The sequence below is a fragment of the Gymnoscopelus braueri genome (genome assembly GCF_963280865.1).
Source record: "Gymnoscopelus braueri genome assembly, chromosome: 8".
NCBI lineage: Eukaryota > Metazoa > Chordata > Actinopteri > Myctophiformes > Myctophidae > Gymnoscopelus > Gymnoscopelus braueri.
In genome coordinates, this window is record NC_137609.1 from 28,457,466 (window position 1) to 28,529,554 (window position 72,089).

General features: G+C 41.2%; 3 protein-coding genes across 3 annotated transcripts; all 3 read left to right on the forward strand.

The window, feature by feature from the left end:
- Positions 1 to 10,374: 10,374 nt before the first annotated feature.
- LOC308090754 (protocadherin alpha-C2-like) lies at positions 10,375 to 17,521 on the forward strand (the record flags this gene model as incomplete). Its single annotated transcript, XM_080436018.1, has 4 exons — positions 10,375 to 12,897; positions 13,549 to 13,610; positions 13,707 to 13,822; positions 17,262 to 17,521. The coding sequence occupies 4 exons, from the start codon at positions 10,375 to 10,377 to the stop codon at positions 17,519 to 17,521; spliced, it is 2,961 nt and encodes a 986-aa protein (XP_080292144.1).
- Positions 17,522 to 24,516: 6,995 nt separating this feature from the next.
- On the forward strand, positions 24,517 to 26,883 carry LOC308090756 (protocadherin alpha-C2-like; the record flags this gene model as incomplete). Its single annotated transcript, XM_080436020.1, has 1 exon — positions 24,517 to 26,883. One exon carries the CDS (start codon positions 24,517 to 24,519, stop codon positions 26,881 to 26,883), a length of 2,367 nt encoding a protein of 788 aa, XP_080292146.1.
- Positions 26,884 to 41,802: 14,919 nt separating this feature from the next.
- LOC308091052 (protocadherin alpha-C2-like) lies at positions 41,803 to 60,589 on the forward strand. The gene is made up of 4 exons (XM_080436353.1): positions 41,803 to 44,575; positions 48,244 to 48,302; positions 51,331 to 51,518; positions 55,871 to 60,589. Exons 1-4 carry the CDS (start codon positions 42,029 to 42,031, stop codon positions 56,182 to 56,184), a joined length of 3,108 nt encoding a protein of 1,035 aa, XP_080292479.1. The 5' UTR covers positions 41,803 to 42,028; the 3' UTR covers positions 56,185 to 60,589.
- The last annotated feature ends 11,500 nt before the right edge of the window (positions 60,590 to 72,089 follow it).

Sequence of the window (72,089 nt, forward strand, 5' to 3'; positions counted from 1 at the left end):
CCTAATACATCAGGAGTCCAGTCTGTTCCTATTCACCCATTCATCAGAGAACCTTGCAGCAGCTTAGCCTGTGATACACAATACACAGGCAAGACATCCTCGCACATTTTAACTACATCGGGTGTTCTGAAAGAGTATTGGTGAATCCTTTGACAAAAAAAATGTCCCTCTGTCTTTAAGTGATAATGTGTTATATATCAATATCTTAACACACAAGCACACACGCACTCACTCACACACACACACACACACTGCTGTTTATCTCTGCATAACTCTGTACGGGATGTATGCTGTTTACAGTGATTATACACACAAGAGGCCACACTGAACATTTTTTGTCAAATGACAGTCAAATTACCCCACTACATTTAAAAAGAACTTTGTTGACCAGGTTGGGCAAAAATAGGATCATCATTAATATTCAGCACATTTAAAGTTACCATTGAAGCAGCAAAGGGATATAATGATACTATGGATGGTCGGAAATGAACCTGCAGTCACTGAGGATCAGCACCATGAAGAGCATAAGGCAGTCCGATCAGCCTGGGCCTTAATCCGTGGTTGAGGATAACACAAACAACAGCAAAAGCTTTTGAGTAAAATAAAGTGTCACAATAATTGGAAAAAGCTTCAAAGTGCACTTTGACTTACAGTAAGGGTGGTGCAAGAGTAAAAGGCACAGGGTCACCAAAATCTGTAGGATTCATCGTCCAGGGAGCATGACTGTGCTCAGGATATGTCATGGCAATCCACCAATTAAATTTGGAGATAATGTTGTGTGCAGAAATGTTGGCCTATGGGAGGTAGATACAGGAAAGGCCACGGGGTCATCAAAATCAATATAGGGTCAGCATGAAGGTGCGTACCTTATTCCGTGGCAATCCGGGCAGTGATGTTCTAGATGTCTTGTTTGGGAGTACAATTTTGGCCTAATGGTGGCACTACAGGAAAGGCCATGGGTTCACCAAAATCAGTAGGGGCCATCCTCTGGGGAGCATGAAGGCACCCTGCATAGCCCATGGCTATCCGGACAGTAATGTAAGAGAAATATTGTTTGTGACCAAAGTGTTGGATGGCCAAGCAATCAACCTAAATTGTATCCTTAGAGCCCCTCAGAACAGTGGTTCCCAGTCTTTTTTTCTCCTTGGAGCGGCCCCCCTTCTTACTTTTGACATAAGCTGAGACCCCACACATGCACAAACGCACACACACACTAACACACTTAAACCTGTGTCACATCGCGACGCGTTGTGAGCTTGTCGATCTGCTATTGTAGCTATTTCTGACTATTTTTGAAAATGTAATGACCCAAAAAGGCAAGTGATGATTTTGTGAAATTTCTTTTTTATTTGGACTGCCTCCAAACAGACAAGGCCTCACGCGTGGAAATACTCCGCTTAAGTAAAAATACATCAAAATTGTATAAGTGCAGTGCTTGAGTAAACATACTTAATTGCTTTCCCCCACTGGTCGTGATAATAGATTTGGGGGAATGTCGAATGGACAGCAACAGGCCATGCGCCCTGTGATCCAGCACCATACACAGGGATCAAATAGGCTACCCAAGAGAGCAAAGCAGCATACAGAGCAGCCGCCACCTGACTGTCTTAGTCTCCATAGTGGCAGTATGTTTGTAGTTAAGCCATTACCGACTTTGTAGTATTTAGTGAGAATTTCACCAACTGTAAACATTAAACTACAAAGTATATACAGCGGCCATCATACAATGCCTGAAGTAGACATGGCGGTACAGTGAGTGGAAGAATCAGATGCAGCTTCCCATAACATGATAGAACACAAGCTTTAATTTAAGGGTATCATGTAATCAAATTATATATCAATGTTTCCATGTTTTATAGTGTTGGAAGATTTATATAATGTCTTCTTTTGTTGGTACATCATCATTCAATTCAATGATGAAAAATGTACGAACAAAAACAGCCCTTCTGGGACACCTAGTGAGCTATGGGGCCAGGGGCCATAAGACCTTTTGCCCCTATGGTAGCACTACTGGCTTCACCTCTGGCAGGAATTAAAAGAAAATATCTACTCTCTCTGGTTTGCTTTCTTTGATATACAAAATATGGGTTTCATTACAGAGAGATGGTCTCTGAATATACATTTCTTTCAAGTCCATACATATGACTAAACTAATGCCACAGTGTGATACAATACTGATACGCAAACATGTTCCTGATCCTGTTGCTTTCAGATTATAGCAGCCAACATGAGGGAGACAGCACACAGCTTTACTGTCAGTGGGGATTTATTCCTTAAATGTGGGTTACACAAACAATTTACCTGTAGTAGTTGCACCACACATTATGTCGATGTATTGTGTTGCGAGTGACTGCATTTTATTTGACGTGATTTTTCTTAGTCGAAGAAAAACATGGAATGCTCACTAGCGCCTTGGAACAAAATGAATTCTTGCTTCAGTGAACATGTTGCAGTCCACTGCGTTGTTATGATTTCACCTACTGTATAACCAGAATTTTATAGATGTCTCTTTGAAGCTCCTCCAGTGTCAACCAGCAGGCAAACTTATAGGAGTGCAGCTAGTCAATGTTTAATAAAATATACTAGGCTAAGCTGTCCCACAAGGACAACATCACAGTGGAAACATGTTAACGTAGCACTGTAAGTGTAAAATGTTAACTCAAACTTATTTTAAAAGGTAAATCATTTTGGTTGAAACAAAAAGTGTTTTGTGAAAAGTGTAATGCTCTGTAATATGATAATACTCATTGCTATAGGTTGTTTGTTCAGTAACATGGACCTACCCATCTCTCCAGCTCTTTAATAAACAGAAAAAAATAACATTTTCAGGTGGGTTGCCAATTTCAGTCAATCAGGACGTTATCATCATTATATGTTAAATTGTTCCAGTTCTAATTTTGTCTTCCAATTTATTTGTGTAATCTCTTCCAATTTCACTTGTTTATGCTGTATCCTGGATGAGTTCTCTCTCCTGATTGGATAAAATTGGTATCCTGACCTGAAAATTCATTTTCTGTTTACTAAAGAGCTGGAGAGATTGGGAGACCGCTGATAGAGAGCAAACACTCTGTAGCAATGATTACTTTCACAATATTGAGATATTTAACACTTATTGTAACCCTACCTTTAACAATCAGGTGTGTGCATCGACAATGCCTAATTTAATGTGAGTGGGCCAATGAGTCAATCTGATCAATGACTTGAAGACTTGAAGGCTGTACCTAGCAACAGCCAAGGGCGCACGGCACTTGAGCGGAAACCATATTTATATCCTCATGTTGTACCTGCCAAGCCAATAAAAATGGCACAAAGAAGGTGGGTTGCAGAGCTGTGCTTTCTCACTGCAGAAGACCACACAAGAGCGCCTGCAAGCTGCTGCTTATCGCCTTGTTTGAACATTTATTTTAAACAATTTATGTGCAATTTGAGAGGTTTGAGGTGTCAACAACAGAGGAATCTTAATCCAAGGATCCTTCACTCTCTAACTAACTAATCTAACTAATCAACACAATGTGGTTTCTGATTCTCTGCTGCAAAGCAGGCCAATTACATTTTGAGAGTTGTCTTGTAATTGCATGGTGCTATGTTAAGTTTAAGGCTTTCGCCCGACAAGCCACAATACCCATACTGCATCTATGTACCAACTGCACATAGGACATGTCAAATATGAGGCAAACTTCTTGTGTGTTTAATCTAATATGATTATCAGGTGTATTCGGCTTATGATTGAGGTGTGTGAATGGTAATGTGTGAAAAGGTAGTATCAGTAGAACAAAACACTCCCTTCCAGCTATGTACTGAACTAGATAGCACTTAACTTCACAAACTTTAGGTGTGTGAGTCACCTATCAGACGGTCTCTCCGTTTCATTGTGTTGGGTCAGTAAAACTCAGCAGGACTACAACAGAGGGGATTTTTTTCCCTCTCTGTAAAATTATTATATAATGCAATGTAAAGCGATCACTCATTACTGATATCAGTCCAATTCTTATTATATTGTAAGCTATTGTAAGTTAATAATTGGGATATGTAGGAAAGTGTCACACAGTTGTTTTATTTCAATCTTCGTATTAAATGAAATGAGAAAAAATAGGCCTAATGATTGAATGACCTTGCTATATAGTCTATCACTATCTACTAGTCAGAACAGATTACCCACTGTGCTGCCTTCATGTTAAGTACACCCACATGATGTTAAGACATCATGTGGGTGTACGGCTCTATCCATCAATTCTCTCAATTTTTGTTCTACTGTAATTTACTGGTACTAATCTGGCAGTGAAGGTGTTACTGAATCTAATATCAAGCATGTGCATGGTTGTGCTACTGCAGGTTATTATGAAAACCTCAGAAAGTGTTTTTTCTGGTTCAGGATGATTGATAGGTAATAGATCAGAGGACACTACAATGTCTCAAGACTGAACATACATATAAATACTAACATCACTGAGATGTACACCAGATAGAAATAGCTGCCCATTTGTTAATAGGGTAATCAAAATCCAATACTAGAAATATATGTCATTGGTCACTGTTGTTCAGAGATGCAAAGACAGAAATACATTTATGCAAAGGTTAACTTAACATTTCTTTGCCACATCCATTTTGATATCCAATCTAAAAGAATCTCTCATACCTATTCTGTTGTACAGTAAGGCATCAATGCATTAAAATAACGGGAAAAGACAAAACTCTAAATGCTGACAGCACTTCAGCATAATGGTTTACAGTGCAGTAAACCACAGCAGTGTCAATGTGCACTAAGGCCTAATGACCTGACAGATACAGGCTCTTAGACACTAATAGGCATCAAGTAAATATAGGGAAACAGATCCAATAAATATGACTATGGGCTGACCAATCAAGTTCAAAACAAATAATTAATGGATACATTTTGTATAGACATAAAATAGATTTAACTAGAAAAAAGTGCTCCTCCCAGTTCAGGTAGGTTAGTGTAGGCCAGCAAGTTCGGAATTCGCCAATCAGGCTGGAATGTGAAAAATCAGACAGATGCGTCTTGATCACTTGACTAAAGAGATAATATGTACCGATGTGCGTGATGTTTGGACAACATTTGTAGGAGTAATATAAAGAAAATCGTTTTCTAAAAATTGGCCTCCTGGTGGCGCTATTATAGGGCAATGTTCCTCAACGTAGTGCGAATGTGCGTGCAAAGTTTCACCGCAATCAGACGCTGCGTTCATGATTTGTGGCATTTTGTTCAAAACGGGCCACTCCTGCAAACTTTAGATGTCAATCTTAGCCAATCAGGATGGAATATGAAAAATCGAACAGATCCGTCTTGATCACATGAATATAGAGATCATGTGTACCGATTTGCGTGAAATTTGGATAAATATTCAGGTTCTGAATTGGCATCCAGGGAGTGTGTGTGCACAGTTTCGCTGCGATCAAGCCAACAGTGTCGGAGATTAGCTGCTCACAGACGGACGGACACACACACGGACACACACACGGACGGACGGACGGACGGGGTGCAAAACTTACTCTCTCGCCATGCCTTTCGGCCTGGCGGAGACAACAAAACAGGTTAGTTCCTTAAATTCAAATGTACTGGCAAATAATTCTAATAAAAACCTGTGGAGGCTATAGAGTGAAATAACATTAATTGAAAATAATAAAATGGACCCCAATAGACCCATGCTGTAGGACTAAAAGCCATGGCATTGATCCATAAGTGCTTCCCCAACGAAATACAGAGGACACCGAAAAGCAGGCCATCATTCAATATGATCTACCTTATGCTGCTCACAGTATTCCACATTTATAAGCTATTTAAATGAACATAATTCCCAAACTGTGTGCTAAGAAAGGCACTCATTCAATGGTATAGCCCTTTGTAGTTTGACAGCAGTGAGGTTTATGAATTCAATTATGAGGGGTTCATGCAAAAACATTTCTGCTCTAAACTTAGTGGATAGTGACATCAATGCTTATTCCACATGGGCAGAGTAAAAAGAGGCGCAATGAACCCTTAACCCTTAAGGATTATGAAATATTTATGTTTCATACTGCACCTTCAGAACAAGTTCAAAACCACCAGAAAATGAAATGCAATCAATCAACTTCAAAATTTGCTGATTGTTGTCAACCTTCTTGCTGTGCTTGCAGACTACAGAGTGCCAGTAGTGTCCCCATTGGCTAAGGAGGGGTTCCAGCAACAAGGACAGTGACCATTCAGCAGTGTCCCCACTGGTTAACCACTTGAACCCCAGCTTCCCTATTCTGGGGAGAACCTTTGCCTCAAAATAGCAGATCTACAAGCTCACAACGCTATTTTTTGGCAAAGAGATTTGGTGCAGACGGAAAAAAAGTGATTCAAGTATAGTTGCAACTCAGGTCCGTTTCGCTAAGACAAAAGGGTTTAAGTGGAAGGGCTCCTGCACCACAGACAGACAGAGACCATTCAGTAGTGTTCCGACTGCTAAGGACTGGCTCCAGCACCAAGGACAGTGACCATTCAGTAGTGTGCCCACTGGTTAAGGAGGGGCTTCAGCACCAAGGACAGAGACCTTTCAGTAGTGTGCCCACTGGTTAAAGCGGGGCTCCAGCACCATCGACAGCGACCATTCAATGGTGTCCTGAGTCCAGATTGCTAAGGAGGGGCTTTAGCAGCAAGGACAGAGACCATTCTCAGTAGTGTTTCTCCACTGGCTAAGGAGGAGGAGTTCCAGCACCAAGGACAGAGACCATTTAGCAGGATGCCACATTTCTTTTCTTCCCCCAAATGTACTTTGATGCTTAAAACTAAGCCTCTTAAATGTACATTTAGTAGAGCCTTGATACTTTTGGGGTGCAACACTACAGCCACATTGTCGGCTATGAATTAGAAACATTATAATGTGTTGGGAAATAGCTTAGAGATAACCAAATATATGAGATATGTTAGGCCTCATAATAACTAGAATAGTTATTAGATATAGTTATAGATATTTATTTTAAATAATAATAATAATAATAATAATAATAATAATAATAATAATAATAAGGGTAATAATAATAATAATAATAATAAAAGTTTTATTTTTCTTTGTGACCTAACACATGCATTGACCAGGAATCAGTAACTCCTAGATTAGACTACATATGGATACAGTATATGGCAGGGTGTAAACTGGATTTTCAGCCTTGCTGCTCCGCCACAGCTGATAAGTTCAGTGTATCTAAACCTCTTCCATTCAATTACTGTGTCCCGCCAGGACATGACCTCTGCAAAATAAGCAGACTGCTGAGTACTGGACTACAATAGCGGGTGTCAGCTCTTTGGCAGGTGCTGACCTGCTCTGGTGGGACTGTAAGTTGCTGGCCTGTCTTCTGGATTTCTTCATGTTTAACCTCCAATAGCTTTTCTCTCTTGTGCCTAAGATAACTCTATAATGTATTCTGCAGTTTTTACCTCCACCAACAGAGTTGGACTAAGTTGGATGGGTTTATGTTTTCATCCCATTCTGTTTGTTTCTTTATCTGATTTGCTGGAAACTTTGTGGAAAGGTTTGTCATGGGCTAAGGAAGAGCTGATTAACCTTTTACACAGATTGGCCAGTTTTTCAAATAATGATTATGCAAATCTACACTTTACAATAGTATATTAATAAATACAATACTCAAATATACAATAGTATTTTATGCCATGATTAAATATTGTTTTATTGTAAAAAACAAACATAAACATGCTGCCTCCTTGGCAGAGGTCTATGCTCTATTGAGCACATATTATATTTCAGTAGGCAAATACCAAGCATATTCTCTTGATTCTCTTGATGTCTATTATGTCAATAGTAATACAGTATGTATCATTACCTAGCAGCAGCAGTCTTTTCAGAGATGCATAATATTCACAATAATTGCATCTGTTCTGTTGTTGGGTATTTTAATCAAATTCCAACATTTTTCTCTAATTGTGCCCAAAGGCAGCAAGAAAACCCCCCGAACCTCCCCCCACATACCACCCCCTGCGCACACACGCACGCACGTGCGCGCGCGCGCACACACACACACACACACACACACACACACACACACACACACACACACACACACACACACACACACACACACACACACACACACACACACACACACACACACACACACACACACACACACACACACACACACCTACGCCACTTACACATTGCCTCCCCAAATCTATTCTGAATGTCGACATATTCCTCACATTCCCATGTCTGTGGCACACTGCCCCACTTCTTCTGCTCTCAGAGGTTTGGTTTGGTTGATTGAAAGCGAAGAGCATGGATGGATGTCAAAAGAAGGACAATGTTTACCATGATGTTGATCCCATTTTCTATTAGTCTGCATCACTCGCTGCTGAGTGCTGAATTCAAGGAAGCGGTCCACTAATTCCAGCTTGATGCCAAGCTCTGCACTCTGGGTGGCAGTGGCACAGAACACCTACTGTACAATTTGTCATGATAGGAAACATATATATATATATATATAAAATAGTAATGACAATAATAAATAATAATAATAATAATAATAATAACAACACTAACAATAACAATAATAATGAGTTGCATTGATGGTACAACATTAAAAAGACTGATATTTGTAAAAAAAAAAAAAGATTAACTCTCAGAAGCAGCAGAATAGCAACCTATTAATCCTGCTGTTTGAAAGCCTTAAAGTAGTTAAAGACCATGGGATTGATATCCTACGTGTGTGTGGGGGGGGGAAGATAATCTCTTTTATATTTTTGATCCGTAAATGTGGTGTTTGTCCCCTTATCCCGGCCACTTAGTCTGCGCTTTGGGTAAGTGACGCTAAAATGCACTTAGACTGTGAAAAGCAGGTCAATATAACCACATGTGTTGCCCGTGGATAGCCTTGGGATTATTTCTCACAAAATGTCTTAATTCCTCTGTTCGCTAATGATCCCCGGAAAATGCCCTCTAATCTCCATTCCATTAATTAAAAAGAGCATGAGCCCACAGAAAGCCATCTGCTGCAGTTTCATTCCAGCAGACAGATTGTGTTTTCAGCTTTAAACAAGAAAAACTGGGTCTTTGTTTTCTTCTTTTTTCTCTCTCTCTCTCTCTCTTTAAGAGCAGACGAGTGAGTCGTGCTTCAGAGGTGGACAATGAGACAAAACCCACTCTATTTGTATCTCCATTCTAGGTTTTATTTTTAGACATTAAACGTGTTAGTAAAATGATGTAGGCTAGGTATTTTACATATAAATTATATTTTCTGGTCATTAGGCTACCTTCCATGATTGGCAATTTTATTTCTCAATTTTATTTCTCTTCAATAGCGGGAAATTGAGTTGGTGGCTAGGCCAACCTTCAGCCTGTCAGTCTTGCATTGTGTATCCCATATGACACATGGTTTTGAGCTTTTCCTTTATTCTGAGAAACATTTACATTAATTGGAATAAAATATTTCAGTATAGTCTTAGTCTCTAGGCCTACTTATATTCTGACAGAGTTGAACATCTAAAAGCCTACCAGGTGCACTTATTCTTTAACAACTTAAAGTTTAGGCTACTTTGTTAGTTTTGCTGAATTCGTCCTAGGAAAAGGGAATTTGATCGTTTGCATTAATATTCATTCAAAGCTGCTATTTATCTCAAGCTATTGTGTATACATCAAAGTTTCCTTTAATTCATTAATACAAATCCATCTTCTGTTCCATGTCTCTGGACTAACTCCATGAACTATCAAAGGAGGTCCTTCAGAAATGAGGGACATTGTCAACATTCACCAGGACAACCTGTCAATCCTGCCCCCTGGTTGGCTGTGGAGATCAAGTGACAAGATAAAGGGACCAACATTCTGAAAGTATATTTCACATTTTAACTAACTCACCGCCCCCCCCCCCCCCCCCATTCAGTTTTTTTAGTTAACTTTGAAATGTGTGTCAACTTCCTTTGTAGGCTATTGTGTTGGCCTATTATTGTATCTGTAAAAGAAAAAAAGCTCAAGTGTGGGAATTAAGAGCTTTTCTTTTATGTCTTTAAGCCCAGAGGCTGTGGCATGAATTTGATCGGGCTAGTAGGCAATGACAGATTATGGTGCATTGTGTTCAAATTGGAATTGGAGCAGATGTGGTTTTCTCCCTATAGGAACAGTGTAGGGCCAATAACAAGCGCGCGCGCGCACGCTGCCCACACCGCTAATCAGAGGAGTAGCCTTAACTCCTGTCCACCCTCCGACCGACACATCCAGAGCACTGAACGCGGTGTGAGGCTACAGACCCAGTCATGTCAAGTTGTAAAGACTATTGTTTTCTCAAAATCCTGTAATAGCCAAGTTCAGGTTCGCTGATTTTACCTAAGGATTACATCTTAGTTGAATTATTGATTTGAACTATTGTGGAACTGGTGCTTAAATGGATCTACGAGGTGCGAAAAGTAAACGGACGGGAAAATGGCAGGTCATCTGGCTGGTGTTTATTTCATGTTTCTTGGACATAGTTTGTGCACAAATCCGCTATTCAATCCCCGAGGAACTGGAACACGGGGCTTTTGTTGGGAATATCGCCGAGGATCTGGGTTTGGATGTGAACAGGCTCTCAGCGCGCAGATTCAGAATCGTTTCGGGCACAAAAAAGCAATACGTGGAGGTTAATTTAGAAAATGGCATTTTATTTGTCAACGAGAGAATCGACCGTGAAGAACTGTGTGAACAGAGTTTGTCCTGTTCTTTCCATTTGCAAGTGGTGATCGAAACCCCTTTAGAACTGTACAGAGTGGAGATGGAGATTTTAGACGTGAACGACAACTCTCCCAGTTTCCCGTGGACCGAATTCAACCTGGATATATCCGAGTCCGCCGTGCCGGGCTCTCGTTTCCCTCTGGAGAGCGCGCAGGACCTGGACATTGGAACCAACGCGCTCCGCTCCTACTTGCTGAGCGTAAACGAGCATTTCGTGTTGGACATACAGACGCGCAGTGATGGAAGTAAATTCGCAGAGCTGGTCCTGGAGAGTCCACTGGACAGGGAACAGCAGAGCGCACATCAGATGGTCCTCACGGCCGTGGACGGAGGCGCGCCGGAGAGGTCGGGGACTGCGCAAATCGACATAACGGTGCTGGACGCGAACGACAACGCGCCGGTGTTCGATCAGTCGTTCTACAGGGTCCGGCTGGTCGAAAATGCGCCCAAAGGCACGGTTGTGATTAAACTCAACGCGTCTGATATGGACGAGGGCCCCAACGCTGACATAACCTACTCATTCAGTGGCCACGCGCCCTTGAAAGTGCGCGAGCTTTTCAGCGTCGACTCTCGCACGGGAGAAATCAAAGTTAAAGGGCTGATCGATTATGAGAAGGCCAGGATGCATGAGATCTATGTCCAAGCGAAAGATAAAGGGCCTTCTGCAGTGGCGGTCCACTGTAAAGTGTTGGTGAATGTGCTTGACAGCAACGACAACCTTCCAGATGTCATCTTGACATCGGTGTCCACACCTGTCCAAGAGGACGCGGCCCCGGGCACCGTGATAGCCGTCATCAGCGTCATGGACCGGGATTCCGGGGAGAATGGCAACGTGGACTGTGAAATTCCACATCATGTGCCCTTTCAGCTCCACTCCTCTTTCAAGAACTACTACACATTGGTAACTTCAGATTTTCTGGACAGGGAGGACGTGGCTGTGTACAACATCACCATCACAGCCAGAGACATGGGCTCCCCGCCCCTGTTCACTCGGAAAACTATTTTAGTCCAAGTGTCTGATGTGAACGACAACGCGCCTCAGTTTAAACAGCCCTCCTACACTGTTTATTTGACAGAGAACAACGCGCCCGGCGCCTCCATTTGCTCGGTGACGGCACTGGACCCCGATTCGGGTCAAAATGCGTATCTGTCTTATTCCATTCTAGACGGCAGCATCCGAGGAATGCCCGTATCGACCTACGTGTCCATTAACTCAGATAACGGGAACATTTACGCACTGAGATCATTCGACCACGAGCAGCTGAGAAACTTTCAAATCAAAGTTCAGGTTCAAGACGCAGGCTTTCCGCCCCTGAATAACAACGTGACAGTCATTATCTTTATTTTGGACCAAAACGACAACGCGCCAGTTATTGTATCACCGGTGACACAAAACGGCACGGCGCCCAGCGAAGTGGTCCCTAGGTCGGTAGATGCTGGTTACCTCGTTGCCAAAATCACAGCCATGGACGCAGATGCTGGTCAAAACTCGCGTCTGTTTTACCAGATGCTCCAGGCAACAGACCCCACATTGTTCAGCATCGCGCTATACACGGGCGAAATCAGGACAATCCGCCGATTGGCGGAAAGAGACCCCACCAGGCAAAGACTGGTCATTCTGGTCAAGGACAACGGTCAGCCACCCCTCTCGGCCACGGTTTCCATCATCCTGTCAGTTGTTGACAGCGCGCCAGAATTGCAGCCTGATTTCGGCGACCTCGCACTGAGCCCACATTACAGCTCCAACTTCACTCTGTACTTAATAGTGTCCCTGGGCACAATCTCATTCACGTTTCTAGTGGCTATTATTGTCCTGCTTGCAATAAAGAGTTTCAGGGGCAGACATTCAATCAGGGAATACAATTTCTCCGTCTGTGGCTGTTGTTGCCGCTCACGGTCAGAGACATCTACGGCTGATATGTTCAAAAAGTCTAACCTAAGTGTGCAATTACCCGCTGGCACTTCGGGTTGTGCTGAAGCAAATGGCAATGGCACTATATCCCAGGTGTACTGTTATAAGATGTGTCTGACGCCGGAATCATCCAAAAGTGATTTCATGTTCCTCAAGCCATGCAGCCCAATAATGGCCGTTCCACAGAATAATGCAAAGAGCACAGACTATTTGACATCTGGATGGAGCACACTAGACCGCAACGAGATAGTCAACAACAGAGCCAGGCCCACAACTCCAAATGAGGTAATTAAGGGACAAAAATGAAACATTAGGTGGAGATACACACACACACACACATATATATATATATATATATATATATATATATATATATATATATATATATATATATATATATATATATATATATATATATATATATATATATGTGTGTGTGTGTGTGTGTGTGTGTGTGTGTGTGTGTGTGTGTGTGTATACGCGCACGCGCGCGCGCACACACACACACACACACACACACACACACACACACACACACACACACACACACACACACACACACACACACACACACACACACACACACACACACACACACACACACACACACACACACACACACACACACACACACACACACACACACATATATATATAAGCCTATATAATTTATGGCAACAATAAGCTAATTCTCCGCTTTTCTGAAATAGATGTTTTTCCCAGGACAGAATTACTAGGATACTTCTTAGATTGTTCACATCCAACCTACATAGTTTGGTTATCCTAGGAAAAGAGGCATGCTGTAAAAATAGGCTTGGCTGAATTTGCATATCTTTATTCTTGCATGTGGGGGCACCATCAAGGCCAGCAAGCACGAATAAGATTGTACTTGTATTTGATATGTTAACTGAAATTCCCCATGTTTAAATTTGACAGCTTAATTATGCGAACAAGGACTGGACTTTGACAAAGAACCAACGGAATCTGGAATACAAGAGGTGAATACAGTGTTAAACCATGGGTACAAGTTCAACACATGTATGACTATATCACATCTAAACACTCACACTTACTTTTGTTTCTCTCGTTCATAGGTACAGTTCAATAAATCTAGAAAGGACACTTCCTCGTCCACCTAAACACAATCCAGATGGGTTTTCTTGTCCCGTGGCACCACAGTATTATACCTGGGGGAATCACATGCGTGGTGGTATGTATGAAGTACTATGAATTCCTCTGAAAAGACATTACGCTTTATGTAATCTATGTGCCTGTCATGGGTGCTTTAAATGTTGTATGCTTTCTAATATCGAATAATGGCCATGAGGAATAGGCCTACATACTGTAGGTGTTACCACCAAGCCAGTCATGAACCAATAATACAGTCACCCTGTCACAACTACCAACCTTCAGCAGCAGCCACAACACAACACACATATAACTGTAGATCCACAACAGTCCTCAATTCCAAATGAACATTTGGCATACACATACTGTTCCCTGTTACAACTCACTACCTTCAACGGCAGACACAACACAACATACAAACTGTAGATAGTGTAGCATTCAAATTCCAGAGCCAGAAATAGTCACTAAACAGCAGTACAATAAATGACAGCAATAGTACAACAGCTTGAATCACATCAGCATACACACAGCATACAAGCAGCAGCAAAGACAAAAAAAAAAGTTCCTACCTTGAGCTGTCTTCTATACTTGACTTCATCAGTTGTGTAAATGATGGCCAGGGTCAAACTTAACTCGTGGATAGAAAGATAAAGCCCCCCTCTCTCTAGTTCATCCCCAGATGGGCCCCCAACGACGTCTCCAGTCATCTCCATCCTCCATACATCTGGCTAGCTTGCCAGTACTTTCCTCCCCTGCTGGTGTCAGTGGCACCGACCAGCCTCATTCTCCTGGCTGCCATCTTCTTACTCATCCTTGGCAGCCCCCCATACAGATGCTTGGTGGTAACATGTTCATCCTGGTTGATATTTACAGTAGTATTGCACATTGCATTCTGGTGTAGCACAGTGGCCAGGGACTTCTGTAGGGCAGGCTTCAGGGTCCAGCATCCACAGCTTATAGGAGAACAGACTCTACAGGACTGAGAAGAAGCTGAGCTTCTCTCTCCCCCCCTTCCACACACTGGCCATGCCACTCAGAGCCTTCCATGCAAGCGAGGGTGTCCCCCTGCAGTAGTTGACAACGTTAAAGTTAGTTTTATATTGGATAGTTGACAGATATTAAACCACAGAGCCATCAACAAAGTAGGCCTACTCAACTTTATTTGCAATTTGCATTTTCAATTACTTCTAAACCAGGTGAGATATTGACACTCAACAAACTCTACATTGCACAGAGGGATGAGCACACCCTTTAGATTGCTCATACAATATTTTGAATATTTAGTATTTAGTATATTTAGTATTTTTATATATTAGTATTTTTACATTTTGTTTTTATTAAATTGTGTAATAATTACTGCCATAAGGGTAGAACTGCACTTACAAAAGAAAATGATAATGCCTAGATTGAGCAGAGTTGTTATAGACATTATGTAGATAGGCTACATGTCACGGTGCAAGGCAGGTGAGGACCCAGAAGCAGAACAATGCATGCAGGGAGGTCTAAGGCAAATTATTAATTCTGATTTAGCACACAAGACAGGAACAGAACATAATGAAAACATTTATAATCTGACAAGAGAACATTGACAAACACAGGCTTAAGTAGACACAGGACTAACAAGACACAGGTGAGAACCAAGGACAATTAACACATGATAGGCTGAAACAGAACAAGACACAGGTGAACAACAATTGCAAGGACATACTGGTGAGACAAGTTGGGTAACAGTAACTAGGGCAGACAGGAACACTAGGAACATAAATACACAATAAAAATACAAGGAGAACAGGAAACAATAGGAACGATACTACAAAATATGATACAAGGACACAGATCCTGACACTACAATACATAGACTCCCAAATTGACACATAGCCCACGGACCCCCATTTGAAAAGATATGCCAGGGACTCAACCATTTACATTTCTTGGGGGTCCTAATCTACACTGTATCATCATCATCAGTGTTAACTTAATTCAACGGGTCCATTTGGTTCCATTTGAACACTCTCAGAGTTAGACACATGAGGGTCAATTTGATTCCTAACTATGAATTTGGCTGGGGACCCCCTGGAACCCCCTCAAGGACCCCTGGGGGTCCCCGGACCACACTTTGAGAACCACTGCCTTATACACACCCATAGATTGTCTCCTATGAAAAGTAGGCTACTCACATTTTTTTACTATCAGTATCAATAAAAGTATCAATACTGCAATGTAGAAATACTCTGTTTAAGTAAAATTCTGCAACATTTACTCAAGTAAAAGTACAAAAGCATTCGTATAAAAATGTACTTAAAGTACCAAAAGTAGGGATGAAGTGGTTACTGGTTAATGCATGTTTTGTAATAATAATACAAATTTACAAAGTAACTAGTAACTAGTACGTTTTCAAATAATTGTAGCGCAGTAACATTTTGCCTTTGAGATGTACTGTAGTGAGTAGTAGTAAAAGTATTGAAAATTAAGTAAAAAATACCTCAAAATTGTACTTAAGTACAGTACTTGAGTACATGTACTTAGTTACTTTACACCACTGCGTACGTATGGGGCACAGTACACACACGTGTGATTAATTACGTTTCCATATGTTCAGTCATTTTGAGTCCCTTTGGGCAGTGGTGGATAGTAACTACAGTAAGTACATTTACTTGAATACTGTACTTAATTACAATTTGGAGGTATTTTTTTAATTTACTGGATTATTTCCGATATTCAATACTTTTACTTCTACTCCACTACATCTCAGAGGCAAATATTGTACTTTTTACTAAACTACAATTATTAGAAACCTTTAGTTACTAGTTACTTTGTAGATTTAGATTTTTATTACAAAACATACATTAACCACTTTCGGCCCTATCTAATTCGGCTATTTAAAAAAAACTGATCTACAAACTCACAACCGTTGCAAAGCGATGCATTGTGAGCTTGTAGATCTGCTATTTTCAAAAGATTTGCATTTATTTTGAAAACTTAAAATGGGACATTTTGCATATTGAGTACTTTTACTTTTGGTACTTTGAGTACATTATGAGAACTTCTTCCATCACTGTCTTTGGGTATAGGGGAATGTGCTCCGTGTGAAGCTCATGGAAAAGTGGAGATATTTTACTAAACACACGTTTTCTGCCACAACTTTCAAATGGATATGAAACTAGCTGACTCCAAGCCCATTCATTATTGGGTGAGTGAGCACACACGCAGCGCCACAACGTTTTGGATGCCACCCAGATTTTAAGCAAACACACTTTAGATTAATAAATAACTTGTATTTATAGCAAAAATAGCAGATCTACAAGCTCAAAACACGTCGCACTGCGACGCGTTTTGAGCTTAGACCGGCTATTTTTGCTACTTTTGTGTGACATAATGGCGAAAAAAGTAAAAATACGGAGAGACAGTATATGCAATGTGGAAATATAGTGGTCCTCTCCATCACCAAAGTTGCCCACCGCTGAATTAAAGCATTAGAAAATGTACCTACAGTAAAATTTACATCTTGTGTTTCTTTACAGAGTGCAAAATGTCTCTTCAGGAGGGAGCGGTTCCTAACTACTCATGGACCCAAAGGTATACCCAGCCTCAGTCTACACAGCCATCACCCGACTACCAGCACAATGTTTACATCCCTGGCACCCCATCTGGCTATTGCACTCTGAAGCCACCGTCCAGAGGTGAACTAGACGTGTACAACTCCTTCTCTACTTTTGGGAAGAAAAAAAGGTTCCACGCCAGTTTGGACAAAGATGATGACCTCAGTGATATCTTTAATTGATACACTTAAGACTAAACATCATGTTTCTTGAGCTTAGCCTACAATACTATTTAGCCACTTCGTCGCATGACCCTCTAGACAGAATGACGTACAGTAACTGAAAAAAGTGTCAACATGACCTGCGGTCATGCAGCAAAGTATAAATAAGCCTTTAGTGGGGATTCTATGGCATGACCTGCTCAAATATATTCTATCCTTTACCAAAAAACTCAAACATTCAAACATTGATGTTCTAGATGGCTGATAGAAAGTGATTTAATATTCTGAGGTTTTGTGAACAGCCATATCTGGAACAAGAATACAGGGCCAACATGACAGTTTCACACCACCGTTTGCATTTAGAGTAAATGGATTGAGGACGTATCGTACTCTCAAATCAACTGTCTAAGTTCCTGATACAAGGCCTGGTGATGTAAAGAAAAAAGAAGGAAAAAAAGTGTTGTTAATGTTTTGAATTTATGTTTATCTTGTCCTTGGATTTTTGTGAATGCAGGGGCATCAACCTAAGAGTGATTTTACATTAGCAAGTCAAACCTGTACATTGTTTGTTAAATCATATCTATATATTAAAAATATAATTATCTTAAAACAAAAGGACAGTACAGTAGGTTTTTGGTATTCATATTAGAACCTTGTTTGATAAACAAACAAGACAATTTTACTTTGTTAAAAATACAGGTTTGTGAATACAGGTATATGGGTGAGACTGACATAGCTTTAGGCTAAATAAATGTCATATTTATTTTAGTGGAGCTAATGGATCTAAATAGCTATGTATATAATGAATGAAAATAAAGCTGTTTTCAAGTTGGATTTTAAAAGTATTCATCTTCTTTTTATATATATTTTGGCAGTACAGTGAACCTAAAAAGTTTACCAAGCCGGTTATTTAGATTTATGCCATTACAGCTTGGTTATTTTCTTTTGTGTCAAATTAAAACTTTCCTTAACTGAGTGTACAATTTTAACTTGTTATATTATTTTTATGACTAAAATGTGAGTACAACAAGTCAAGACCACTGATGATAAGAATCTATGGTTTTTTAAATCAACATCATGGAGTGGTCACATACTGTAGAATTGAGTATACAGAGCTCACTTCCAACTTAAGATATGAATTCAATGTGTTCTAGTGAAGGCGCCCTACAAGGCCATACGGTACAGGAAGGTAGTTATTTACAAAAAAAGTATCAGGTAGCAAACTGAATTTGTATACAATAACATAAAGCTATAGCTATGTTCTTTTAAATGACAAAAATGGCACACATGGAGTTTTCTTATTAGTGGGAAACCATACAGTTTGTAACTTTTATTTGATTTACTGCTCATCATATCACATTTGGGTAATACTTTTACTACAAGTAGTGTGCACAGCACTTTGAAATAAATGTGTTATTATGCACATTGGCTGTAATATGACGTTCCAATACCAGTGAAAGTGCACAGTGTATCTCCTGTGAAAATATTTACACAATGACTGCCATAGTTCTTATACTCAGAATTATGGATTATATTATATTACTTATTACTTGTGTGTTGTATAATAACTTTACCCAAGGCAGAAAATCGTTCTCATTTTAAGTGTACTAACATTTTGAGTGTCATTACTACTATAGCACTATTGTTCAAATCGGACATGTGCTCTGGGTCAGAGTTGTGACAAGCCTGGTGCATGCTTCATTATGTAACTCCTATTTCATGATGTTGAGAATATCTATTCATTTATTCATGTGTGTATTTATTTATTTTGGTCCTATTTCTGTTTACCTGTATCCATTACATCACTTTTGACAACCACCTTTTGTGGACCCTATTAGTCCCCTTTGTCTCCCTTGGTCCTGAGCTATTCATCACCATTGGCAACAAAAGCCTGTGCATTATGATATTCATTTCCATTGGTCACTGTGACAACAACCTATGTTGTTTCATCCCTAGTCCCAAACTATTTCTCTTTTTCTCTTTTTGAGGGTCCTTTCCGTGGATGTCATGGTAACACTGGGTTGTGTCACTTACTCCCACAGTAGGTGTGTTATCCACTTGAACCCTAGCATCCATATTCTGGGGGGGGGGGTTGACATTAGCGAAAAATAGCGTATCTACAAGCTCACAACGACTCACGTTGCAACTCGTTGTGAGCTTGTAGATCGGCTATTTTTGGTGAAGAGATTTGGTGTAGACGGTAAAAAGCCGGTCCAAGTACAGCGCCAACTCAGGCTCAGTTCATTAAGTCCAGATGGTTAAGTGGTTATAGGGCTCTATTCCATTGGTAGCAACATGTTGCTGTATAGTTAGAGGCTCCTCCAAATTGCTTGCATTGGCAACATGAAGTTGATATGTGTTTGGTGACAGCTTTGTTGTTCCTCAGCACCGGCAGGACCAAAGCTCTGACTCTAGGGATATGAAAAATTGGAGGAATTAATCAAAAAGATTAGTTTAATTTGTATCATTCATCTCATGGTACATAACGTTTTGAATGGTGTCTCCTGCTTGTGAGTTCCTATCAGAAGTCTTGGCTCACTGAATACAAAGTATGGTTTGTTTTTGGTTGTTTGCAGAAGAGCCACTGGGTGGTGCACTGGAGCAACATATATCTGTGTTTTAATTGGGCTGATAGGTCTTTAGAAAGGTAATCAGTCAATCCCCATCTCTCTGTTCTCTATCTTGCAGTAAGACTGGAGCCATGACACAGTCTAAAAATATACAGGAAATGGTGCAGAAAGACTGAATTCTAATGACTGAACTGGTATGAAAGGTGTGGTGAAGCATTAAAGCTATCCATAACTTATCACTCTGGATCAATTACATTATAAAAAATATAAACATCAGTACAGACCTCTTTCATGGCAGCCATATCAACATTAGGATAATGTTATATCCTATACAGGTGTTACCAATGACACATACTCTTTCATTTAGGTCAAACAGAGTCAGGGTGCTTCTATTGTGCATGTTGGCTCACTGAAAAGGCTCTGCTCCACTAAATGGAACTAGTCTCATTGGTAACGTAATGTAGTTACTGTATGTCAATATGGCTGCCATGGAAAAGGCCTATAGCTTATTTTGTTTGTACTGTTTGTTTACTTGTTGATCAGAGAGTTACTGATCAAATGCTGATGGTCATTATTTTCAGTTATTAGTATCAGTTTACACCAGTTGATGACTTAAAACTGTGAAACATTACAAAGAAAGAAAGAGGAAGAGAGAAAGAAACACACAAACAAACTGAAGTAAACTAAACACTTAAAGGATGGACAGAGTAAACATTAATGATGGGTTTTGAATGTATCAGTTCAGTCAACTTCAGTGTGACTTGGGTAATTATTAGCCTATGTTCAATGTTACTTCCATGAGTGGCAGTAACTCACAGTTTGTGATCAAAGGTGAATCATTACATGCCTACATTTATTGTCTCCACCAGGCCGAAAGGCATGGCCGAGACTATGTTTTGCACCCTGTCTGTCTGTCCGTCCGTCCGTCCGTCCGTCCATGTGTGTGTGTGTGTCCGTCCGTCTGTGGACAGCTAATCTCCGGTTGGCTTGATCGCAGCGAAACTGTGCACACACACTCCCTGGATGCCAATTCAGAATCTCTGCCCCACATTTTTCACATGGGCCTGTTATAGCGCCACCAGGAGGCCGCTTCTTTTCTTTTTTTTTTAACAGAACTCCTACAGATTTTGTCCAAACATCACGCAAATCGGTACACACAGTATCTCTATAGTCATTAAACTAAACGGGTCATTCAGATTTTTCATATTCCATCATGAGTGGCTAAGATTGGCTTCCAAAGTTTGCAGGTGTCGTGGCAATAGCCATATAGATCCATAGATGAGGGCAGAATCAGAACCATAAACCTATGAGTCAAGCTCAGCCGCCTGGAGGCCCACAGGAAAAGACAGGCACAGACAGCTGAGAGTTTAAGGCAAGCAGCTGAGAGGGTCACAGACAAATCAATTTAATACAGGGAGTACAAATCAGAGCAGAGAGCTTTTTCCCAAAAGCTTTCCAGACCCTGGGAAAATGGAGAGGAAGCAAGACAGAGTAAATTTGTCATGAAGATTAGAATTTAGGATCCGATCATGCCAAAATGTCAGCGTGATTGCAGGGAGTGACATGTTTTCGAGTTGTTTTCGTGTTATGTGTACTATTGAGCTTGGGGAATAACATGATTGCGACATATTCTTTTCCGGAAGTACGAGGTTTAATATTACAGAATTAGAACAGGACGGAGGGGGTCAGAGAGGAGCACATCTATGCTATAAATAAGTAACGGTCAAGTATTGGAGGAGTCTGACTTCAGGAGAGCACCTAGAAAGTTGTCTGCTACCTTAACCTGCTAAAGCTGTTAACCACTGCATTATAATAAAGACATCATTGATATAACCTTCAGTTCGGACTTACGTTTCTTCCACCACTTGAGCTGGGACAATTGATTATATTTAGAACTCAAGGAATCTATTACTACACAGGAATGCTCTGTTTTGAACAAAATGCCTCAAAACATGAACACAGCATGCAATTTCCGTGAAATTTTGCACGCACATTCTCACTAGGCAGAGGAAGAAATGCCACTTGAAAATGTTCAAAGCAGCCTCATGGTGGCGCTATAACAGGCCGATTCATGTTTTTACCTACAACTACACTGGTCTGTGTAAAACTTTGAATGCGCACTTCCTAGAGGCCAAGGAAAAACCTTTGCCCTGCATTTTTCACATTTGCCTTTTATAGCGCCACAAGGAGGCCGACTTATGTAAAACTCATTTTTGGATATTACTCCTTCAGATTTTATCCAAATGTCATGCAAATCGGTACACATTATCTCTACAGTCATGTGATCTAGACAGATCTGTTTGATTTTTCATATTCCATCCTGATTGGCTAAGATTGACATCTAAAGTTTCCAGTAGTGGTCCGTTTTGAACAAAATGCCGCAAATCATGAACGCAGTGTCCGATTGCGGTGAAACTTTGCACACACATTTGCACTATGTTGAGGAACAAATGCCACCCTTTCAACATTGCCCTATTATAGCGCCACCAGGAGGCTAATTTTTGTAAAACAAAAACCAAAAATACACTTTTTTATATATTACTCCTACAAATGTACATCACGCAAATAGGTACATTTTATCTCTATAGTCAAGTGATCACAACGGATCAGTCCGATCCGTCCGATTTTTCACATCCGGGCCCTGAAATACACACTAGAAGGTGTTTTAGAAGCAATGAATGTATTAATCTCTTATTAACTTTTTAAGGAGTTTTATGTATTAATATAGTTATATTTAAGCCAAATACTGAGTCAAGAGAGTCGCCAGACTGGTTTGTTTGGCCAGCTGCAACCCCTGTTGATTTAATCAAGTGATGCATGTCTTTTGACATCTCGAAAGTTCCTGTTCTTTGTATTAAGTTGGAGATTTTCAGGTTGAGGTGTTATCAGAAACCGTTCCCAGGAGTGAACCAAGCCGACTCCTTTGTTTCCAGGAAGCTAGATTACAATTACTATTTCACTGGATGAGGGTCTGAGAGGGGTTGACCCAAAGCCATTGTATTCAGAGCCCGCCTGTGATTGACGGACGGGGAAAAAGGAGGCGTTTCACCTTTCCCAAATGTCTGTGTATAAAATGTGTTGTCTTTGTGAAATGAAGTTGCGCTGTATTTGATCTAAGCAGTTTGCCACGTCCAGGTGAATAATATACATTCTGAGGACACCTATTTTTCTCCGGTTTCTACTTTAATCTCTCAGCCCGGGGAACTTGACGTTTTATAGCTATAACCTGTTCAGAATACACCACACCAGCCTGATTGGCAAATTCCGAACATTGCTGGCCCACACTAACCTACCTGACCTGGCGGAGACCTGTGCTCCGAGGAGCACTTTTTCTAGTTTACATATACTGTATGTGACAGGCTCAATTGTATGGGGATAAGAGGACAACAGGATTTTGGACGAAAGACTCTCTTTTATTTCCGGTGATTACAGAACTTCACAGAACTGACTGCCATGTCTGCACTTATAAACTTGTGGTCATAATCGAAATTAAATGGCACAGGGGAGAGCAGATGTAACATCTCTCGTGGTTGATGTAGGCCAGGTGTAAAAATCTGCCATCACCCACCCTGCCTACAGCAGTGGTTTTTAAAAGTTTTAATTTCAAGGACCCCCAGTTTGGTATGCCTTTAGCCACAGATGCCCATAACTCCGAGGGTCCATTTGGTTTCATTTGCACGCTCTGAGTTACAGACCTAAGGGTCCATTTGGCTCCTATTACTATCAATAATTTAATTGGATCCCTTCGAACCCCCTCAAGGACTCCTGGGGGTCCCCGGACCCCACTTCGAGAACCACTGCCCTACAGTAGTTTTAAAAACTTTAAAGACATCACAGGCCCAGCTTGGCTATTTTCGGCAAAAGAGACCACATGGGGGACCCCGGTCAACTAGGGTTTAATTTGTGTCCTTACATAATGTGTCCTATACTGTAATGAGAACAAGTGCTAATGTAAGGCTGACACATTAACCCAAAAAATGGAAGGGGGGGGGGGCATCAACAGTTATATGATATATTTGTTAAAACAGCCTATAGGCTATATATATGTGCTTTGAATCATATTTCTCAAAATCACACAGCAAGAATGGGGGATTGATGCTTCGTCCATCCCTAAGTTAAATGGGGCTACCCACAGTAATCAAATCCTAGCGACGCCTCTGCACAGCACCGCTGGAGATCATAGCATCCTTTGGCCTACTGCAACGCAGCATCAGTACCACGCGTGGAGATAAAGACTGACAGCGTTTGAATTCATCAGCACAACAACCCGAATCAAACGACAAGCTATATATCGTTCAATTGTATCATCGTTCATTCGTTTTGAGGTGGGAAAAAAAGGATACATGATGGCATGTATGAGGGCATGGTGGGTCGCTGGTCTTTATGGATTCATGGTGCTGTGGGGATTTGCTTTCTCTATCAACTCGCTACTCGATACCAGAAGAAATGGAAGACGGGTCTTTTATCGCTAACTTGGCCACAGATCTGGGACTCGATATTCGCAGTTTGGTGCAACGGAGAGCGAAGCTCGATGTCGTCCACAGTAAGAATTATTTTGACATTAACAAAGAGACCGGGGAGCTGTTCATACGTGAAAAGATAGATCGGGAAACCATATGCACCAGTAAGACAACGTCTTGCTTTCTGAAAATGGATGTCATACTTGAAAATCCCATTCGTATTTTTAACATCGAGGTAGAGATAATGGACATTAATGACAACGCGCCGGTATTTCGGAGAAAGACAATGCACTTGGATGTGTCTGAGTCAGCCGCTCCCGGCGAGAGGTTTTCATTGACAAACGCCGTGGATGCAGATGTTGATGCGAATTCCATCAAGACGTACTATCTCAGCGAAAGCGAGTATTTTGTCATTGACATACAGACGGGGAGTGATGGCTCTAAGTACGTTGATCTAGTGCTCAACAGTGATTTGGACCGAGAAAAACACGCCATTCACAATTTGATTTTAACAGCTGTGGACGGCGGAATCCCCGCCCGCTCAGGAACAGCCAGCATCGTAATTAAGGTTCTGGATATCAATGACAACGCTCCCCTTTTCACCCAGCCGATATATGCAGTCAATGTCAGTGAGAATACCCCCATTGGAACAGTCGTAATGGTTTTAAACGCAACAGATTTGGACGAGGGTATGAACGCTGAGTTAATATATTCATACACGCTGTACACATCTGAGAAGACACAAGACTTATTCTCACTGGATCAAAATACGGGAGAAATAAAAGTGAAAGGGGTGCTAGATTATGAGGAGAGTCAAAGCTTTGACATGTACATACAGGCCCATGATAAAGGACCAAACCCACTGTCAGGACAGTGTAAAGTGATGGTATTTATCATTGACCTGAATGACAATTATCCCGAGGTGACCATTAAATCTTTAAAGAATACAGTGAAGGAAGATATTGCATTAGGAACACTAATCGCAGTAATAGGTGTCACTGACAAGGACACCGGAGTTAATGGTGAAGTTGACCTCACTTTGAATCAACAAGAAACATTACCATTTGTTCTAAATAAGTCATCGGAGGATTACTTTCAACTACTTGTCTCAAAGCCACTGGACAGAGAAATAATCAGCAAATATGACATCACTTTTAGAGTTACAGACAGAGGTTCGCCAGCCTTATCTGAGAGTGAGACAATCACCCTGGACATTCTGGATGTCAATGACAACGCACCAATGTTCCCACAGTCCTTCTACACTATCCACGTTGTGGAGAATAATGTGCCGGGGGCGCTACTGACAACTCTCAGCGCTTTTGACCCAGATCTCAATGAGAATCAGTACTTGGTTTATTTCATAATGGAGAAGGAGATTGTGAACATGTCCATGTCCATGTTGTTCTCCATCAACCCAGAGAACGGTAACCTCTATGCCCTTAAGACCTTTGACTATGAGAGAGAGCGAGACTTCCTTTTCCACATCGAAGCAAGAGACTCTGGCGTTCCTCCGCTCAGCAGCAATGTGACCGTTCATATTGTCATTCTGGACCAAAATGATAACACGCCACTTATTGTATCACCTTGGAGGGCACACGGATCAGTGATAGAGGAGGTGATACCAAGGTCCACAGATAAGGGACACCTGATCGCCAAAGTGATTGCCATCGATGCAGACTCTGAACAGAATTCCAGGGTCACCTACCAGCTCCTACAGATTACTGATGCATCACTATTTAGCCTCGATCAGTATAACGGAGAAATACGGACAACAAGGATGTTCAGTTACAGAGACCCACGCCAACAGCGACTAGTTATAGTGGCTAAAGACAATGGTCAGCCCGCTCTCTCGGCCACGGTCACCATCAAGATCACTACTGTGGAACACGCAATGTCATTTTCTGAGACAACAGAGGGGCCAGTCGAGTATTATGACATCTTCACGGACATAAACCTGTATTTGGTCATTGGTTTAGGGTCTGTGTCCTTTCTTTTACTCATTACTATCTTGGTAATTATCGTGCTGAAGTGTCAGAAACCAAGACCAAAGCCCCTCAAGATGCCCCCGGGAACTATCAATAGGAACAGTATTATTAGTAGAAACAGCATGATCAGTCAGAGGAGCTCCACCATTGCAGACTCCACGCTCATCTCTAGTGATGCCTACTGGTATAGTTTGTTTTTGGCCGAAACCAGGAAGGGCAAGGTGGTTGTGAGGCAGCCCATTGTACCCAAAGGAGCCGGCTACTTTGTATCCAGTATACCCAGGAGTGGGAGCATAGGGCCAACTGAGACCTTCGACTCCAGAGCATCTACACTACAGGTACATGCAATTATGTTAAGATGTATATGAAGCTAGTGGTGGAAAAAGTACTCACATTTTTTACTTAAGTAAAAGTCCGGAATTCAGAATGTGCTTGAGTAAAATGTAGAAAAGTATTAGCATCAAAATGTACTCAAAGTACCAGAAGTAAAAGTACTCATTATGCAGAATGTCCCATTTCAGTTTTCAAATGTATAAAGATCTTTTGAAAATAGCAGATCTACAAGCTCACAATGCGCCGCATCGCGACGCATTGTGAGCTTGTAGATCAGCTATTTTCAAATGACCGAAATGTATATAGGTTAATATAGGCTGAAGTGGTTAATGTATGTTTTGTAATAATAATCTAAATCTAAAGTTTTCAAATAATTGTAGTGGAGTTAAAGTACAATAGTTGCCTCTGAGATGTAGTGGAGTAGAAGTAAAAGTACTGAAAATTGGACATACTCAAGTAAAGAGGTAGAAATACCAAAAAATTGTACTTAAGTACAGTACTTAAGTAAAAGTACTTAGTTACTTTACACCACTGTATAAAGCATATCATCAAACACTGGTTCAGAGACTCAGTTGTGATCTGACAGTTGTTTGGACTCTATGGTGGTATCAGTAGATGATGAAGGTGACACAATGTACTGTTAAAATAATGTTTACATTTACACAAAAACCTGTGCATACTGTACCCACCAAAAATGGTTGGATATCAAGACTAACAAAACAGGAGCTGAAGAGTCACATTCTTCAGGCCTTTTGTTGTAGTGTAAACAGGACATAATTATCCCCACATTTTGGCATGAAGACCCTTGATTTTGACCTACCAGTAATGCTTTAATATACTAGTTTACAAGCCAAAGAGCCAGGAGCACAGAGGCGAAGATTTGACTAAACGTGACACTTTGCATATCGTTTTCACATTTTACAATTCTGACATTACAAAACGACAATAAGTAACACATTTCATGGTTATTTTCTTTTACACAGTACTGTATGATATATAATAAAGTTTCAAGTTCAAAGTTTTGAGACATCTAGCCATTATCTAAAATGATATACTGGGACAGATGTAAGTCGGTAACGATGCAAGGTGGGAATGCATGCAACATTTGATTATGCAATACCTGCAAGACCTAGTGTCTACAATACATTGTACCTGCTTTGCTCTCTCTCTCTCTCTCTCTCTCTCTCTCTCTCTCTCTCTCTCTCTCTCCTCTCTCTCTCTCTCTCTCTCTCTCTCTCTCTCTCTCTCTCTCTCTCTCTCTCTCTCTCTCCTCTCTCTCTCTCTCTCTCTCTCTCTCTCTCTCTCTCTCTCTCTCTCTCTCTCACTCTCTCTCTCTCACTCACTCACTCACTCACTCACTCACTCACTCACTCACTCACTCACTCACTCACTCACTCACTCACTCACTCACTCACTCACACACACACACACACACACACACACACACACACACACACACACACACACACACACACACACACACACACACACACACACACACACACACCAATGAATTTGTTTCTCTTTCTATTCTGAAGTATTCAAAATGAAAGGAAGTCCATTCTACAGATGGAGGTATGGTGGCTGCAAATTATATGTTGTAGGGGCACTGTGATTGTGTAGAAGAATTGTGTTTCCCAGTTTTTCTGTTTTGGTAAAAGTTTTCGGTTTTTCCTCTAAGAATTGGTTGTCTAAATGTTACACTTTTCAGTGTGAAGCCCCTTTGGTGAGCACACTTTAGCTGTCACAGTGAGTGCAAAAGTGGACACCTGTGTGTCCATTTCACTTGGAGTTAACTGAGGATTTTACCCCGTGGCTCCCACATACACTTTATACTCTCCTCCTCATTGACCTTCACTGTATTACTGTGAGGTTTGAATTTTAAACTGGCCAATTTCTAAAATGAGAAACCAATCACTTCCAATAGAGTTGAGATTAGGACCACATTGGCTCTGGTCACTGCTGTATTTTTGCACATCTGGCTTGCTTGGCAGAGGGCAACATGATGACGCAGATCGAAAGGGATTAGTGTGCACTGTGCTGAATAAGGTCTCTGTGTGTATTTTATACCTGAGAGCAAGGACTGTATTAATTCCTACCGCTTAAAGATCTCATGGCTCATGGTATATGCTGCTATATGGTAGTTTCATCAGTTGGCACCCCCAAATGAAGGCTATTTTCCTCCCTCCTCATGCATACTGTATGATGTGTTACAGTTGCTACTGGGTAGTAGCAGTTGTAAGTAGTACACAATAAAGTCCTCTGTGTTAATGTATCCATCTGTAACTCAGAGTGTATAAATGTAAGCAAATGGACCCATAAGAGTCCATGGGTTCGATGTATACACTCTCAGAGTTAAATGAACACTCAGGATTTTACAGTGTGTAGTAGTTGCAACTTGTAACATTGGGCCACCAATCTTGACACTGTGATGCCTGCCTGTGCATGCCTTAAGTGGTACCTGTCTCCTTTCTGTTCCCCTATTTCAGTCATTTGATTTGACTTATACTGTGCCTCATGTATAATCTGGACGATTTCTAAGATTTAAATTTGGACGTTAAAAGAGAGTGATCTGAAATAATATTTGGGGCGAATGATACAGTAGACTTGAAATGTGAAAAACCCTCTATGGCATGATTTTTATTTACACCCAATATCTAAATCCCTGAAACCCACTGATATTTCAATTAATGGTGGCAGTAACCAGCCAGGTTCCAGTGTCATTACTTTGCATGAGGTGTGACTACTGGTTCACTGTCGAGTTCATTTCCTGTCTGTGGTTAATTCTGCTTTCCGTTTCTTGACAGGGATCCAGTCGAGACCTACCATGATATCAAGAGCTTCATGGATGTCTTTGGCTGGAACGATTCCCTGAAACTCACATTGAGGATGTAAAACAATCGCCATCATTCAGTCCCTGGGTGTCAACAGCCATCTCTTTTCAGTTGTTCCTGTAAAGCCTGGTTTATTCTCCGCACAACTGTGTGCACACCAAAAATAGCAGCATCTACGAGCTCACAGCACACCATGATGCAATGCATTATGAGCTTGTAGATCTGCTATTTTTTGGTGTGTGACACATCGTACGACGGCGAATAAATGAAACATAACTTTCGACACCTGCACCACTTCAAACTACTATCTTCCTTCAAGCATGAATCTGCATGAGATGCAGAGTGTGTTCAAAAAAGAAGATACAAAATATTAGTAAAAAAGAAAATAACCATTATGTAAGCATATCTGGAGAAAACTGGAATGACCTCTTGTCAACCACCATCTCAGTAACATGTTAGAAGCAGTGTGTACAGTTTGTAAACAGTTTGTATGGAAAGTGTCCATCTTGTCATATTCAAACTCACGTGACAGAACTCAAATCAAAGGCTGACCCTATCTCCGGGTTCCTATATGGGTTGTAATTATTACACAGTAAAATCCTCAGTGTTCATTTATTTTTTACACTCTCACTGAGGATTTTACTGTGCATGTTAGTCCTCGGTAAGCTCTAAACCTTGTTGGAACGATGGGTCTGTAGAACGGTACTGTTGCAATCTCTTCAAGTCGATCAGGGTGAAGCAGAAACTTCCATAAAATTATTCATTCAAATGTAAAACTGTAGCTTTTCATATTCAATGACAGTGGCATTTAACATTTTCTATTGTCTCAGCCATTTCACAGATTAATAATTGTAGAAAACAATGTTTCAGAATGGTTTTACAGTACTAGTTTTTTAGTTACATTTCTTACCCAGTGTTGTGCAAGATGGTCAAACAATGTAATATGGACTGTAATAACTGACCTTTTAACAATGAAATCTATAGGGATTACCTTTCAGATTTTCAAAACTTTAGTAAAACATGTCAAGTGGGTAACGGGCAATAACTTCATACAGGGTGCTTAAACAAAAAGCTAAAACATTTAAAACAAAGTATTGCATTAATAGAGGACAGTGCAATACACTTATCTAAGGTGGGGCAGGTGTAGAGAGCTTACACAATAATTGTCAGAGAAGCTAAAGATTTCCATTATTTCTACTACTATTTCTACAATCTAGATATGAAATTATTTAAATAAGGGTTCAAACTTCCGAATGTTTCACAGTTAATGTCCAAAAAGTCCTATTTGTGCTGTTGATGAGGTACTATAAGTCCGGACGTTCACATATTATTTACATTTTCCAACATTAAAAAAGAGTGGTCACATTAAGGAGACTAAGCTAACATTCCAATACATTTCAGAATTTTAACTTTGAAACATTCATAACTATTGGTAATTAAATAACCTGAAATGTCCCAGAAAATGTTCTTGTACAAAACATTTTCTTGTACAAAATATCTGGCTGATAACAATGACTTATTACTACTTTGATAATGCAATCCAAAGAATACGTTTTTACTGGTAGAAAACTACCTACATTGTTTACTCTCAAATATCATTGTGATTTAGCCTACTATATAAAAAATAACTAGCACATGTATTTACATGATGATGATTGTGAGACTTTTGCCCCTTATTGCCTAAAAATCTCAGGCAATTTTCCCAATTGCATCATAGCATTTAGCTCTCTAAACCTAGCTCTCACTGTATTACATTGTAATTCAAGCAGAGATGAGCTGTACTCATATTGTGAACAAGATTGAAATCAGATACATTTGGAAAAATATGTTATAATGTATGCTGTGAGGATAAGTACTTTATAAGAATTAGACTGTTTAAAATATAATAATGAAATGTATTTATGTTTACCAAGATGCACTGGAATACATAGCCCTGGCAAAGCCATGTATTTAAAGTTTACTATGTTTTATGAATATTCATGTTTTTATATGCATAGTTTATGTAATTATTCTTAATGCCGCTTTTGTGAGCTTCTTTAAAATAATTTTGTTTAGCATATTTGTATTTCAGTGGCTCTAATGTGGTTTTGGTAGTGTAGAGAAATATAAATCAAACGGAAAGGGGAGTACTTTTATTGAAATAACCAGTGAACTGGAAGACAGCACTTTGGCAGTCTTGTGATGCCCAAAGAAGAGTAGAGCCCGACCCATGCCAGATTTTTGGGTCTGATTTTGGAGAGTCCTAGATGACAATTACTGATGTGTTGACTGATGTTTTGTCAAAATTTTAAAAAAAAAGTTTTAATAGGGCTCTACCAAAGAGTTACTGTTTCAGACACAAGGAGCTACAACATAAAATGATTAGTGTTAGTTCAACTTTGAGCGTGTACAAATTTAACAAAATAGACGTGCAAGGCTCCATTTGGTTCCATTTGTACACTTTCAAGTGTAAATTTAACACTACTTTACTGTGTAGACTGAACAACATTGTGATACTCAGAGGAAAGTAAGACGATAAGCTAGAGTGAATATGCTATAGTTATTATGAATAAGTACATACAAAAAAGATTATAACCACGGTCTCGCTGCACATGGGAAATAATAAAGATTAAGCAAACTGTGCAATTTTTGTGATACAATGCCTAGCACAGTTACTTAAAAGAATCACGATAGTGGACTAAATCATTGCTGCAATTTTTAGGACCCCTCCCCCAAAACAATACTATTTTTGGCTGTGCAGAATAAACAACAATCAGTATTTTGTCAAGCACTGAAAAATAACTTGAAATAGTGCATATCTGCCAATTAATATCACAATCACAGTACAGTATTCAGCAAAAAGAAAGTGTATCTTTCCATCAGTATTGTGCAACTCGAGCAAAGAGTCCAGATTCGGTTGCAACTCTAAGCTGTAGAATGTACCACACAGATTTCCCTGTATAATATATTCTGACAAAAACAGCATATCCTCACCATAAGAAGAGATGTTGATCTACAACAAACATCCACACAATTGACAGCTTGTCTGTTACATTTTGTCAAGCAACATGGGATCTTTCACGAAATAATAACTGCAAGTGCATCGTATGAACTTGTATAGTTAAATACAAAAGTTAATTCATAGAAAAAAAATATAAATATACAGATTGTAATTCTGATGTGCTCCTTGTGTGCCTTGTGCATTGTAATAAGGTATTGACAAGTTATAAATTGTATAATGGTGCTTAAAACAGATATCAAATTAAGTCATAATTATTGTCATTGTCCAGATTCCATCTGGACTGGTTTCACATCCCAAACATTAGATGTGGACTCTGGTTTTATAGATTAAGCTGGCTGACCTGAGATTCTGAGCACTAATTTGTAACAGATGTTCTATATGAGGACCAGCGAATGCGTGTAAATCTGGCAATGCATAACTGCTTTATACTTTGTGATTTTTTATACAATATGCTTTTTGATATCTGCTGTATTCACTGTGACTGAATGGCACAGGGGGGTGTTTGTGTCGCTTGCCTGCTATACAGTATGTGTATCTACCGTATGTGTTCTTTCTTTATTATGTCAAATGCCTTGTTATTATCTGCATTTTTTTATTGTCAGTCAGAGTGTACAGTATGCATCTGAGCTGCATAAAAATGCAATTCTATGACTCAGTATGTATCTTTGATAATGGATCAAAACAGTATAGGACAGAATGGCCTTGTAATTATTTTTAAATACAGTTTAACATCAGTTTCTCGTGTTGCTTAGTTGGCTTAAATGTTTTGCCCGATCATGCAGATTTGAATAAAGCTTTTTAATCTGTCTCACTGTTGTGTCTGCTTTGAAAGAGTTTAAGTTCTCAAATCTGAATATCTACACAAACACACTCAGAACTCTCATGCACACATTCTGACCCAGTTTCCCACTTTGGTGCTTTGTACTAATTCAGGGAGATTGAAAGCAAAATAATGGAGACATTCCTGCAGTTCAAATCACTGAAGTAGACACAAATAATAGCTCTCTCAGTATTATTTGTGTCATACTTAAAAGCCCAGTTCTAACTAAAAAAAAAAGCTCTCCACTATTACTGCAAAGTGCTTCCTGCCTGCAGTCCTGGAGGAGATACATGAGTGATGGCTCAGTAAAACTGCCTGGTACCTAGGAAACAATTACCATGACAACCACGCTCCCTTCCTATGACAAAGAAGGTAAACGAGAATGAACACAGTCTGCAGGTTTATGGATTTGCTAATGTATGCTGTACTGTTTGCCATTTGCTGCATTTGAAGGGTGATTTCACCAACAACAAAAAAAACAGTGCATAAACTCACAAATCACACTTCACTTGCAAACTTGTGTGACTTCAGACTTAATGATAAGTAATAGTTTGTATTTGACTTCCTCGTGACATCAACCTGAGAACACTTTCAGTTCATGATGATACTGGGAACATACTGGTTTAATATTACTGTATTACCTAGTTTTATCTCCCTCTTGTGTCTGTTCCATGTACTGTATGCGAACAAGATGTGAGCTCATGATTCGAACCCTGGTCTCCCACGTGGGAATAACAAAATAATATAGCCAGCACTCCGAAGTCCTTCTGGTACTTTTTTAATTAATTAATGCACAGGCATACAGAGACGTGTTTCGGCGTCAAGCCCTCCTCAGTGTATATGGCAATGTAAACCAGCTGTGTCAATTATAAAGGGGAGACCTGGGTGAAACACATCAGAAATCGGTTCGTCTAGACACGAAATGGCTCACTATAGGCCCAATCATCTAGAAATACATACATGATAATACACAAGTCCCCATACCCCTTTTGGACATATGACTCTGATACAGTACATACAAAAATACAAAATACAAGCAAAAAGTTCAAAACAGTCCATGTACAGTAGGTACACTCCCTTGACTTACTGTCATAAACAGGAATGCAAATGACAAAATACAACACACATAAATGTCAGAATCTAGATTACACTGTCCTATGTATATACCGCTCTGAATACACCACCTCAGACCCAAAATATCAACCGCAACTATTTGCATAATTCAACACTACACTATTATTTATTTTTTTAAATTGCCTTATACTAATTCCTCATTTACCCCTTTGGGGTGTTCAAACTGTAGGTTGTGTATCCAAAAATCTTCTCTTTGTAAAAGAAGGCTATCTCTGTCACCACCTCTCTCCCTCCCACATGGGAAACCAAATATCTATCGCTCATTCAAGAGTCAGCCATGGCCAGGTGGAGATACTGGAATTATGAGCATCAGACAGGGCTCATTCTTAACCAGTACGTGTCCTATGCGGCACCAGGGTCTAACTTTCTCAATGGAAGATAGGGATACCACCTCAAACCACTCCAGATGTCTTGGTTATATTGTATTAACATACTTACAGAATGGTTAAAATACAATTTTAATAAAAAAAAATAAGGCCCAGATTGCAGCATTATAAAGAGAAAATATCAAATCCCCAACAGAACATATCAAGCCTAATGCCCCATTCCACTCATATTATCCTACTACAGAACAGTACACCCCATCTAACATAACCATGAGCTTACTTTCTGTTTTTCTTTTTGCATCCCTCCATCATCCCCTTCTCCTCCCAAATCCCAAATAATTACTGTTCATAATCACATCTACACTGTAAAAACAGCTCAGCCAGGGCATTTCGGCACAAGTTTTGGTCCATAACCAGGGGGCTATTTCACCCTCACTGTGAAGTCTGCCCAATCATCTTTTGGCCTTTGCCTTTATTAGGACTTGCAATAAATACATCTGTAGTATATTGAACATGGACAACCAGTGGGCAGTTCTCCTCTAAACACTGCAGAGGGCAGAGCAAACCATGCTGTGCTATGGGCTTCCTAGTAGAATGGAGCTCTCTAGTGCCCTCTGTCTGTCTACAGTATGTGTATGCGGAGGGTCAGAAGGTTGATGGAATCAGTCTCTACACTGTGAGATTTTACCCTTGGAGTTACAAACGTGTGAATTAACTCTGAAGATTTTACTGTGCATGTTTTGATGACAAGGGTTAATCAGTGGTCAGCAGTTAAAACCATCCTCAGACTCTATTAAACAAATACTTAACGTTTTTAAGTGGCAGAAATGTACACATCTCCCGATGTATTTCATCTGAGTTCCTTGTCAGTGTTTGTGGAAAAATAAATGCAAGTCACGGTGATACAAGGCTCTCACACAGTCCTGGGGTTACATAACTGAATGAAGCAAAATCACACCTTGCATCTAAAAATATAGCTTACACTTTTAAATGTTTTTCCTTCTTTCAAACGTTTCTATAGTGGCCCACCCCCTTGACCCCCTTATTCTTGTTATTTATATTTTGTATTATTATTATTTTCATTATTTCTTTTTTTTGTTTACTTAGTTTCTTATTTGTGAAGCTCTTTGAGATTTGTCTCAGATGAGATGCTATATAACTTTTTTTTTTTTTTTTTAAACTGTCATTGCATTAACAATAAATAATACTTAAAATGTAAGTCCAGAGTTCGCCTAACATTCATCATTTACCATAAATATGTATTATCTTTATGTACAACATAGTTTGTATACATATAATTAAAAATGATAATTAGCATCTAAGTAAGAATAAGCTTTCCAAGTCTCCTATCTAGCTTTCACTAAATGTTATCATCTCTCATGCTGTAGTTGTGTAACCGCAATCAAACTGATGAGGTCAGTGAATTCTCATTTAAGCCCATGATGGATGGCTTTCCGTGTAAAGTAATCTCGCTATTTGAATTGTCGTGACTTCTTTAGCTCATTGCAGTACTACCAGTCAAAGTGTGAGCGTGTCAGACAGGCTGTGAATACTTGACCTGCATTTGGACCAGTGACTCAGAGCAGTATAGAGAAGAGACACAGGCATGAGATGATGAACAGTCTCATTACCTATAGCCTCAATGTCTGTCTTATTCCTGATTTATCGTCGTATGGCGCTGCTCAGCATTGAAAATAACAGCTCTAAAAGCTCTCAGCACATCACATCTACGACGCGCTGTGAGCTTGTAGATCGGTTATTTTCAGCGTGTGGCACCGTCATACGACAATGTATACATCAGGCTGTAGTGGGCACACATGGGAGAGAGGTCATCAGGAAGTGCCCAGAGTTGTGGTAGCTACTTGTACAATGTTCACAAGGAGAATTGCCTGTGTGTCATTTGTCATATTTGTCATATTTCCCTCCAGGCAAAGAGCTGTTGACTGGGTGGTGAGATAAAGTGTAATGCATCACCAGAAACAAAAAAAGAAAAACAGGTTGTCACTCCCTGATTTAGAGACTCAGACTGGAAACTCATAGAAGCCATGCATGGAGCAGGAGGTAAAACATGTTTTGAGACTGAACAATGTGCTGGTATATGTGCTGGTATAAACTGTGATCCTATTAATATCGTTAGTTGCATAGCTGTAATACGTAAATATAGATTTTGATCAAATACAATTGTACTTCAGGGTAGACAGAATAATACAGTGTAAGAGGGTGCATACCAGCAGGCAGAATGCAGTTGTGACTGCAGTCATTTTTAGGGTCAGTCATGAGTGAGCGATGCCTGTAGCAGGTTGTTGTGCTATGGGGTCACTGCTGCATTAGTTTGTACCAAGGGCTGTGTTTTGGTTCTTTCAGATGACTGCACCTAAGCTGGAATCTAGCACACTTACATAAGTGCTGTGAGGTACAGAGACAAATGTGACTCCTCATAGTGGATATTTGGAACCAGAATATTGGGAGTCAGTCAGGACCAATTACAATTTTCTAGATTTCTGAGGTGATTGACACAAAGGGTGGGTCATGGATAATAATTATTAATTATTACTACCATTCAATTTCATATTCATATACATGAACTTGAGGCATCACTATACATTTGCATGTTTTCAAGGCACTGCACAATATCAAAACCTAGTTTTATATAACAGTATTTAAAATTATAGAATAGGATCAGCCCTATGTTCCCTCAGTTTAGGGATGGGATCGGGGTTGGGGATAGGGTTCGGGTAAGTGTTAAAGTTGATGGAATGTAAACTAGAAAAAGTGCTCCTCGGAGCACAGGTCTCCGCCAGGTCAGGTAGGTTATTGTGGCCTCCTGGTGGCGCTATAATAGACCAATGTGAAAAGGGTGCCATTTCTTCTCAGGCCTTTCACGGCAATCGGACACTGCATTCATGATTTGAGGGATTTTGTTCCAAAAATGTGTTTTGCTAAATTAGACCTGATGGTGACGATATAACAGGCCAATGTGAAAAGGGTGGCATTTCTTCCTTGGCCTAGTGGTAATGTGCGTGCAAAATGTCACGGAAATTGCACGCTGCGTTCATGTTTTGAGGCATTTTGTTCATCACAGACCTATCCTGCAAACTTTGGAAGCCAATTAGGATGGAATATGAAATATCGGACAGATCCGTCAGGGAGTGTGTGTACACACATCAGGGAGTGTGTGTGCACAGTTTTGAAGTGACCGGGACAACGGTGCCGGAGATTAGCTGCTCAAAGACAGACGGAGATACACACCACACGGACAGACGGACGGACAGGGTGCAAAACATAGTCTCGGCTATGCCTTTCGGCCTGGCGGAGACAATAATATAGGTTTGCTCCCATATCACAGAGACCATTCAGTAGTGTCTCCTCTGGTCAAGGAGGGGTTCCAGCGCCATGGAGAGTGACCAAGACGGGTTTCAGCACCAAGGACAGTGACTATTCAGTAGTGTCTCCACTGGTGAGGGGGAGGGGTTCCAGCACCATGGAGAGCGACTGGGGGTTTCAGCACCAAGGACAGCGAACATGCAGTAGTGTCTTCACTGGTTAAGGAAGGGTTCCAGCACCATGGAGAGCAACCAGGGGGGTTGATACTACTTAACCCCTTGTGCTCTAGGGGTATTTCAAAGCACCCTAAGATGTAACTGTGTGGGTGTTGGTTAGAAATTCATATGTGAGGAGGAAGATTGATGAAGAGGCACCGACTGGAATCACTTTTCCTGGTCCCCTAGACTAGAGTCTAGCAGCCCCTAGATGTTGTGATGATCCTTACATCCAAATAGACCAAAGTGGTTTCAATTACTTAAAAGGGGAAATAAAATACAAAAGTTGTCAAAATTGGCCTAGGGTGGCGCTAGAGAAATTACCATAGGGGTCACCTAAATCATTAGGGTTCATAATCTGGGGTTCATGAATACACTAGAGGAAATGCCATGACTTTGGTCAATTAGATTTTATTTTTTTATTTATTGAATACTTTATTAAACGTTTGCAAAAAAGGTACAGTGGTACAGATTTATACAAAAGGATACTAAAAGGATAACCTAAAAAAGACCAGAGCTTATTTACGTTGAGGTCCTGGGTACCGATATTAAATTCATCGAGACATTTAAAGACAAACATTAATATACAATAATATGAAAAATATCATATAGTAATAAAAAATATAAATATGTACAGTAAACAGTTGGGGGGTGGGGGGGGGGGGTAATTTCCGGTGATAAGCTTAGACTTTTTACAGGGGCCAGTTAAAATACAAATAAGTAGGCCTACTATGTCATGTTTATGACAGGTTATATAATCAATCTCAAGTTGTCATACCAAAGACACTCCAAACCCCCATTGACAAAATGACACACAATGACAGCAGTATACAAAGCTTACTTAAGGTTATCATGAGCTCATCTCACAGGCATGACACGTGTCATGATTGTGTCATATCAGTCTTATGTTATACGCCTTTAAATAAATTGTTGCCCTTGTATTGTAGCCAATTACCTTAAACATGACCATGAATTTATTTTTTATTTGATTTTTTGTTTTACTCTTGTTTCTAAAGAAGGCTGCTTTGTTCCATAATCTTCCAATTACAAAAAAAGTATTACTCATATTAATCACAGTAGTATGATTGTCTTACAGTTATAGAGCTGCATGCCTCTGCATAGATTATTCGAAGGTGCCTTTATGGCAATCCTCTATTAGACTCATTGACCCAGTGATCTACAGTAGGCCTATCTTGCTCAAGGCGTTGTGGTAGTTGATGCCAGCTGTTGTGACCGACTTACAGTAAGCTTAATTTATACTCACACATGAGTGTTGCTCGACAAAAACAGATTTTCAAGCTAGTGACACTCGTTGTTAGCTTGAAAATCTACTATTTTAGGCAGACAACACCATGCATGTGGTGGAGTATAAATTACACTTCAGGCCCTTTCTTTTGGCCAGCAGTCTGTTTGGACCTCAGCTCCTGCATCAATCTCTCTAGCACTGGCATTGATGCAGTATGTCCAGGGATTTTGTAGTTTACACTGGTTTAGTTTACAGTTAATGATCTCCATTACATGACTCAAGTCTGTGTATTCTATATGACGTTATGATCCCAACGTCCATGTTGTTACCCTGTAGCAAGGCTGCTGATTACTTGGTGATTTTTTTCCCCCCCTTTTTTTCTTTGTGCTGATACAAGCCACACAAATGTATATTGCATCTGTATATATTTAATACACAGGATGTTGTATAATTTAGAAAATTATTTCACCAGTATGATGTGGAGGGTGTTTGTGTAGGAGTATCTTCCAGTTCAGAGTTATCTATAACATTTCCCTCTCTCATCATCATTATTATTATTATTATTATTATTATTATTATTATTATTATTATTATCATTATTACCCTTATTATTATTATGCTTGTTTGTTTATTTTGTTTATATCAGATGAGGGGCTTGGAAGCTCCACAGTTAAAACAAATTTTGGTTAACAATAATTTAGTTTAGCCATCAAATTGCATGGTACAACTGAGAAATAAGTTGAATATGCATGAGCATTTTTGTGCTTCTATGGTGCTGAAACATTTATTTTAACCTCTTTTGAACTGTTTTGTTGCCCCAGGTTATTGGGTATTTAAGCTCAACTTTATTATGATGGTAATACGTCTTTTTGCTATTTACATTTTAGGATGAAAAAAGCCTTTTATTCTCTTGATATTATTGGCTATAATTAAATAAATAAATAAGCCTAATAAAGTAATAACTAAAGTAATAACTAATAAATCAATAAATCAATAAACACATATATTTATTAATAAACTAATACACCAATAAATGAATAAACAAATACATTGATTAATTATAGGCTACATTAATAAATTAATTAATGGATTTATTTATTTCGTTTGTTTCTTTATTGATGTATACATGTATTCAGCAAGATAGCATAACTCAAATGTACTCATTTCTTTCAAGGAATATGAGTTATTTGAGATAGCCTTGCTTAGCCTACATACAACCGACATGTAGGCTAATGATATGCAGCAGCGCCTTCATCAATGGGCTAAGGCTACAAAAACGAAATGAGACGTCTGCGTTATTGCAGCACGGTAGGTTATCTGAGATGCGATGATGCGAGTTGACAGTGTGAGGTCTAGCAGTGACACTGATCACTGTGTCGGGAAGGTTGTGATTGTCAGTGCAATGCCTGCAGTCTAGCTGTGTATTTACCCAAATGGTTGCCATGCGTTAGGTTGCGCCCACTCGCCCACAATGCGCTGCAGAGTCGCTACAGGCAATAACATGCGACTCGAGTTCAGACAAAGGAAGACAAATAAGTCCCAGTCTACCAAACGACTGCACATGTTTGATGCGCTGCTGGTGACACTATTAGGGTAAAGCGTTATGTTATGATGACAGTATGTGGTGGTGTAAATGTAGTGGACTGCCACGAGAGCAGTGTTCCCATTGTATGCAGACAAAGCAATTACGGATATAGGCTAGTCAACATTTGATAATTATACCTATACACTACACCAGTGTCCATTACACTGATTAGTCATTCTGGGTCCCACGAGTGTATATGATATGAATTACAAAATAAAGGAAAATAATCATAATAAATGAGAGCGTTTTGGTTGTTTGTTCATTTAATTTCCTGGGGTGTGTAGCTATACTGCCCGTCTATGCTGGTAATGGAGGGATGGAGGGATATGAGGAGAGGAGAGGAGAGGAGAGGAGACGGGTGGGGAGGGGGGCTGCTGGCTGCAGTGTTAGACTGTGCGTGTGTGTGTATGTGTGCGCGCCAGGGTGGGAGACGCAGCTCCAGTGGAAGGAAACACACCCGTCAGCCGCGCGCAAAGCAGACAGAAAAAGGCAGCTATAGCACGGACAAAGAAAAGTATGGGCGCGCTGGAGACTGTGGGTTCATCTCCGACGGTTCACAGGATGGAGGATGTGCTCCTGTTTCACTTAACGGGAAACTAATTAGCCCACTTTAATGCGGTGGTGGGATGAGAGATATTGCGAGCTAAAAAGACGGAAAGTGTGTTTAATCCATCTGCGGATTCGATGAGCTTGCAATGGCTTTTGCCGGGATATGTAACTGTATAGGAAATCATGTGCCTTTTTATTTTGTTCTATTTTTCTTATGTTGTGGCCTTGCGTTCGGACAGTTAAAATACACAATTCCGGAAGAATTAGAAAATGGAGCGCTGGTCGGCGATCTGGTGCAGGACCTGGGGCTGGATATTCGAAAGCTCGGCGCCCGAAAAATCAAGGTAACCTCCAGCAGCGGTAAACGATACGTGAATGTCAGTCCTAAAAATGGGAGATTATTTGTCAATGAAAGGATCGATAGAGAGACACTGTGCGATATAAGCGGCACCTGCATCCTGCATTTTGAGGTGCTTCTCGAAAACCCGTCTGATGTGCACCATGTTGAGGTGGAGATTCTGGACGTCAATGACAATGCGCCGCAGTTCCCCAGCGACGAGTATCAACTGGAAATCTCAGAATCGGCTTTGCCGGGAACTCGTTACCCCATTGAAAATGCCCAGGATCCAGACATGGGGTCCAACGCGGTACGCGTTTATCGACTCAGTCCAAACGATCACTTCGCACTGGTTTCTAATAAACCCTCCATGAATGCAAAGCACATTGAGCTGGTGCTCAAAAGGCCCCTCGATCGCGAGCAGACGCCTTACCACCAATTAATTCTAAGTGCTGAGGATGGTGGGACGCCAGAAAAAACGGGCACGGCCAGAGTCAATGTGCGTGTCCTGGACTCCAATGACAACGTGCCCTTGTTTGATAGCTCAGTGTACAAAGTGAAACTGTTAGAAAACTCACCAAATGACACGCTTGTGATTAAACTGAACGCATCGGACCTGGATGAGGGCACAAATGGGGAAGTTTATTATTCCTTCAGCAGCTACACGCCAGAGAGAGTAAGACAGATGTTCTTAATGGACACCAACACTGGAGAGATTAGAGTACGGAGCAATGTTGACTATGAAGAGACAAACTCCTATGAAATGTACATTCAGGCAATGGACAAGGGCCCAGGGGCTGTGGCAGCACACTGTAAGGTGGTGGTAGAGGTGGTGGATGTGAATGACAATGTTCCCGAAATAGTGTTGTCATCTCTGTCCAGCCCTGTGAGGGAAGATGCTCGTGCTGACACAGTTGTGGCCCTGATTAGTGTTACTGACAGGGACTCAGGGGCCAACAAACAGGTGAGCCTGGAGATCCCCCAGGGCCTCCCTTTTAGAATCAAATCGTTCAGAAATTACTACACTCTCGTTACCTCAGCTTTCCTTGACCGCGAGACCACTGCTGCCTACAATGTCACCCTCAGCGCCACTGATGGTGGAAACCCACCCCTCTCCTCTAAGAAGACCATACAGGTGGACGTGGCAGACGTCAACGACAACCCGCCGCGTTTCGAGCAGACGTCGTATACTGTCTACGTTACTGAGAACAATGCCCCCGGGGCCTCCTTGTGCACTGTGAAAGCGCAGGACGCAGACATCGCCGAGAACGCACGCATCACCTACACTGTGCTCAACGACAACAATCATGGCATCCCTGTCACCTCCTATGTGTCTGTGAAGGCTGATACGGGCGAGGCGTATGCCCTGCGAGCCTTCGATTACGAGTCACTCAGGGAGTTTCACTTCCAGGTCAAAGCTCAAGATGGAGGCATTCCTCCGCTCAGCCGGGTTGCCACCGTCTACATCTACATCATGGATCAGAATGACCACGCTCCGGTGATAGTCAACCCTAAAGCCAATGGAACACGCTCCATAGAGACAGTGGTGAAGAACGCAGAACCCGGTGCCTTGGTGATCAAGGTGGTGGCGTACGATGCCGACGCAGGCCCCAACGCATGGCTGGACTACATCCTGGAGCAGGCCACCGACATGGATCTGTTCAAGGTGCACGAGCACACCGGAGAGGTCCGCACCACACGCCGCGTACTCGAGGACAACTCCACCTCTTTCAGCCTGACCGTACTGGTGAGAGACCATGGCCAGCCTGCTCTCTCGTCCACTGCCACCATCAACGTGGCCGTCATGGAGGTGCCGCCTAAGGTCATCCCTGACCCCAAGAGGATTATCCGGCCCCACAGCTCATCGGTTTTCTCCAACGTCACCCTCTACCTGATCGTGGCCTTGAGTGCTACCACCTTTGTGTTCTTGGTTACCGTGGTGGTGTTGGCCATCGTGCGCTGTCACTCATACTGCTCCCAACCAGGGTCCTGCTCTCCCTGCTGCGTGTCACAGAAACCACCGCCGGACGGCGGGAACGTCAGCGTAAGTGGCGCCGGAGGGGGCTCCCTAACCCGTGGGGGGCAACCCAACAACAACGTGGTGCTACGGAGGGACCTCAAAGTAGAGCCTCACTACATTGAAGTGCGTGGTAATGGCTCTTTGACAAAGACTTACTGCTACAAGACATGCCTGACGGCCACCTCTGGCAGTGACACTTTCATGTTCTACAACACTGGGCGTCCCATCAGCGGCACCTGGGGCAGTGGGGGGGCAGAGCGCTTCTTCACGAGTGGGAGTGGATTTGTACGGCGGCTGAGTATGCCTGATGCATCGGGCATGCAAATATGTCCAGAGGTGTGTATACATTTTTGAATATTTATTTCTGTTCACATGCCTTGAAGCTAAAAACTATATATTTGTCCTATATATTTGGAAATTGATAAAGTGATATAGAAATGGTTTGGGGACACTGTCATTGTATAGTAACACCCAACCATTCACCCAACCATTCAAGTCACAAACCACCACAAGCCTGTTACACAGAAGCCCATTTTCATAATGCCATTTGCTGTCAGGAATTGCTGTAATTATGTCAACAATAAGTCAAGAATATGAGAATATGTCAGGTTATTTATCCATTCCCATTTACTGCTGAATTGAATGCTTTTGGGGCCTTATTCTCTTTGTTCTTCTCCCAGTTGCACTGTGCAGCCCCTCCACCCAGCCTAGCACTCACACTGCATTAGTGTCAGTCCTGATGTTTTTCAGGAGGCCTGCTTTATTTCTGCTGGTTCAGGGATTTATGTTTCAGTTTGATGTTGTCATCACATCTACACTAAGGACAGATCTGCTTGCTTACTCTGTGCGAAATGGACTTGACCTCATCTCACTTTGCCAGTTCTAAGCACTACCAGTATGAACAACTGCATACAGTATGTGAGTTATGTGTTGAGTATGAATACACTTTCTCAGCAATGCACTGCTTTAGATTAATTATTTAAACAGTTGTGAATATTCAAACCTGGAACCTCGGATTGGTTCACCACATGAACCTGAGCATCCCTATTCTGAGCATGTAAATGGGTGAAAATAGCATATACAAGCTCACAACGCATTGCAAAATGACACATTGTCTATCAGCTATTTTCTTCAAAGAGATTTGGTTTATAGGGGAAAAAAGGAGTGGGCCAAGGATAGGCCCCTGGGGGACCCCGGCCAATCAAGTATATAGGTTTTAAGTGGTTGATGAGCAGCTTAACAGGACATGAACTGCCTGTCATGTTGGAATTGGAGCAGCTTGGTTTTGGACAGACACATTCTGTAACCTTATAGAATGGTTTTCTCTCTCATTTTGTCATGATATAATTTCTGGCAGATGTGTCTATCACAGAACCATTCAAATCAGAGGTTTGAGGTCGCTGACAACTAATCTGCAGATTATTGCAGTACTTTTAAGGAGGGAAACCATATTCAGTTCATGTGTGCTTTAGTTAACTGGGCCGTGCTTCCATGGGATTTCACTGTTTGTAGGATTGTGTCCCTGTTTAATTGCCGTGAACTCATGCTTACAACAACTAGAGGTCTGGGTTGCCTGCTCTATTAATATAAGCTTGTGTACCAGTTCTGTAGGACTCAGATGTTGGCTTGTGTTAAATATAATTGTGTGGTTATTTTTTGACGAAGTTCGCATTTTAAAATGCGAATTGATTTGAGAAATCTAGCTGAAAATAATCCCAGTTGAAAAGATATCCTTGCTAACAAAATTCTAATGTTAATGACATTTTATGACTTATTATAATAATGACATTAAATACCAATGTTGGACAATGATTTTCCAACATTGACTAAATTATTCTGTTGAGAAAATGTAAACAAAAAAAAAATTAACAGAAAAATGATACAGTATATATACAGTGTCTATGCACATACGCTGTGAATACATAATTTATTGACGGTAGAATGGTATTTTAAAGAATACTCAGGAAGATAAACCTTGGTCCTGGAGTACTATAACTTTATTTGTCACTGTGAGTTTTCATTTAATCCTTTCCCTGAAATGTAAGCTGACTAAAATGAATCGAAGATAAATGCACTTACGTGAATATCTGTAAATAATCTAATTTGATCATGGTTTTAAACTAAAAAAGAGAGCACAGATTGATATTGCATACAGTACAAGCACTGAGAAATTTGAACTCTACTTGAACCTGAGTAGACAACAGTTGCACCATGTCTTTGAAAATGTATTCTCCGTCTGTTAATGTGTGGGGGTTGGATATGTTGAAGGTTTCCAGATTGAAATATGTTGTTCAGTGTCAGGTCATTGGCACAGAGGTACATAAGAGATCAGGAGTCTACATCTAGATGAGTCATTAACAAACTTACGAGGTCACCAGTCATTAGTAACACACTAATAGAATCGCTGGCCAAGATAAGAGTGGCCATGAAAATGAAATGAACCTCTAGCATCTGTTTCCTGGTCCCATAAATTTGATTTACTCAGAGAGACCGGGTCTCCCTGCAGAATATACTCCCTTCTGAATTGAGCACTGGGACACATGCTGAGCTGTTTTTTCCTTTCCTTTTTTTTTGGTCTGAAATACTATTCTTTCTTTCTCAAAACATTTCCTGTATCCAGTATATGAATACCACGTGTTAGCAATAATCAATGATAAACAGTTACCATTGATGATTGTCACAATAACAAAACTGAACATAACTTCAAAGTAGCAAACAGCAGCAGAATCATTTTGTGTAAAATGAAATATTTTGAAAAGAAGCAAACTTCCCAAATATCAGATATCAGCCACATTTGTCTGACATAGGGAACAGCATCACAAATAGAAGTTTTACACATTTTTCACTGTCCAATTTCTGTTTGTCTGACTATCATGCACAAAAAGAAGATACAGATCATGAGATCATGTATAAAAGCTAACAACATCCTACATGTTTACATTGACCTATTTACTAAAAACCAACAGTACATACAGAAGCATCTAATAGTCCATGTCAATTGTCCGTGTTAGATGTTCGAACATTAAAATAATGAAGTCATTCATGACTGATCTCAGACAGCACATGCTTCATTCACTCTGCTAATACAGAGGTGGAGGATGTGGTTGCCTTGGTGATGAGGGCTTCCACTCATTGGAGCAATAATTTACCAGAGGTGCTGGGGTGTTCCCTGCCCATAGCACTCAACCCATCCCCATGAAGAGCAGGCAGATTTACTCCCCTTTAACACACTCACAAGGCTGTATGGAGTGGTGGACATTAACAAAGTACATTTACTTGAGTAGCTACTGTACTTGAGCACATTTTTGGTGTATAGGTACATATCTATCTAGGAAGGGAAAATGTACATGAATGAATTAACCACTTAAGCCCTATTTAAAATATAGCGCAAAAAGCCGAACTACAAGCTCACAACTTGTGAGATTGTAGATATGCTATTTTCACTATTGTTGATGTTTTAGGAAAAGGTCTGGAAAATGTTTGGGGAAATTTTACTTTGGTAATTTTGTATTTTTGGATACTCAATTATTTTTAAAAGCCCCACTGAGGCACATCTACTCTCACATTTCTCATGTTTGGGCTGTGGATCCATCAATATGCCTTTTAACCACTTAAACCCATAGTAAACTAATACTTAAATGACAGGGTCGGCTCTGTACTTGACACCAAATGTCTTGAAAATCAAGCCGTTTGCGATGCGTTGTGAGCTCGTAGATCCCGAAAGTTAGCCAGAGAATAGGGATAGGGTTCAAGTGGTTGTAGTCTCTCCATGTGTGTATGTGCGTATGTGCGTGTGTGTGCACGCGTGTGTGCATGCATGCATGCATGCATGCATGCGTGTCTGTGTGCTTGCGGCTGGCCAACTGCAGTGCTTATAACAGATCCAGGGCTGGGAAGTGTGGAATGATTTATTGATGAGACCTCAGCCTAGCCTGGCTTCACTTTGTATGAGATCAAACTAATCCTTCCCTCTCTCTCTCTCCCACTCTATCTCTCTCTCTCAGCCCAAAGCCCCTAATGCTGACTGGAGATACTCCGCATCTTTGAGGGCAGGGATGCAGGGGTAAGCACTTTACCCCCTATTTTTTTCTAACCTTTAACTTTTTTGTGACTTTTGGTCTTTGACAACAACAAAAGAAAACGACGCAACGCCACTCTACAGCACATCCACAGTGCCATTATATTGATCAAGGATGCACAACTTTGAGCCCTTTCTGAGACAATAGAGCATCTTTAAACCCTGACACAGCACTGCTCACATATGCAGTAGCTTCATTCCACAAACACATACGTGTCATCAGACAAGTTAGACAACACAATGTAACATCACAGATGAGCAATTACCACTGTCAGTCACAACTACTAAGTCTTTATTTGAGCATCAATGGGTTCCAATTCCTGTTGCTCTGCAGTGTGATATTATATAGGTCATCAACATTCTGCATGTCCCCCCCCCCCCTTACAGTCTTTACGCAAGAAGCATGAAGGACAAATGAGCCGACTATGACCTTTCTCAGATCATTGTACGCACACACACGCACGTGCACACTTGCATGCAGATACACTGTGAAAGATCCACACCTCTCCAAATCCTTGAAGACTGCAGATGACATTTGTTACCCCTAGTAGATTTGTTAATAAACCCCTTAGGACTGATTTATACTTTGTCCTGTGACAACGTTGCAAGGCAAAAATAGCTCACAGCTACTGTACAGTAGATCTGCTATTTTAGAAAAATGTTTGAACATTTTTCACCTATGATGATATGCCCAAAATAGAGATGCCAGGTTACTTGAAAGTGGTTAATTTGTTCATATCTGTATTACGTTTTTTTTTTTTTTTTGTGGTCAGAATAAGGAGTTTTTAATTTTAATACCATAATCGCAAATGAGTTCTACGTATTATATTTTAAATGTGTTTGTATCGATTGTTGTATTCATTTGCATCTCACGTTACTCTTCCATGCAACCCCTTCCATTCTCTTTTTTCTTTTAGTGATCAATACCATGTATAATTAATTAGGCATGGACCAAAAGAAAATACTAACTTTGCACACATAGTCACCAGTTAAAGGACGACTTCAGCGATTTTCAACCTGTCTTCATATAATTGGTCCTCACTAATACTCATGATAAAATGGTACCATTTTTTTCTACTCGGTCTGTGTCTCAGAGGAGGGCTGTGGACAGTTCAGAGTCCCGTCTACCAGTGACATCATCAATGGGGAATCCAAGCTAATAGAAACTGCAGGCTTTCTATTCCTGGAAAGTTGCAATGCAATAAAAGCAGCCATTGTTCTCGTGTTAATAAAAATCGAAATAAAAAATGTGAAATCTTGTTGGAAAAAAAATCATGCCTAACGATGATGTCACTGGTAGACGGGTTTCTGGACTGTCCACAGCCCTCCTCTGAGACACAGACCAAGTAGAAAAAAATGGTACCATTTTATCATGAGTATTAGTGAGGACCAATTATATGAAGATAGGTTGAAAATCGCTGAAGTCGTCCTTTAATGCTTCTTGTCATAATCTTGTCATGACATGAATTGTTACTGATACAGTATGAGAACAGTTCCATATATTTTTTTGGTAGCAATGATTATTTTCCCTCCAACTCTATTTTATAGCCTTACAGATTACTCTCCAATTTATGTATTCATTATTGTACGTTTAGTTTATTTAATCTATTTTGTGAAGGTCCAAAAATGCAATGCAATCATTACAGTCTCAAAAAACTTGAACAGTTGTATGACAAATACAGAAATGAGCAGGACAATTGAAATAGAAAAGAAGCCTCCTCCATGGGGTACCTAGTGGAGCATCCAGTGACTTCATGGACCCGTGAGGACCCGAGTTCCAATCGCACTCTTGTCTTGTCTTGTAAATTATGTATATCATGTCATATAATCATTGTATCATAAATAAGATGATCAATAGGTTTCATTGTGATTTACTAATATCTTTTAAAATTGCAGTTACCTTACCATTCAGGCACCCTCTGCAGTCTTAACCTCCACACTCATAATGTCCCACACTACACACGCCCAACGTCTTACAGATATGGGCCGTCCACTCCAAGCATGATAACTATAACTATACTTATAACTATTGTTTTAGACATAGTTCTGGATGGCATTGTCCACACCACAACTACTGTATAACAACAACATCAGTGTGGATGTTACCGTTAACATAATTATGCTTATAGTTATTGTGCTTGGTGTGGATGCCCCTTAAGCATGCACAAGTAGTGTAGCAGCATACAACACCTTCATTACTGACCCACATTCCTCATTTAGACAGCCAGGGTAGAAGTCCTACTTCTAAACTTGCCGCACCCAGCCTGGGGTGGTGATTACCATACCTTTTGCATTATATTCTAACTAAACTATTATACTACTTAACTATATACAGTACAACTAATCCCTTGTCATTTACCTGTATGGTACTTACTTCCTGAAGCCCCTGCACTATGCTTAGAGCGCATTTAACCATTTTGAATGTTATGTCAAATCACCAATCTATACATAAAGTCTGTATCACCTCAAAAGAGACAGAAAGAAAAGAGGAAGATTCACAGAGACAGGTATTCTCACAAGCACAGTAGCACATATAGTGCTGCATTGCAGAGGCCAAGGCCAGGGTGTAGCTACATCTCTATAAGCCCTATGTTCATTTTGAATGTACAGTATGGACAAATCCATTTTTCCTTGATTTTATTGTTCATGCCTATGCCATGACATATGAATGTTGTGTTTTGCTTTCCTTTTCAAAATGGAGATAAACATTTACAGTATAGGAGCTATCTGGTCATAATTATGTTATTATCTGATGTTCTGAAAGGCGATGTTTGGAGATTTCACAGCTTCGTTATGACAGCTGTGGTTCTTTCCCCCTCTCTGCTTAGAAATGATACTTGAGTAAAGTATCGTTGTGCATACTTATGTAACTGCTTTGGCATTTGATCAGAATTTTGTCCTTGACTCGCCAGCAGCCAATACATCGCAGTTGCACAACGGCACAATGCAGTGGTGCAACAGATGCTTGGGCTGTTTCTAATGCACATTTGGGAATGTGTGTTTTGTGTTCCAGCTCTGTCCACATGGAAGAGGCCTCTATGATGCAGGGAGCATCTATGATGCAGGGAGCCATGCAGGGAGCCCAGGGAATGCTGGGGGCCCAGGGTATGATGGGGCCCCAGGGAATGATGGGGGCCCAGGGTATGATGGGGGCCCAGGGAATGCTGGTTCAAAACTGGCCCACCGTTTCCAGTGCTGCAGGTGAGAGCAAGCCTATCACGCAGGAACCACAGGGGAGACATCCAAGAACCGTGCCAGCTGAGACACCAGAGACAGGCCTGGGGGTGGTAGTGGAGAGCCCATGATAAACAATTACACAGACATTCACCCAAAAACGATGTCAGCCACAAGATGAAGTGGCACAGATCTAAATAGGCAGTCAAGTAAAAAAAATAAAGAAAAGAAAACAATGCTGGGACAGAAATGTAGGAAATCTGGGACAATGGTAATAACTGTAAATAGAGTAGGCTATACTATTTAAAGCAGTGATATGTTCAAGCTAATAATTAAATCAAACGTAGAAAGGCAGTGGGTGAGACTTTGAGTCAATGGGACCAGTGGGGTGAGTTTTGTTGCTGTGCTGTGCTCTAGTGAAAAGGCTTTACTGCTTGCCTAGGTTGTGCTCACACATTGATTTTCTGTCCACCATCTGGAATTAGAACATGGGTATGAGGGACTAGGGTGGAGGACATCACAGACACCCAGCCAGCCAGCCAGTCAGCCAGTCAGTCAGTCAGTGAGAAGGAGTCTGATTGAATCTATGGGAAAGCTTCTCTCTGTGGGGAAAAGAGGGTGAATGGAAAGAGAGAGAGGCTCAAATGGAAAAGTTAGTCTCTTTTCTTGTAAAGAGACAAGTAAAGGTAGGAGATAATGCAGTGTAGGGAAGGTTTAGCATTGAGGCTTCATTGTAGAAGGGAGTCTTGTGTAACACAAGGAGTGGCTCTGTGTTGCAGCCAGGTTGATTATTATGCAGCAGTGCTACATTTCCATTAATGTTTCGTGATTGCAACGAAGTTGTGTGTGTCCTACATTGAAATGCATTTTCAAAAGACAGACTGTCATTTCTTACATGGATATTATTGCATGAGACTTGTGGCACTGTGGAAAGAAATACAGTAGTCTGAGGTGAGGAGTGATTAAGGATAATAATAATAGAGTTATATAATGTGGATCGAGAGAAGCTATCGCTATCAATTTGGGAAAGGAAGATGAGCACAGGAGAAATGCAGGCGGATGGAGAGAGAGAGAGAGAGAAAGCGAGGTATGGGGGGATGGAGAGAGAGAGAGAGAAAGAAAGGTAAAGAGGATTGGCAGGTTCCTGCAGTAGCGTTGTTGCTAGGGAACGCCATGTGACCGGTCGCTAGGCAACAATGTCTAACTGAGGGATTGCTGCAGCAACCGCACCCTCCTTCAGCAGGGAGTGGGCGAAGGCAGTTCCCATGGCAACCAGTCATATCTCTGAATGGAAGATTTAGAGACAGAGAAGGGGGGGGGGGGGTACGACAGGTGTTAAGAGGAAAAGAGGGGGGTCATGCAGTAAATGTCAGGAAACAATGCATTCATGGATTGATTTAGAATTACCCCTGATGTGAAATCCTGTAATACATGTGACATGTGCTGTACAAGCAAAGCACGGTTCTTGAAACTGTGCACACTAAGATTGAAATGTAACAATGGACAAGTCTCAGACACATTAGTGCACTTAGAATGTAGGACATGAGAAATTAGAGTGGAAACCCTGGCATCTAGGTGTTATATTGACCTGCTTACTAATGATAATACCCATCAGCCATTTCAAAGGGATGCTTGCAGTGAGACATGAGCTACAGTATTATCAAGCATAACCAGTGCTACATATAATCCCCCATATTAGCAGACACAATGACACTGGGCAAGCAGAGCATGTTATACTGTAGCTGCAGCACTTTGCTCATTAGATTTGTCCCCCCTTTTTTAAATGATACACAGGAATTAATACAAAGAGGCATTGCGGCAAAATCTAAGAAATGGGTTAAACTCTAGTTCCAAATGTGTTAAATTACAGAGAAGATGTAGATTATGTAAATAGGATATGATGTTGAAATGATGGATGCTTGACATTTGAAACTTGGTCACAGAATTTGGTAATACAAATGTATTTACATACTACATGCATACAGTATGTATGTTTTCATCCTGTCTTACTTCACATTAAGTATAGTTGCATAATGAAACTCTGGAACTGTACAGTACAGACACAGTAAGAAGGAGAGAAGACTGACCACCTTATGCTGGTCCACAGACTCAAACATAGACCTACACATCACAAACTGACTTTCTCTAAGCGACAAGACACTTTGCATTCAACATTGTCTGCTCCGCTTATCAGCACTATCTGACCACTATCTGACCACGAGTTTAACACACACACACACACACACACACACACACACACACACACACACACACACACACACACACACACACACACACACACACACACAGAAGAAGTGAGGTGAGGATTTCAAGTCAAGCTGTTTTGTATTCAGTTTTGATAATGTGCTTCTCCAGCGTATATAACAATAATACAATAATACAGTGATTAAGAAAACAACAAACTTAGTGCAATTTGGACAGACAGTATAGACAACAGGTGAGACAACAGTGCAAACAACAGAAGTGCAAGTACAATTTCTCAGTTGTGGATTGAGTTTAGACCAGCTAACAGCAGTGCACACACATGCATGCACATAAGCTGTATGTGCAAACACACAGACATACTTCATCATGAGTATTTCATTAATAACTAGACCAGCATTCCAATTTAAATGTGAGGGTAGGGTGAGCCACAACTAGGGATGAACTGCACAAGTACCCCAAGACACCAACATAATATTCACTTGATTAAACTCTAGATAAACACAATATTTTGGCTTACTTGGTCATGGATTTGAACATGCATTTATACACCTTCATAAGGCATATATAACAACAGTTTGCACTGTCAGATATAATCGATGTAGCCTGTATGAACAAGATTTTGATACCTCAAAGCTACAGTATATACAGTATCACAGCGATAGCATGTCATAAACAGTCATTCACAAATATTTCACATAGTTTTTTTGTGGACATTTGCGGTATAATTAATCTCATTAGCTAAAACATGAAACGATTTGATTCTAATGGCAAGAGGAGTTACAGTGGTTTAAACATGGTTTAAATGCAATGACTTGCAATGCAAAACCAGTTGTTTGACAGCATACTGTATACTACCCGTACTGTAGGCCTACTTTTAATTTAATGACACACACACACACACACACACACACACACACACACACACACACACACACACACACACACACACACACACACACACACACACACACACACACACACACACACACACACACACACACACACACACACACACACACACACACACACACACACACACACACACACAAATAAACTGTGGACAATTTGTTCACACTGTCCATGTTCAATTAAGGGATCTGTCAGACACGGTATGGTCTGTGTGTATTTTCTGAATAGTCTACTTCCCATTGGGACATGAGAATTCATTTCAGCACTCCAGCTATAACATAATCATAATTAGCCTACAAATGGGAACCTAACAGAATCCCTTTTCAAGGGCCTGTGTTTGATCTAAATAAAATACAGACAGAAAGTAGGTCAATGCAGAGGGAACTGGTGTGGTGGGCCTGAGAGCACCATGTCTGCACAACCCGCCCACCCCTTTCTGTTTCTTTCCTTCATTCTTTCTATCCATCTCTCATCTCATCTTTACTCGCTATCCAGCTAAGATCATCATCTCATTCTTTTTCAGTCTGTCACTTTTATAATTTCATGTTTTCATGAAATTGTATACACTCTTTGGTATAAAAACAAGCTTTGTATCACATTTTTGTGTCTGAAGCTTTACCTTGGTTTACAGTCACTTTAAGACTATTTATGACCCAAGATCCCCATCACTGTCCTGCTAGGGTAGAATTACTTGCAGTCATCCCAACAAATAGATACACAGAGTCATTTTGTGGTATAAAAAACTCCCTAAAAAGGTCAGGTTCCCTCTAGTGTTACCTCCTGTGGCTCAATAGCATTGCTGTCTGGAAATGATTCACTTTCCATAACCCCGTCCCCACTGTTCCCACTGACACTGCTCTGCAATGGGTCTTCCAACCTTGACTGACACTTATAATACAAGGGCCAATCAAGGTTAGAACCTAAGCTGACATTAACCACTTCAAATCCTATATACTTCTTTGACCGGGGTCCCCCAGAGCTCTATCCTTGGCCTCCGATCTACAAGCTCAAAGCAAGCATGTAGATCTGCTTTAGCCAAATATGTGCCTATTTTCACCAAATATTCGCCTATTATGTAGTATATCGTAACGGTTCAAGTGGTTAATTTCAAAGACCCAAAATGTAAGTGTAAATAATGTTACTAAGGAACTACTGGGAATGTGAAGATCAGGACATTTAAGGTAATGAGTAACATTTAACATTAACGTTTTCTTCTTTTTGCTCCCACATATGATCCGAATAAGATGGAGAGGGCGGGGGGGAGCTGTCACCTCCAGTGGGAGCAGGGATCAACTGTAACAGCTGGCAATTCCAGTATGGAGCCAGGGCGGCCTATGGTCCACCTCAGGCACTGAGACAGGCCGGAGACATCCCGCCCGAAGCCTTCATCATCCCCGGCTCCCCGGCCATCATCTCCATCCGACATGAGCCAGGCCCTGCGGACGACAAAGGTGAATTCATAAGCTTTGGCAAGAAGGACGACGCCAAGAAGAAGAAGAAGAAGAAGAAAGAGAAAAAGGAGAAGAAAGAGAAAGGGAAGGAGGATGAGGAAGAGTAGAGGAGACGAGGTGATGATGAAAGAGAGCTAGCAACAAACTGCTGTCCAAATTACTGAGCCTGAGAAAAAAGAAATCGCCAAATGAATATTTTAGAAACAAGGGATCCTCCTTGGGGCGTACTTGCATAGACACTGTAAAGTGGCCATGCCCCCATTAGAAGACGTTTGGCTTCATTACACTATCTGAATATATGCCAAACACACACCTCTTTGCTTTTCTTGGCCCGTTTAGGCCTATGACCTGAAGCCTAAGGCTCTGGGTAGAGAAATTGTTCTTAGTAGCCAGACATCTTTTAGAAGGAAATGCAGGATTAAATCAAACAAACAGGAAGGATTGTATTGGGGTAGAATAGCCTTTCTGCCCCACCCCTTCCTGAATAAAACACCCCAGAAAAGGAACAGTATTTGTATCTGAACAGTATCAGCTTAGCCCCCCAGCCCCCAACGCACACACACCCAACCCCCCACTCAAGTCACCAGTAGAGGTGAAGAGGATATCAATCTAAAAACGGAAACAGAGGCTTTCATTCCACACATAACATGAAAGCCTTTTATTAGTTAAGAAATACGACTTTTTGTACAAAATACAAAAATAAAAAAGCATCAGGGCACCTGACATGTATGTATAGTCCATTGAGATTAGCATTACTAAGAGAATGTGGTACATTCTACATGGGACATGTAGTTGACCACTTACAAAGACCTCTGTTCCCAGTGAAACATAGCACAGTGCGGAGAGGATCTGGACCAGGTTGCACCAGCTATGCACAAGTTTGTTCCTAAGTTAGGGCTTAAAGCCCTTAGAAATTACTTGAGTTTGTGATTAGTAAATTACTATATTGGGTTTTTTACCATCAGTTCCTAACTATTTTGATGGAACATAATTACAAAGATAGGCTGGCAACAATTCAAATTTCAAACGTGTAAATTAACTTTGTATGAGGATTGAGTTATAAAATGGTATGGACTTACTGAAAAACACTATGCTGTGTGCAGGAAAAAAAAGACATGCTTTACTGTTTAATTCTGTGACTTTATATCATTTGCACCTGCTTTAGAGCTTGCTTGAATATTTAATTGTTACTTAGGTTTAAAGCTGCATTCTGTGACACAATACTGATAAACAAGTGGAAGTACAATAGCAGGATGCTATGATTCAAAACAAGCCAGCTCTCCTCCCTTGCGGCACCTAAACATTCATACAGCGCATACAGTATTGTTGTCATGGCTTGGGATATCAAAACATGTTGCACAATGCAGCTTTCAGTTTTCCAAACCTTTTTGTGGTGCCGCTGCTTGTATTTGGGTAACGCTGAAATCAGGAGTTTGAAAGTCCCTACTTGCATTATGATTAAGGAACTTAGGGCAGCTGATGCAACCAGCCCCCTGGCCTAGCCTTCTCTCATAGAATATGGCACAGGTCTATGGGGCCATACACCTACAGTGTATCAGCACACACAGAGTCCTCCAGAACACAAAACGTTACCCGTCTTTATCTCCCTCTCTTTCTTTCTCTTTCTCTCACACCCAAGACACACACACACACACACACACACACACACACACACACACACACACACACACACACACACACACACACACACACACACACACACACACACACACACACACACACACACACACACACACACACACACACACACACCTAACCTAGCTGCCAAGACTGAGGCCTATAACATTGCCATCTTTTCAGTAGGAGTGTAATATATGGCTGGGACACAGGAAAGTTGCGTGTTGCTTCATTTCTGTTCAAGCCTGATCCTTCTGCTTCTGTCTTTGAATGTTAAATAGTTGTTCTTAAAAGCCCTACCCCACTGCCTCACCTGCTTAAGTGCTTGTAGGATTTGCTTGCCCGCTGCCTGTCCCCCCCCTACCCCCTCTGCTCCTGTTTCTTCTAATCAACATGGTTGGAAGACATCTTAAAACTCTTCTGGTGAATTGTTCAGTTGAAACATGTTAAGGGTGTGATTTCACATGTATACATACTGTACACACAAATGCACACACTCGCACGCACACGCACACACACACACACACACACACACACACACACACACACACACACACACACACACACAGTGAACACATTGCATCCTCAGTGTCAGTGCTTAAATATGAGTAACCATTCAAAGTCCTAGCTGCTGATGACAGATCAGTGTCATCGCTACCATTACTGTTTTTAAATGTCGCCTTACCGGGACCTCTGAGAGGTCAGCAATAAAGTGGACAGAGTTTCGACTGTGCTGTTATGAAATGTGAGCGAAGATGGAGAAGGGGAAGAAGAAACAGAGCTATTAAGTAACAAACCAGGTAGCAGCAGGTGGAGTGTTGCTGGAGTTGAAGTTCACTCCACTTTGAACATAGAGAAAAATGAGACTAAAGATTCTAAAAGTTCATGCTAGCACCCCCTAGAGGTTGTGCTGATCCTTATACCCCATGTGAACTAAGTAGTTTGAAGCATTTGGCTAAAATTGTCTTCCTTAAATCCCTGCGCTCAGCCATTAGATATTGAGGTTTCTGGTGTGCACATTTTGGGCTAAGGGTGGTGCTAGAGGAAAGGTCAAGGAGATACCAAAATCAGTAGGGTTCATCTTCTGGGGCACATGAAAGTGCAGGAAGGTGCATGGCAGTCCTGCCAGTAGTGTTCAATCTTGTTTGGGACCAAAGTGGAATAACAGAGTATCCTTAGAGCCCCATTACCAACAGGGATCAGAAACAACAGCAAAATAATTTCAACAAGACAATCCCCCCTTTTTACACTATACAAACCATAGCACATAATAACTGCTCAGATACCTGATGTATGAGCATGTTCATGATGCAAGTTCAAATGGGCTCAAAGCAAGTGGGAAATGTTTGGCGGTTGAATTTTTTGAAGATACTGCACATATTTTTCTTTTTTGAAGGAGAAGTGACTATTGGGGTCACTATTCACGAGGTGAGATTAGAGCTGGTGGAAAAGTGGTCAACTTTTGGCAACACTCCTGCAGTAATACACGTAAAAATAATGAGTTTACATCATCTAACTTGAGCTCTATCTGAGGATTTGAAATAATTGTGGAAGTTAAAAAGAAAAGGTTAGCCAAAAGAGAATGAGTGGTTATCAGCAAGCAACAAAAAGATAAAGATGAATGGGGTCACGGTTGTGAAATGAGTGAAGTTATGCTTCATCGCTCTATTTGCAGACATTACACATTTAAATACTGAGTGTTCATTTAAAATGAAGGGTCCATTTGGTTCAATTTGTAAACTTTCATATTTAAATGAACACTCAGGATTGTACTGTGTAGAAATTACCTTGTTAGGTTAGAGCATCATGGCTCAGTGCTATAGGTCAGGTATGGTCGAGAGAGACAGTCTGACAGTCGACTTCAGAATGGAAACGAAAGTTTCACAAAATCTTACCTTGTTGTTTTATTTTTTTATAGGCTGTGTGTATAAGCAGTCATTATAGGGGTAGAGAGGCGGTTTTAGTGCTGCTATTGGTTTGAATCCTTCCCATACACACATGCTCCCTGACCCCTTCAGGTGTTAACTCCGTGCTGTCAGAATCACCAAGTGGCTGTTTGCATGTTATAAGCAAAGGAAACAGATACTATATAGATAATATATATATAAATATATATACATAGGTATGTTTTTCCACTGGGAAACGAGTATTGGAATATGTACACATCTAATACACACATACAGACACACGCACGCACGCACGTGCACACGCAAACACACACACACACACACACACACACACACACACACACACACACACACACACACACACACACACCCACAAACACGCACACACGCACCCACATACACACACAGACACCATTTACAAACAATAATTTATGAAAAACAGGAATCACATTTTCTATCCTGCTGAAATTGAATTTAACCTTCTAGATATACATAATGCTGTAGTGTTATGCTATGATATGCCTTTGTTATTTTTTATTTATTTCTACCCATATGATTTTGATATTATGAAAATCAATTAATTTCACTTGTTTTAAGCTTTTAAATATTGATCAATTGAACCACTGTATCGTGAATCCAAATCATGTATTCATCTTCCATATCTATTCCATACCCAATAGCCAATATATATATAAAAACAAAACAAAAAAAAATTAAGAAAGAAAATGACAAAAAAAATTACGTTGAAAAAGTTGATGTATTCTCTGCTTGTGTATAGTGAATGTTCCTCAGTCACTGGGTGTGTGTGAATGGCACTCATCTGTTGACTATGACAGTGCAGATCTGTTTTTTGTACACCTGCTTATCATTGTAAAGGTGATAATAGTGATTATTATGATTTCATCAATCTGGTATTGTGTTTTGTTAAAAAAAAATGAATCACCAATAAAAATCTTTTTCTTAATTATCCCAAGTTGTGGTTTTATTTGAGTCTATAATACGATGTGATACAATATGTTTTATTCTACCATTAGGGAAGTTTTTTCTTGGGCTCAGTGCCACTGCGTAACAAATGTATTTCTACATTTTACATATCGTCGCTGTCGGGTCCAAAACCGTCCCTTTTTTATTATTATTTTCAAAACATTTAAAACACTACAAGCACACAACACGCCACAGACGCGTTGTGATCTTGTAGATATGTATCCCTTGGCTGTGATATTACATAGATTTCATGTATTCCAAATACACAGCCATAGATCCCTCCATGCCTACCCGGGTAGCAGCCTGATCTTCGTGGTATAAAACGATTCCGCGCTGCGTGTGTACACACCCAATAATGAATTCCTGCGACTTGGAGTAAGATATTGTCATTTAGTTTCATATCTATGTGAAAGTTCTGGCAGAAAACATGTGTTTCATTTGTTCAGTCTAGCCGTCATTTCGGGTCCGGCCCTGTGGCGGGCAGAGAATGTTGTCCGTGTGAAGTTCGTTGAATAGTGGAGATATTTTACTTAAGACACATTTTCTGCCAGAACTTTCAAATGGATATGAAACTAGAAGACAATATCTAACTCAATATCTAAGTCAATATCTAACTCAATATCTAAGTCGCAGGAATTCATTATTGAGTGAGTACACTCGCAGGTGGCAAAGATTAATGCCGCGAAGATCAGGCTGCTACCCGGGCGGGCATGATGGGAGCGATCTACGGCTGTGTATTTGGAATACATGAAATGTATGTAATATCACTGCCATTCTAGGGCTAGTAGAACTGTTTACATACGGTAAATACGCTGAGTACGTAGACATGAGACACAGTCTGCAAAATACTATTATTGTCTCCGCCAGAACGAAAGGCATGGCCGAGACTATGTTTTGCACCCTGTCCGTCCATCCGTGTGTCCGTCCGTGTGTATGTGTGTGTGTCCGTAGGCCCCTCCGTCTGTGATCAGCTAATCTCCGGCACTGTTGGCATCATCGCAGCGAAACTGTGCACACACACTCCCTGGATGCCAGAGCAGTACCTCTGCCCCAAAATGTTCACATGGGCCTGTTATAGCGCCACCAGGAGGCCGCTTTTTGCAAAACTCATTTTTTGACACTACTCCTAGTAGTTAAGTTTGTTTGGAAGCCAGGTTAGCGGTCGTAGTAGTAGTTATCACACAGAAATGAAATGGCACAGGTAAGAGCATATGCTGTCCAGACAGAGGCTATTTCTGACGGTGTGTGGGTGGCTGATTTTATCCTTGTGCATTGATCAGCTTGATCCGGAGTCTTATTAGTTTGACCCAGGCCAGGTGTGACTGCCATCTGCCATCACTCTCGCTACAATTATATATCTTAACCTAATGTACAAATCATTTTATATCTTGAACACTGTATAGGCAATGGGGACAACAACTTCAATGAGCTGTGGAATACAGTTATTGAAATGTGAAAAGTCGAGTGCAACATTTCTACGATCTTCAAACCAAAAGGAACCACAAGACAGCAAGCAGACTAGATGGTGTCACATCCACACTTGGACTGAGAACATAAGCTGATAGCAATGATTAAAAAAATATCATTTCCAATCATGGACTCCATTGGTTTCTCCAGATGGAGAAACATTTCTCACAGTCTGAATCTAACATAATGAAGGGAATACAGGCCCTAAACCCATAAAGCAGGGACTGGTGTTCTTTATTCCCTAAGACTTTCACGGTAGACTGGAAGACGGTAAATGGGCAAAAGCCTCGATTTTAACTCTACTGAGAGGTTACCGCACCATGCATGAAACCCATACCAATATGTAGAACAGATACATACTGTAAATTTCAGATCAACCATACACTCATGCTGTTGCCTGGAGCATAGGTTGTCAACAGGGCTTGCCAGGTATAATGGACACAAGGAAATAAACTGAAGATCTAAGTTTAAAGAAAAAAGTTAATTCCTGCACGAACAAGATGAATGCAGAGGTGATGTGTGCGGCAATTCACATTTTTCTTTTAACTTGTTTAAAAGTTGACCATGACAGGGATGTAGTTCTGCCGTGTAAATGCACGTTGGTTGACTAAATGCAAACCTTTTGAGTTTGTAACACACAAAAAAGTCATCCAAGGAAGTATCAACTGTGGCGGTCCCATGTTCTGTGAATGTCTGAGGAAAGAGCACCATCTAGTTGGAACCCAGAGGAATGCTGCCCCTCCCTGTATCATTTTTTTTACCAACTATTCTGACCCCTGGAGGTCACTGCTGAGAACTGCAACTGACCCATATTTACTTCTTTTTTTTTTAAGTCTCATTCTGTCTATTCAACAGAAACCTCTACTTGAATATCACTGACTCGTAAGTTTGTTACCGTTTCTGCCTACAGTGGCATATCCTACAAACAATCAAGGCAACCTCACACCCATGGCTCTGTTTTCTTTTCATGACATATTTGTATTATCTTAACCCTTGTATGTGCACAATGAATTATAATGAAGTTATAATGAAGTTATAATTATTACATACATTATTACTGTAATTACTTACATTATTATTCGTATTTTTCGTTATTATTAATTATTATTATTATTATTATTACACTTTACACTTTATTACACTAGTGACTGGCACTAGCCCTGGTCCAGAGCGTTAGTGAGTTCTCTCTAACGCCCTGCCAGACCCTGGGCTCTGCGCATGTACAAGGAATTCCACTGCTCTGCGAGGGCTCCAACAGTAGTGAAAATAAACAAAACCACTTCACTACTCACCGAAACAAAGGCTGTTTTGTGTTGTTGAAAGACTACACTTTTTGGGTAGAAAATAAAATATGTCCGCGAGACGGAAATTATTTTGTATTTACTCCACAGTGCCCTCTACAGATTTGGTTAATGGTAAGTTCAAATCCTCCAGATCTGTAAAGGGCACTGTGGAGTAAATTAAAATAATTTCCGTCTCGCGGACATATTTTATTTTCTGCCCAAAAAGTGTATTTTACAGAGTAGGTGGGGTGCTGAGAGGCTTCCCACCTCCGAGAATAGACTTTCAACAACGCAAAACAATTAACCTTTGTTTCGGTGAGTAGTGAAGTGGTTTTGTTTATTTTCACTACTGTTGGAGCCCTCGCAGGGCAGTGGAATTCCTTGTACATGTGCAGAGCCCAGGATCTGGCAGGGCGTTAGAGAGAACTCACTAACGCTCTGGACCAGGGCTAGTTGGGCACCAACCTACTTGAGAACAATGCAAGTCGGGAACAATGCACATTATAACTACCATAACTTATAAGTTGTTACGCATAATTATAAACATTTATAACAAGTGTTATGAAGCCTTATAAGTGCATTATAATGCATTATAAATGTGATTAGAATGTATTGTAGCGTCATCAGTGCCCATACCCTAGCTGGGGTTGGCGAAAGGGCCTTTCTGTGTGGAGTTTGCATGTTCTCCCCATGGGCCCTAGGGTAAGTAAACATGCCGTAATCCTGGTCTCTATACTGCCTCCCCCTGGTCAGCCGCGGCGCCTGATGGAGGGGAAAGGAACTGGTTGGAATAACGTGTTACTTCCACATGTTACGTCCAACCGGTGAAACTCCTCCCTGACAGGTGATAAGAAGCGGCTTGCTAGCTCCTCATGCATTGAAGGAGGCATGAGCTCAGTTCTGGGCTCTCCCTAGGCTGGCAGAGGGAGAGTAGTGCCCAGGATTACATAGGCAATTGGCACTGGGTGAAAAAATGGGTTACAAAATCGTGGGATAAAAACATTTAGAGAAAAAAATAGTGTTACCTGGTAGTTATAATGTGCTGTTCCGCTGAGCTTATAATGCATTATAACCAGCACTTATAATACTTCATAAACCTTGTTGTAAGTTGTTATTCATAATTATAAACATTTATTACATTTATTAAGCCATTCTAATGCATTATAAATACGCTTATAATGCATTTTAGACCCAACCTTAATATACAGTCTTACCGGTTATTCATTTTAACGTTGACGTTTATAATGTTCCTTATCACAAATATAGTTTTATAACATGTGCTGAGCAGATATGCATCATAAGGATAGACAGTGGTATTCCCTTTCAATTGGTTTAAATACTTATGAAAAGATACATTTGCCCTGGCCTAGGGACACATTCTGGTTCTTTAACCTTTTTTAGGTAAAGTGGTAATTTACACACGGTCCCTAGTCCATTGATGCAAGTCACTTCCTCTCTCTCTCTCTCCCTCTCTTTCTCTCTCCCTCCCTCCCTCCTTACCTCTTTCGCTCTCTCTCGCTCTCTCTCGCTCTCTCTCTCTCTCGCTCTCTCTCTCTCTCTCTCTCTCTGTCTCTCTCTCTCCCCCCCTCCCTCCCTCACTCACTCTCTCTTTCCAGCTCCCACCCAGCAGTATGTGTGCATTTTGGGGGCTAGTGACAGAAATAAGAGAGCGAGGAGCGAGGTACAGTAGGGAGGAGATGGGATAGTAGGACAGAGTATGTGCCGAGGAGGGCAGCATACAGTACCACACTGCTGTGTTCCAAGTGTGCAGTCAGCAGTGAGCAAGGACCAGGAACAGAGACCGTTCATGTCGCTGGTCTTTAACTGACAGGGCATATTAGTTCAGAGTAAGAGGTTTTTGAAGTACTTGCCACGAAGTAACCTTGCCTAGCAGAAATTATTGCCTGCAGATTGCTCCGAGTTTGCATCACGCGGCTAAGGATTGAAAAAAATGAAGACACTCCTATGAAAAGCTTGAGAACCAAGAAGGGCAGAGAAGAGGAGAAACAGAGGAGAAACCGGGACCCCTTACTCTTGGAATCCAACCAATGACAAAAGAGACGTCTTGCATCTAGCAGGTTCAAGCAAACAGTAAGGTGAGCCCGTTAAACATGCTCAATAAGTAGGTTGATAGGTAGTATTTCTGTTGAGGTTAAATGCTGTTCATTTCAGATTATGAAAAATTAATAAAACTAAAACAAGGACAAATGTTTCTCTGCATACTTGAGAAAGGTGATTTAGCAGTGGATTAATTAGTGTTTTCCGAGGACAGGGCAGGGGAGTAGTCACTAATAGTTAGACAATGCCAACAGACATGGGTCAGTTGACTGAGCCCAAGTAACATGAGATGCTATGACAACCAAAGGGACAATCCCTACAGGTACAAATGACTAGAATGATGTGCCTGTAATGTTGACATTACTGTGGACAGCCTGGAGCTGATGAGGACCAATGGGGAGGTGGTGCAGGGGGGCTTGTCACAAAATGTTTTGCATAGCCTGTCCTAAATTAACACACGCAGGCATGTACAGTATGCATGGACAAAAGCACACACACACGCACAAACGGTACAGGCACAAAGCCATCCAAACACATATACAGTACATGCACACTCAAATGCGCAGGCACACACACTCACACACTTTGATGATGACTGTATCATCAAATACTACACACACACACACACACACACACACACACACACACACACACACACACACACACACACACACACACACACACACACACACACACACACACACACACACACACACACACACACACACACACACACACACACACACACACACACACACACACACACACACACACACACACACACACGCTTTCTCTCTTGCACTCATGGCCACACAATGTTGTCCTTGTTTTAACTATACTCGAACGCGTCATTTAAATGACCTCCCTCACAAAATACACAAATAGAAACCCACAATGACACAAGCATGCACACACACACAAAAAAAACTCTGACACCTTTGTGTTTGGCGTCTCGCTTAAATGCATGCTGGGCTTAATTAAGTCAGTGGCATAAAGGCCCTGGTCCAAGGTGAACAGTGGGGGAGGCAGTCTGCTGTGGCACAAGTTACCATGGGAGACAAGAGAGAGAGAGAGAGAGAGAGAGAGAGAGAGAGAGAGGTAGGAGCTGTGTGTTGATTTTGAAATTTGTGGAAGGTAAGAGCTGCATAGGAACTAGGCTCGATGCAGACTTTACTCTGCAAAGAAGCAAGCTGGGTGTGTTCTCATTGTGTAAGTTCCTACTAGTTTGAAATAGTAGCACAGAAACACAGCCTTGCCATTATAAAACGGCTACCCCGCGCTCTCACTTACAGCCTAATGATTCTTCTTCAGAGACAGATGTAACCACTTACAGCACTAAAACCCCAGCATCCGTATTGTGGGGAAAGCTTTCACTTGAAAATAGCAGATCGACAAGCTCGCAACGCGTCGCGCTGCGACGCGTTGCAAGCTTATCGATCGGCTGTTTTCAGCTAAAGCAAATTTCCCCACAATAACATGAAAACTGAAAATACACTAGCATAGAGCCCCGAGGGACTACGCTCAACCATATGGAATTTAAGTGGTTAAACCCTCTAGTCGTAGTGAAACGGACTTGAGTTACAACTGCACTCGAACCGCTTCTTTTCCGTCTCCACCGAATCTCTTCGTCAGAAATAGCCGATCTACGACCCGTTTTGAGCTTGTAGATCTGGTATTCTTGGCGAATGTTCTCCCCTGAATAGGCATGCTGGGGTTCAACTCCATTCATAGGCGATAGATGAATTAGATACGGTATGTTATATTTACTGGTGATAGATTGTATGTTATACGTACTTTTGATAGAATACGTATTATGGTGGTGTGTGGGCTTTTGTTTTGAAACAAAAAGCTTTTTGTTAAACAGCATATTCTGGTAATAGTCATTGCTAGGAGTGTTTGCTTAGTAACAGCTGTGTGTCCGTCTCTCCAGCTCTTTGCTAAACAGAAAATACATTTTCAGGTGGGTTACAAATTTCATCTAATCAGGAGAGAGTACCCATTTATCAGCTCCAATTTGATAGTGTTCCCGTTCCAATTTTGTCCCCTCATTTCTTTGTGTCATCACTTCCAATTTCACTTGTTATCCTGTATCCTGTATGAGTTCTATGTCCTGATTGGATAAAATTGGTATCCAGACCTGAAAATGCATTTTCTGATTACTTAAGAGCTGCAGAGACTGACCAAACTCTCTAGCAATTAATACAAAAAAACAATCACTTACTGCAATTTAACCTCAGTCAGAGTACAGATGGCTAGGGTCACACTCCAAACTTTATTTTATCATCTATCTATCTATCTATCTATCTATCCATTCATCCATACATCCATCCATCCAGCCAGCCAGCCAGCCATCCCTGCTGCATGAAGGCAGCTCCCTCTCCAAGTCATAGTTATGCACATTGTTTAAACATCTTTTATTATAATGACTCACGCCGTTTCAACAGCCTCACTGTGAACCTTCTGTCTCTTTTCCTTTTAGACAAATGTACTGGTGAGGAGGTGCTCCTGCTTACTTGGGGTTGTCAAGACATTTCAAGTTGGTTGGAAAAAAAAGATGGGGAGACGGGCCGCTGACCTGGCGACCCCGGTGCCAGTTTTAGGGGTTCCTGCCCTGGTCGGGGTGCGCGGTTGGAAGACGTACGGCGGCGAGCGAGTCGGCGGAGCACTGCCACTCACATGGGGTCTTCAATGCAGCATTGGTGTTCAGACGTCACCGGCAATAAGACGAACCCCAGCCCAGCAGCAGCAGTCACAGTCATCGGACACCTCCGCTTCTCGGGCGGAACACTGTACTGGTCAAACATCCCCGGCCAGTGTTGTGAAGGAAAGTGTAAAAGATGAAGGAGCATTACAGGAGTATAAGAAGAACGAAAGAGAGAGCATTTTAAAACAGAGAAGTGTGGAAGCCAAGACCAAAAAAGAAGTGACATTCAAAGCGCTTGTGGGTGAGCCCTCTGAGGACGTGCCCTCATGTCATCTGAGCACTGGGACTTATTGTTATGCCAAGGCAATCAAGACTAATCCACACTTTGCTGGGAGTCTAGTGACTGCCAGGCCTAAATTGAAACTGAATGTCCGCTACACCAATGGCAGCGTGGTTGATTCGAAGGCTATTGGCGGGATTAGCATTGATGGTAAGGATGAGGCAGTACCCGCAAAGACTGCAACCTCTCATGGAAGGGACCAACCAAACCTCAGGCTTGAAGGTCATTGTGTGGAGCAGTCTGGACAGGCACAGCTGTTATCTGCCACCCGACCTTTTAGAGTGCCACAAAAGATATGCAACCAATGCGGTGGGAGACAGAATGTAGCGGCTGGACCGACCATTCTAGAGGAAAGGAGCGGTACTACCAGTGTATGCCCTGAGGGAACCAAACTGAAGTCAACGCTCTGCACCTCATTCTCAGCTACCCCACATTTCTTGACTGATATACACAGAGACCCCAAGCAAGGCAATTTTCAAGACTCTGAAGCCATTTCAATCAGAGATAGAAGGTCTGACCTAACTATCAGACCAACACTTTTAAATGATAAGGAAGAGTTGAGACAGACAAACACACCAGAGCCTTCATGTCCAGTACATTCTACCACTGGAAACACTGGGGATCATCTGGTTACTCCGTTACCGACACATACAGTCCACCATAATACATCCACGCAACTCACAGCCATTTTACACACTAACACTATCACAGTCACAAAAGCTACTATTGAAACAAAACAAGAAGATGTCAGCTTGAATTCCTTAGAAAAACCATCACAGGTCCGAAAGATCTCCCGACCAACAAGATTCAAAATGCCACCTCAGTTGGCCATAGCCACCAAGTCAAACTTCCCATTTCCAAACACTCACCCTAAACATCCTACAGCCCCACCACCGGTTACAACACAATATCACTTGTCACACTATGGAAGCACATCTCTTCATCCTAAACCTGGAAACACACAACTTCACACGACTCTGTCAGAAGCTGCTTATTCATACACAGCAACTCCTGCTAGATCCGCAGACACTGAAAACACACCCCATACAACCTCCCTCCTTGATCCCTCGAGCACAAACAATGCAACCACACCTCCTAAAACAGCCAACACGCCACAAACGCTTGCATCAACGATAAACATAGCCTCAACCACTTCTCAAGACACATGCATAACCCCAACACAATCTCTTATCTCACCACAAGTGATTAACATATCAGACTCCACTCACCAATACAAAGCAACCCGTCCGCTTGAAACTACAAACACACTCGTCACAGCTACAGTGACTGATGCAGTTCAAAAACCCATCACAGCCACATCTTCAAGGTTTGAGAGTGTGTCACTCTCTCTTAAACCCTATTTTCTTGACAGCGCAGTGCATTCAACAGCATTTCCCCACCCTGCTAGTGTAGCACATACAGCATCTACATTTGGCAACACGTTGCCCCCAGCTAATAATCAAAGCACAACTACATGTTTAACTGTACACACTAGCACCAAGAATACGACTAAACCTATGAGCTACGAATTACAGGCTAAACCCATTAACATTAATGCTGCAATCCTAAATACTACAAGCTACACTGCTCATACAATAACACCTTACAAAACCTTGAGCACTTTAAAGCCACCCAAATCCACCAACTCTGAAACTGTACCATACCTAGCTTTGAGCCCTAAGCCTTCTAATACTTTATGCTCAGCGAGTCCCTCTCAATCTGAGAACACAACACCACCACCTAAACTCACTAATCTTATCACCAAGACACATACCATTACAACTCCAAGCTGCAGACCGCCATTTCCTAGTACACTATACAAAATTATACCCCTTAGGACCATTCCACCCAGTGTAAAAGAATCGCTATCAACAATTACCTTCCCTAAATCTACAGCATTGAGTGCAAACTCTAGCAACATTCTTTTATCACAAACAACTTCCCCTCATCAATCAACTGATGTATTGCACAATACAAAAGTGCCTAGCCTCGATAAAGCACACCACATATATACAACTTGTCAAATACAAACCACAACAGATATCACAACTAATCCCTGTAATGACTTGGATATCTATAATGATATTGCCAGTCATCCAAAGCCCACAACGACTTCAGACATGCTGTGTGTGCCACCGATGACTCTGTTACAGAAGCATAATAATAATTTTGCAAACACGTTACCGAATCACAACGAACAACATCTGGTCCTTTTGGACACATCTTACTCAGACATACAACAACACAGCAGAGGAAATTCCGAAATGTCCACCGATCAACACATAACCAGCCACACAATCACGCAATATACCGTTCAACCCTTTCCAACCAAGACTTCCAGTACTAACTCAGCTACAAACACAGCCAAAGTGCACCCTCTCCCTGAACCACTTATTCAGAGCAAGTCAAATCACCATAAAAACTCCAATGTCTCACAGGTCATTAACCTTAAGAATTACATTTCTCTGATAAAGTCACAGAGTCCCTCGCTCCGGGGGTGTGCAGACGCAAAACGACAGCAAGGTCATGCAGACACAACACACGATGGACACAGAAGTACACACCCACAAGTCAAAACAGCAGAGGAGACACGTTTAAATACAGACCCGTTTGCCTTGAGCGTAGCAGCCGAGCATGCACACATTCAACTTGAATCCAACACAGAAGAACAGAGACATGCAAATGATTCCATACCCTCTGTCTTAGCACAGAAAAAGTGTAAGCCCCTCATCACGTCACAGGCAAACAGCCCGACATACGTCAATCCTGTCACCGAAACATCTGAATCCCCAAACTCTGATTCAGGCCTGTTACCACCAGCACAGACACACACAAGTGTCCAACTCCCAACAGACATTTCACAGGCCCCTTTAAACACAGTGGGAGATCTTTATACGGACACAGCTGCAGATCCCAGCAGTAGTTCCATGTTGCCGGCATCGTGGATCCACTTGGCAGCGCTTTCACACCTCAGCTCCACTGGGAAATATAGAACAATCAGACCGCCTCCACAGTCCAGTTCAACAGCCCTCCACCTCTGCGTGGAAGACTCTAGCCTGGCTCATTCCCACCCGGTTGCAACAGCCCCACTGCTGCCGCTGTCCCCACGGTCCTGCCAATCGGCAAGCCTCTGGCAGAGGCTACAGAATGTGGAGGCCAGCCTGGCTGCCAACCAGGACAAGATCAGTAACCTGCTCAACATTATCCATGACCTGGAGATATACCATGCCCGTGCCGATGGGTAAGAGACTATACTCTGTGTGTGTGTGTGTGTGTGTGTGTGTGTGTGTGTGTGTGTGTGTGTGTGTGTGTGTGTGTGTGTGTGTGTGTGTGTGTGTGTGTGTGTGTGTAAAATAAACATATATATATATACATGATCAGTCAGACAAGGTCACTGTATATTACATGTATCACTGCCTGATTAGCTTTTATGGCCCTTTTGTTTACTTTGGTCTAATTTCATCAAAGCATTGCATATCACAGGGGAAATCACGATAATCAATCATTTAATAAAATAATAAATTAATAATGAATCCTTTTGGGATGTCACTATATCCAAAAATTGTTTCAAAATCTTTCAAAATAAGGGGGCACGTGGCGCCTCGAGTCGCGCCGCGTTGTGAGCTTGTAGATCGTCTATTTTCACTATTTTTGCACGGCACTGCTTAAGTGGTTAATTGATTCATTGAAA

Coding starts and splice junctions, on each gene's coding strand:
- LOC308091052 (XM_080436353.1), top strand. CDS start 42,029: ATGGCTTTTGCCGGGATATGTAACTGTATAGGAAATCATGTGCCTTTT. Junction 44,576..48,243: donor GCATGCAAATATGTCCAGAG/GTGTGTATACAT, acceptor TCTCTCTCTCAG/CCCAAAGCCCCTAATGCTGA. Junction 48,303..51,330: donor TTGAGGGCAGGGATGCAGGG/GTAAGCACTTTA, acceptor TTTGTGTTCCAG/CTCTGTCCACATGGAAGAGG.